The 72,089-nt window shown below is 36.9% G+C and overlaps 3 protein-coding genes across 3 annotated transcripts in view; 2 read left to right on the top strand and 1 right to left on the bottom strand.

The window, feature by feature from the left end:
• The first annotated feature begins 10,188 nt into the window (after positions 1-10,188).
• On the top strand, positions 10,189-22,233 carry C4H4orf54 (chromosome 4 C4orf54 homolog). The gene is made up of 2 exons (XM_026672686.2): positions 10,189-16,467; positions 20,086-22,233. Exon 1 carries the CDS (start codon positions 11,399-11,401, stop codon positions 16,430-16,432), a length of 5,034 nt encoding a protein of 1,677 aa, XP_026528471.1. The 5' UTR covers positions 10,189-11,398; the 3' UTR covers positions 16,433-16,467; positions 20,086-22,233.
• Positions 22,234-30,647: 8,414 nt separating this feature from the next.
• Positions 30,648-64,540, bottom strand: MTTP (microsomal triglyceride transfer protein). Its single transcript, XM_026672684.2, has 18 exons — positions 64,366-64,540; positions 56,390-56,577; positions 55,549-55,692; positions 52,153-52,260; positions 49,654-49,770; positions 48,642-48,781; positions 47,719-47,869; positions 45,094-45,254; positions 43,490-43,658; positions 42,232-42,339; positions 40,207-40,419; positions 38,593-38,804; positions 37,572-37,669; positions 37,355-37,476; positions 36,173-36,400; positions 35,628-35,752; positions 34,353-34,523; positions 30,648-32,655 (listed from the first exon to the last, which is right to left on the bottom strand). The coding sequence occupies exons 1-18, from the start codon at positions 64,454-64,456 to the stop codon at positions 32,487-32,489; spliced, it is 2,715 nt and encodes a 904-aa protein (XP_026528469.1). The 5' UTR covers positions 64,457-64,540; the 3' UTR covers positions 30,648-32,486.
• A 7,504-nt stretch (positions 64,541-72,044) lies between these two features.
• The window catches only part of TRMT10A (tRNA methyltransferase 10A), a 12,205-nt gene continuing 12,160 nt past the window's right edge, over positions 72,045-72,089 (top strand). Inside the window, 1 exon segment of the mRNA XM_026672683.2 lies at positions 72,045-72,089. This exon segment is cut by the window's right edge and continues 64 nt beyond it. The gene's annotated coding sequence lies outside the window, so the exon portion shown is untranslated.

Below are 72,089 nucleotides of genomic sequence, written 5' to 3'. Positions count from 1 at the left end.
CAATTGCCATCATAATCCCTCATTTTTTCTGTAATTTTGATACTATATAAATGCACTCTATTAAATATGCATATAATCACTACACATTATTTTAATGATTTTTGTACATCTACAATATATGGAATGTAAGGGCATTATAGACACCACAGAAGCTGTGCTGATTTGTCTATTTGTAGCCTTAGACCAACAATTACTGTGTTTTTTTTAAAGAACTGACAAAATGTTGCCTGGGAAATTTTAATGCCTCTAGTATAGATTTTCCTAAGAAATCCCTAATAGACTTTTTATCATGCGATACTGTAATTTCCAGTATTCCCAATTTAGCCCAGAGGATAAAAATTAGCTTGCATAAAATTAATGTTGATGGGTAATGGAGATACAAAATGCCAAAATATAGCAATAGAGAAGATGCTTTTCCAATCATGTAATTCAAAGAAAGAAAAACTGCATTTTGACCTGTGGCTATCATTCTCCTAAACTGCAGAGCTAACACCCTGGCAGATTTAATTCCTTGCTTTTCTTGGAGGAAAGAAGAAGAGTCAGTGAGTGTTCTACTCTGCCGTTGAAATGTGAAAGAGATTGAAAGAGGACACACCTGTTGTGCTTGGAAAGTACCACGGTGCACAAATGAGTAAGGGTCTGGCATCTGGCAAATGCATTGCAAGCCTGACCTCCCTCTTGACAATCCCACTGCCAAGTACAGACTAAAGTGGATTAGGGAAAAGAGAGAAGCCATAGGAGGAAACTGGGAAAAATCATCTCCATCTATAAGAAGCCCGGGGGAACAGCAGCTTTTTGCAAGACCATGAGTCACCCTTAGATAGCCTTCTAGCGGGGAAATGTTGGACTTTGCAACTTGTGTGTTATAGCCTTGCATGTTACAATTTCCTGTGCATGTGCTTTGTGCATTGTACAATGCTGGCTGCCATGGGAGTAAAAGGAAGTGAGCACACACGTAGGAAAACAGAATCGCAAGCAAGTTGTCACATTGTTTCAGCTGTTTGATCAATACTCTGTGTGAGACAAAGTGCAAGCGTGTATCCAAAATTTACAAATTATCTGCTTAATCATATCCTCAGCACATGCAGAGTCTGGGTTAAGTGAAAATGTAATCTCTAGAAATAGTAGAATTGCCATTTGTACAGTCCTTCCCACCCAACAATTGTCACTAATGTAGCAAAAAATAGAAAATAAAATCATAGCTTGGAAGGGACCTTAGAGGTCTTCTAGTCCAACCCCTTGCCCATGGCAGGAGACCTTATATCATCCTGGATAAATGGTTTCCAATCTTTTCTTGAAAACCTCCAGCAATGGAACACTCACAATTCTAGGAGGAAACTTTTACCATTAGTTAATTATTCTTACTGTCAGGAAATTTCTCCTTAATTGTAGGCTGGATCTCTCTTTAACAAGCTTCTACCCTTCTTGTTCTATCCTCAGGAGCTTTGGAGAATAAGTTGACCCCCCCTCCCCTCTGTATCAGCCCCTCTTGTACCAGAAGAGAGCTGTCATGTCACCCCAATTCTTCTCTTCATTAGGTCACTAGACATACCTAGTTCCCATAACCATGCATCATATGGTTTAGCCTCCAGATTTATTTGCACTCTTTCTAGGGTCTCAGCATCTTTTTTGCATCATGGCAATCAGAACTGGATGCAGTATTCCAAGTGAGGCTTTACTACTGCAGTATAGAGAGGTGCTATCACGTCTCATGATCTTGATGCCATCCCTCTGTTAATGTAGCCTAGGACTGCATTGACTTTTTGTCATCTACAGCACCTACTGCTGGCTCATATTTAAGCGGTAGTCCACATGGACACCTAGATCCCTCTTAGAGTTTCTACTGTTGAGCCAGGTACCACTTTAAATACCACTTAAAGCTCCATTGTAATTCATAAAATAGTAACTGAATGGAAATATAAAAGCAGAATATACATCAAATGGAAACTAAGGAAATTATAAAACAAAAAAATAAAATGGCTGGTTGAAAATACATTGCAAAATCCAATAGGAAAAAACATGCTAATTTGAACCCTAATATTTAACCCAGCATTTTGTTCCCAGTGAATACATGCAGGATGAGAAAATAATAACCCCACTCCCACCCCAATTCATGTTTCCCTACAACTTTTTCTGATTATTTTTCATTTCATTTTTTTCTTTGCTCTTTGTAAGAGCCCAGGTTACCATGCATCATTGAACCATAATGAAAACATTCTGTAAAAACCGTATGGAATCCTTTCTCCTTCCAACCCATGTAAAATACATATTAATAACTGAAAAAATATTGAAAAAGCATTGCAATACTATTTTTCATCCTGATTCTGAGTTCTAGAGTACAGTACATGGATTTTAAGTTACGAGAGAGCAGATTCCAATTAAATTTTAAATCTCCACTTCTGACTGCTGCGCTATCTTTTTATAATTTTTAGCCAAAACGCCTCTGATTCTGTACCTCTGCCTTACATCAAAGTCTTCTACTTGTTACTATTTTCTATGATTGTCTTATCTATCCTATCTATCTATCTATCTATCTATCTATCTATCTATCTATCTAATATCAGAATACTATTCAATATTCCAAGTCTGGTCACAATATGGAATACAAATAGGAGATTTGGCAATTTATCTGAACATTCCGCATTAAATAATGACATGATATACAGCAATGAATGAAAATTACCTAGTCCACGTATATTTATTTATTAGATATATATTCCATCTTGCCGTTTGAGGCTCAAGTTAATATACATAGCATTTTCTCTTCCTATTTTTCCCATCAAAAACCTGTGAAGTCACCCCAGCATCTCCCAGAATGAGGTTCACTTGAACCTTGATCTCTTTGTGCCAATGCATCACATCAGAATCATTACACCATACTAATGTGTGTGTGTGTGTGTGTGTGTGTTAAACATTTCATCAACCAATCAACATTTTGACATGAATAATTTACAATAGCAATAGTATTAGATTTTCTAAGTTAACTAACTAAATAGATAACTAGATAGTGAGAGAGAGAGAGAGAGAGAGAGAGAGAAAGCCAATTTAGAAATGTTTATAGAAGATATCTAATTATAACTCAATATGTATGGGGTACATGTGTGTGTGTGTGTGTGTGTGTGTGTATGATTATGTATCTCTCTCGCAACAGATTGCAAACAGCTTACAATGATATTCATTACACTGGTCTATATATAGCAAATCCACTTTCATGAGGCTTTGCTCTGGGGCTTTTTAAAATTTATCCTTTCAGCACTGCCTGATGGAGAGCACTATTTTCCCCACATGTCAAAGAAGAAATATAAGATAGATTTGTAGCACATGAACTTTAGGTATTATAACAAAACTAAAACCAAAAATAGTTTAGTAGCTTTTAACTTGGTTGTGTGAATTCTAACTTTGCTGAATGTGAAATGTTTTATGATGGTCTCTTTGGCCATTCATCTAATATGTATCTTCAGTGATATGGAAGATGCTTACCAGTGAAATATTAGTCTCCTGCCAAACCACTTTTTGGGTTGTTGCATTGATTGTATTTTTCAACCAATGTGAGAGATAATAGGACATGGCACTTATAAGGCATAAAGTTTGGACTGGCTCCATTCTCTATAGACATATTCTAACCTCATCAACCTGGAATTAAATGTGGAGGTTGGATATTATGGGTTTAAGGATTGCCTTGTGACTTTATCTCCTGCATTTAAATCAATAGATTCAGTAGAGCACAGCTAAAATACTGTAATGAAGGTAAAACAAGCATCCTATAAGGTGACTGAAGGCAAAATTGGAGAAATCAGCCAACAATTTAAATATATTGCAAGTTTCTTACAATATGGGCTGGTTCCTTGCAAGATGTGACTAAGGATATGAACCAGTCCAACAATCAAATAACAAGTGGGCCAAATTCCTGCAACTGGAATGAATGGGTAGCTGTTCCTTATGCAAAAAGTGATAGAAAAGGTCCATGCCAGTTGCCAGATAAGCTTATCTCAATCCCTTTAAAGTTGTTTTTTTTTTTTTTTTGGAACAATAAGGCTATTGTTTGCCATTACATTCTTCCAGAATTAAATTTATCTATTTCCAAGTTTAAACTTACTTCTGATAGTTTTCCATCTAAGTTCTAATCAGTTATGATCTTCCTTAGCATTGTATGTAAGATCAACCAAGATTAACTAGGTGCTGTTATCTATTGAGTTCCCAATCCTACTCCTTCTATCAAAGTTATAATCCTCCTTTTGTTACCCTGTTATCATGGCTTTGGTTCTAAGAAAAGGAAGAATGACTCTCAAGTGCTATAAAAATGCTTTATAAGTGCTAGAAATGCCTCTAATAGTTCATTAATTTCCTCTAGTATCACACGAATAGCTAATATATGTGGAGATAGGTGAAAAAATAGTTGAGAGCTACAATGATAGCACTACATATTAATTATTTTGAAACTTTAAATCAAATTAGCAGCACTCATATCTTAAATGGATAACAATAGTTCTGGTGCATCCAATGTTCACAAGCTTTTAAGAAAAATAATGACAATTTTTAAGCTAAATACATTAATTTACAGCAAATTCAGACATATCTGGTTGGATTATATTTACTACTCAAATGCCATAAAGATGGCGTTTTCATCAGCATAAAAGTATTAAGACAGGTAACTTTAAAATGCTATCATGTCATGCATGAAGAATCAGGCCACAAGACTGGAATATGGTCCTTTTGCCAAGGCTTTATTAAATCTATCCAACTTGGAATGGTTGTTAAGTATCCAGGTGTAAGTTGAGGACTACCTATATAGTCTATGGTACCTTTGCTAAGGCTTTATTACATCTATCCAATTTAAGTCTTAGCAAAGGACTATAGACCATATAGGTAGTTCTCAACTTAGATCTGGATACTTAACAACCATTCCAAGTTGGACAGATTTAATAAAGCCTTGACAAAAGGACTGTATTCTAATCTATATTAGCAATTAGATCTTCCCCAATGTTTTGGTTTAGGCCAATTGAAGTCATGTGACTATTTTATTTATTATTTCAGTGCTAAAGAAGAAACATTAAAGTGATAGTTTTAGTAGTAGTTATTGAGACCAACATCACTTTTCAAAAAGTTTCCAGTAAGAATAACACTGAGATTTTTAACTTAGTGATTCAGTTTATAAGATCCCATTGAACTCATTCACTATCCATAATGTGGTTTATTTGATTCTGACTGAGCATGTTGGATTTATTTGCTGTGATTTATTTCCCATGGATAATGATTTAGTATGATGTCCCAAACAATAAAATATAACTTCATGCTTTCAAACTATTTGCTTTCATCCAGTCTCTAATGTTCAGTCTTCCACTAGAGTTCCACTTCATTGAAATAATATTTTTATGGCATTTCTTCTTGTTTTGACAATAAAAACTTTAAGTTCAAGAATTTATGCCTGTATCCAGAGAATTTACTTGTGTTCAAAACCAGTTTTCATATGCTGTATATGAATGAAAAGTTTTCTCCTTGAATTTCAGTAAAGCCGCTTATTTCTATCATTACTTTATACCGAGGGCAGTGCAAATTCTCAATGGGCTTCGCACAGACTGTTTGAATATCAAAGTGGCAGGTGCTTATGTCTTAATCTGGTAAAGGTGAAGCAGTTCTGCTGTCTTTATATGGCTTTTCTTCTTGAACTAAAGACAGTCATAAAAGTGAACATGTAAAAGGTTAACCATTTCATAACTTCATCCTCCATCAGTCAGCATATTTCCTAAGAGCACCTGGCATTAGGGTGTGACTTGATTAAGGAGAAAGACAGCACTTTTTAAATGTGTTATTTCACAAGTACTTTTACTCCTGATGCTAACAGGGTTCAGTTACATGAACATACGTTGCACAGTATAATAGTTTGCCAGAACTTGATCCGAGAGGAAATGCAGTCTCCCATTCTAAGGGGCCATTTAAAGCCTTTAAATCTTCTTAATCTCACTCAGGTTAAGGTCTTGAAAGTTCTCCAGGTTTATAGTTCCACTTCTTGGAATAGGGTCCTGCTTGCAGCGAAAGACAAACTTTAGAAGGTTGATACTTAATAAGAATAAAATGACATATGTTGATCAAGATGTCAGCCGGATAGCTACAGGATTTTTCTTCCAGACAGGCTCTTAAGATCATAAATGACTGTGATGTTCAGGGTATCTTAAACAGTTAAATAAATAAAGTTGTTTATTGCTAATTTCTGAACTAATATCAGATTGAGAATGAGACAAATGAGACAAAAAAGTACCACCATACTAATATAATTGTGATTATTTATAATGCAGGTAAAGGTTTACCATTGCTTCTTGCTATTATTCATGAAATGGAAGTCTGCAGTGAGTAGTTGTTTGTGCACTTTAAACAATGTACCATGATTGAATTTTTTGACTGCTAAGAAACCTTCTAATAGAAATATAGTAACCCTTGACTTACAACCATAACTGGGACCAGAATTTCCATCACTAAACAATGTGGTCATAAAGCGAGATGTCATGTAATCATATCATTTAGTGATGGCAGTCCCAGCATTCCTATAGTGGTCAAAATAGGAATCCAGATTAAACAACCCTTACATCCCCTGTTTGAATACATTCATGTCCTCCCTGGAGAATTGGTTTCATTGTGGAACATAGAGGTGTTTTTTTCCTAATATTCAATTGAAATGTTTCTTGAAATTATTAATGTATGTCTTTCAATTTGGAATGATAAACAGGTCTTGATCTTTTCTGTATGACATCCTTTTAGGTTTTTGAAAAGTGCTATTATATTACTCCTCAGTATTTGTTTTTTAGGCCAATATGCTCAGTTATAGTCCTTTTCTCAGGCTCTTTGTTTGTCTGAATTCAAGCGTGTTATCCAGAATTGGATGGTCAGTCTATCCGTCCATCTCTCTGTCTAAAGTGGAGTATTAAAGCACAAACCAATGAAATTATTACTCTTTGCAATCTGAATACTGAATTTGCCTTTCAGTTGCCATATTATTCTACTGACTCATACTTGGTTTGTAATCAACTATCATTCCAATATCTTTTTTCCACAATGACCATTATCAAGCCAGGTATCCAGTAGTCCACATCTGGGATCTGATTTTGCTTCTTATGTGAAGAACTTATAATTTCTCTTAGTAAATTTCAATTTAGCCCATTTTTCTAACATGTTTAGATCATATTTAATTTTATTTCTGTATTCTGTATTTCTGCTGCCCTACCCAATTGCATCATTTCCAGATTTGAAAAGCACTTTTAGAGTAGAGTAGAGTAGAGTAGAGTAGAGTAGAGTAGAGTAGAGTAGAATAGAATAGAATAGAATTCTTTATTGGCCAAATGTGATTGGGCACACAAGGAATTTGTCTTGGTGCAAGTGCTCTCAGTGTACATAAAAGAAAAGATACATTCATCAAGAATCATAAGGTACAATAATAGTCATAGGGTACAATAAACAAATTTAATTAAAAATTTAAATTTCTTTATCATCATAAAGAAAAATGTTGAAAAATATACAACCCTGCACTGAACCTTTTGCTGCCTATCTTTTGCTACCTTTACTATCTTTTTTCAGTTTAATGAGTTATTTTCCCCCATTATAACTGCTGATAATCTATATTAATCTGTTAAAAAAAACCATAACAATATACTATTTCAGCACTAGAGGGCTGTTTTGCACAGGTTAACAATTCATAGTGCCATCTAATTAGCTCAGGCTATAAATAAAATGGACACTTCAAAAAATAAAGTTACATTCTAAGCTGTCATTCATTAAACATTATTGTATTGGACCTGGGATATTAATGGGAAATATCTCTGCAAGTGAAGATTTTTGCAGGAAATATTTTATACAGTGCCCTTCAAAACTGTTTTTCTCCCTGAGAAATGCTTTTCTCCTAGTGAACTTTCTTTCACACTGGAAATAGCTCTTTTATAATCAGATCCTGAAGTGTGAAATTGTGGTGCTTTTCCTTTCTCGTCCTCTGAGGCAGAAATCCCTCCCACCTGATCTTAGATGCAGATGGTCTGAGAAGTGATTCATGATTCAAACTGATTCCCAAATTTGGGTATCCTGTATGGTTGACTGATGCGTTATGAAAGTTGTGTGACTGGCTCAATGCCTTATTCTAATTGAATACCCAGGCTGCAATATAATCAGAGCATGTGTTTTTCTTGGAAAAGCTGTGTTCATTCTAATCAGAACTATATTTTATTTAGTTGTACAATCTTTCTTAAATATCAAACTCTTTATGTTACAAATGTACAAATATAATTCAACATAGCCTTTTTAAATCTTATCTTCAAGTCAATCACATCTACTGCAGAAGAAAGTTAGAAACAGTTTTGTAATATTTCTTTGCATATAATGTATGTCAATGGTTTTTTTGAAAATTGTCAGACCTATATTGATCAACCTTCATGTAACTCACTATAGTTAATTTGAAATTTCATAATCACCTCTTCAGGATTTTAATCAATTTGCATCCTAGCTATTTTCATAATAGCATCTTAAAGGTGGGGGGGGGAGCCATTGACATATTTGCAATTGCAAGCACAAAATAAAAATGCCTCTCCCAAACATATATCTGCTTCCCTTTTCATGCTTGCCATTGATTTACTCTTTTCCAATTATGAATATACTTTCAAAGAATCCTATCCAAGGCAAATCTATTGCATAACAACCTTTGTCTATAGTTAAACCTAAGATTGGCAACAGAAACCCATGTTTGTGATTTCAGAGGCTGTCATTTTAGCATTCCAGGTATTTAGAGATGTAGCCTGAAATAGCTGGGTATAAGAGGTACATTTTTATTAGTAACCATTCTGAAATTATGTACTTAACAAAAATAGAGGAAATTGTTTTATTTTCTAGTTTTAGACAGCCTGTGGCCTGATTCCCACATGCTAAACTGTAATCTAGTTTGTATTTGTTTTTCAGTAAGATGGTGTGCAAACCAGATCACTATCCACTAGAGATTAGCACTAATAGGAACTTACTTTTATTTCATGCGTGAGTTTTCTTTTTATTTGTCCTGGTGCTTTAAGAGGCTTACAGTATTTTAAAGATGTTTTATATATTATTTTAATGTTGATTTAAACATTTTTATACCTCTTTGGGTATGATACATATATAAATGGAATTAAAATTAAAATGACATAGAATTTTAAAACTGATTTAGTAATACATATTGCTAATATTATTAATGGTAATAATATCCTGTTGAGTTGGTTCTGCAACCCAACAGGACAAACACAGACTTCAGAGAATAATTAGGACTGCAGAAAAAATTACTACCAACCTGCCTTCAATCAAGGACCTGTATACTGCATGAGTCAAAAAGAAGGCTGTGAAAATATTTACAGACCCCTCACATCCCGGACATCAACTGTTTCAACTCCTTTCCTCAAAACGACGCTAGAGCACTGCACACCAGAACAACTAGACACAAGGACAGTTTTTTCCTGAAAGCCATCACTCTGCTAAACAAATAATTCCCTCAACACTGTTCAACTATTTACAAAGTCTGCACTACTATTACTGTTAATCTTCTCATCACTCTTTATCACCCATCCCCTCCCACTTGTGACTGTGTGACTGTAACTTTGTCACTTGTATCCTTACGATTTATATTGACTGTTTCCTAGTATGATTTGATTGCTTATTGTACCCTATGACTATAATTAAGTGTTGTACCTTATGATTCTTGACTCTTGACGAATGTATCTTTTCTTTTATGTATACTGAGAGCATTTGCACCAAGACAAATTCCTTGTGTGTCCAATCACACTTGGCCAATAAAGAATTCTATGATTCTATTAATAATTATATTAAGACACAAAAAAGGGAAATATTTACTTTTAAAAAATATATACTTTCATTTTTCTAACTAACTTCCTTTACAGTACTTTATTGCACACACTTAATTTTACTTCAACAATATCATAACAATGTTATGCATTATATATTTAAGTATTTAAACATAGAAGAACGAGGCAAAAATATATTAAGGAAGATCAGAGATTCCTGCAATGAATGACAGTCAAACACATTTATTTTTACTATGTAGAAATGCGGTAGTTTAAAATAGTACTTTATTCACCCTGTTGAAATGACACACAGTCTATGTATAGATAATGGTTTTGACCCAGCAAGCTATACTGATCTGACAAAAATGCTTCAGAGTTTTCTTACTCTGAACAAGTCATTATCAAAATCAAACCAGTTTGGTATTTTCCCATTGCTTGTTCTTTATCTCCTTCACATCCTTTTAAAAACCTCTGAAGACAAGAAGAATTTTTTTCAAGATCTAAGGTGCTGATTAATATCCCTTGGACTAATGCTACAAAATCAAAGAAAAGGTAAATGTTTTTTCTCATATTGCTTGTTTCTTGTGTATTAGACCTCTTTGTAACAGATAAAGTCTACTCAACTTACACTAGAGAAGCTTGAGACGGTATAATTTTAATAGTATTCAAGTGGAACTGGAATTGTGGCTGATATAATTAATAATAATATAATTATAATTAACTAAGTACAGTTCTAAAACAACTTAATAAAAAGAGATAGAAGCAAGTTAAAATTAGTTTTATTTCTCTATTTCATGACATATTAAGAATTGTTCCAATTCTGTATGTTGGAAGTATTTTTGTTGGAAGAAGTATGTTCATATGGAGTCCCAGTTTTTTATTTTTTTAAAAAGGAAAGGATGGGGAACCCTCTTTAAATGCTTTTGTATAAAATACAAATAATGTTTCATAAATTGGGAAAAAGTGCTTTTTAAAAATTACCAGTAAAAATACAAGTCATTTGAAATTCCTAATGTCTTATTAAAATTATATTCAGTCTTTTTTTGCCCACTGAACTATTATCTAGGTAATATTTTTAAAAATATTGTTCTAGGAATAAAAGGTGCTTTTTCTTTCATTTTGATCATCCAAAAACCAATAATCTTTTAAAACTATTACGTGAATTAATCCTTCTCGCATGCTTACATATTCCTTAACTAGAAGTATAAGAATTTCCATATGCTTTCTCTTCATTTTGGGATGTCTGGGAAAGTTGAGTGGCAGATGCTGTTAAGGCTGCTACTTCTGTTACCAATGGCATTCAGACTGACAGCTCTTCATGCCAAACTAACAACTGTACTTCATAGCTCAGGAATAAGACACTGGCAGCAGCGGCAGTTACCAGCACCCCCCATCTCCACAGAGACAACAGCAGCCACCCAGCCTACTACCCTCAGCACTATCAAGCAACTCTCTACAGCTAAACTACAAGCAACAAAGTTAGGAACCACTGGGGAACACGTGTGTATATGTGTGTGTGTCTCTCTCTCTCTCTCTGTTGACTTTGGTCCTGGGTCCAAATCTTGTTGCTCCCTTCAATCAGCTTGAAAGCGTTCGCCATGGAAGTATTTACAGAACTGCCTGCTGAAGAGATAGTTATTCAAAAAGAGAATGCTGGAAAAAGCAACAGTCAAATGATCACGTGTCATCCTCAAGAGCCATCTATTCCCTCAGCTGAGGAATCAAAATATGTGGAAATTTATGATTACCCTGGAGGGACAGGAGAGAATCCCCAGACTCTAAAGCTGAATCTAGAACGGAATAGAAGTAAAGTGCCCTTTATCAGACCTAAAAATGGACCTTGCGAAATCAGTGAGATTAACAGATTGGCTAACAAAATCTTGGCAGACAAATATGTGAATCAAGAATCTCTGGATTATACATCTAAAATGGAAGGCACTCTTTCCCCCATGGGGATGAAAGCTGATGAGGTTGGGGAAAGGATCTCTGGCATCAGTTCAGAAGGGTCCGAGAACACTCTGTCCCCTAGTATCTCCAATGTTCAGCTTTATACACATGGCTGCCCAGAATCCTCTTCATCATCTTGTCCTTCACCAATACAAAATACAAGGAATTTTCTAAAAATGGATGACTTGGAAAGAGGTGGGAAAACCTCCTCTTCATTTGGGTATGACAGCGATGAAGATGATGAAGCAGACTGCAAAGAAATCTGTCTGAGCAATGAGAGAGGAAGAGGCCGGCATGCTTCACAGCTATTGCAGCCACAACCCAGCTATGCCAGTGAAAGCAACAATAGTAATAATGATGAAGCACATTATATTACCACCCATGAAATACAGCTTAGTGAAGTAGACCATGACATGGACTTTGACTATGGATTAGCTTCTCGGTGGGACTTTGAGGATAACAATGTTATTTATTCCTTTGTGGATTATGCTTCTTTTGGGAGCGAAGAAACTCTTGCAGACACACAAACAGAAGAAGATAATAGCTGTTATCTCAGCACAACCACCAGTGATCCTAATAATCAGACAGACAGTATTGATAATACCAGCAGTACAGAGATAGTCAGCATTAATTCTGAAAATGATACTCCAAGCACAGACAAATACGCCAGCTCGGAAGAAAGTCAGTCCAAGAACCTCTGCAACATGAGTGAGAATTCTGCAGGCCAGATACTCCTATCAATCAAACCAACTTCCAGGGCTATAAATGAGCCTAGCAACCAGCATGAAAAGCAAAACATTATTTACGCTGCCAAGCATGAAGGCGACATGAGCCTGTGTGTCTCCACAGCTCATGAACGAAATTCAAGTTTCAAACAAGATGTGTTTCATGACTATGCAAAAAAGTTTATTGCAGTTCCTGCACACTTGCAAACAAGGTGTGCAGCTATAAAAGCAAGAGAATTGGGTGGATATTCAAGTGGTGCCTCCAGCGTGGTAAGTGAGTTGGATGATGCAGATAAAGAAGTAAGAAGCCTGACAGCAAGGGCATTTCGGAGCTTAGCTTATCCCTACTTTGATACCCTGAACTTGAGTTCCAGTGAGTCTTCCACATCTCTTTCAGATCACAATCTAGGAATCAACCGATGGTCAACTTATTTGGATTTAAAGTGCAGCAGTCTGGGACAGAAAGCAGAGCAGAATCTTTTCAAAAGCAGCACTGCATCTGCTGGATGGAAAAGAAACTCTGGGACTAAGACAGCCAGTGACAATTTATACATTCACTCCAATAAATCACAGACTAAAGCATTGGAATTTGTTGTCAGTAAACTTGATGGGGAAATAACGCATGTTGAAACACCACGTTGCTTTGAAAAACAGGTCCAGGCAGGTTCCCGAGTTGTTACTTTGCTGGAGACTTTGAATTTCAGCAGCAATATTAATGCGGGTGTCCCCAGACCTGCTAAACCTTCTGAAAATGCTGCTGTTGGGTCAAGTTGCACAGATGGAGTTACAGAAGCACCGCCAAAGGAGCAGGGCAATGAAATCTGCAAACAAACTGGAATCATTGCAGAAACCATGGAAGGAACGCAGAAGTCAAAATTTGCATCTAGCCTCCTCAAAAATGTTATTTCAAAGAAGATGCAACAGGAACATGAATTCAAAATGGAAAGAGGAGAGATCACAGACACTACATACTCCGGTATGTCAAATTCCTCATCTTCTAAAGAGGTAGATAGCACTGCCAAGGAGAAGTTAAAGAACGGGGGGCTGCAAAGACAAAATTCAAGATATTCAGAAGGCAGCTCTGATTGCACTATTGTAACAGCAGATGATTTGGGGGAATTTTTTGATAGCAAGTCACCAACCTCCAAGCCCTCTACTCCACGGGAGGCCACTATTAGCCTAAATCGAAGCCTTTCAGAAACATTTTTAGAAGAGGCATGTAAAATAAAACAAAGTGCCTCTGAAACACTCAAGGCAACTTTCCTCCGTAGCCAGAACAGTGCATTTAGAACATGGAAAGAAAAAGAAGCAGAAAAAAAAGAGGAAAAAGTTCCTGTGGGAAAACTGAAAACAGGATTCAAAGGTGATTGGAAGGCCGATATGGGAGAAATCACAGCTAATAAAGCAACTAAAATGTCTCGTCTTTTTGTTCCAAATATTCAACAAACAGTCAAAGATAATAACTTGCATGTGACAAAATACTCTACAGCGACAACTGCAGCAGCTCAGACTGCTATTGCCACCACAATGATAAAGCCCAAACCTCCAGAGATCAAGATAAGCTTGGGAAGTGTGGAGCAGAACAAAGATAATCCTTTCAATATTACTAAGCTTCTCAGCCCCATGATCGCTGGAAATGCCCCCAATTTTTTCAAGACAGCTGTTGATACCAGATGTCAACTGCAAAAGCAAATAAAAGGGGAGATTATGGACAAACTGCCTCAATTTCAGGTACGTGATGTAAGAGAAAATAAGTGTAAAGTCCAAGGGCCTATACATCAGGTGAGAGATGTCAGGAAATTAATCAAGAGTAGTTATGGTCTTGAGTCAGGGGATAACCACAGTGACAGAGGTAGTGTTAACTCTGACCAGGGAACCTTTGACCAGAAATCCAAACAGCTAATGTCAATAGGAATTCCCAGGTCTCTGTCTCCCATGGTGATAACTTGTCAGGCAGTAAGTAACAGTAAAGAAGACAAGAAGCCCAACAAATCTCACGAGATGGGGCCCAGAGTAATTAATGGAGGCAAGATGCTACCTTCCAACCAAGAAGGAACTATCCTGGTACACAGGACCTCAGGAAGGCTGCCAGTAGCCACCATTGCTCCCAACAAGAGTGACCCTCGCCAGCCTGCTGTATTGAAGATAGTCTCCAAAACATCTGTGCCCTGGAGGCAGCAGTCACATCCACCACCACAGCAGCCTGTGACAACTGAGAAAAGCAATAAAGTGGCACCACTGGTGGTGGATGAAGAAGAACCTCCCAAAGAAGAAGAGGTGACCAAGGCACCTGCCTCAGCAAACCATAAGGCTCTGCAAAAACTCACAGCAGCAGTCCGGAGCATGGAAGAGCTGTACAGTTTCAGTAAAAATGAGTGGAAACGAAAGAGTGACCCATTACCAATAACTGATAGCCATGTCCTGAACCTCATTGCCAGCGAAGAGCAAACCACAGGAGCCATAAACACTGTCAGGGAAGAATCGATGATGGTTGCCAAGACTGAGGACCAGGAGGGAGTTCAGATGGTGGGATTAACAACTTCTCCCAGCAGATCCGCGCCAGAACGCCATCCCTGTGGTAGATTCACCAACCCAACCAAGAACATAGAGAAGGTCTCGGCCAAGACAGCAGCCTTTGAGAGCCTGACCCGAGAAAGGGCCCGTGGTTCAGGCCTCTACGGAGAATCTGCCGCAAGAAACCCCGGGCCTGCTGAGAAGGAAAGAGTCCCTGTGGTCCCTAGGACCACCTTAACTTTTAACGCTCAGGCCCAGAAGGCCAAGCATCAACCACCGGTGCTGTCGTCTCCTTCCCCGCCCCGAGGCCTCAAAGGCCAGGCCAGGCCTCGCGCCATCAAGTTATTTGGCAGCCGGCAGGGGAGCCTGGTGGAGCCCGACAAGAGCCGCAAGCCCACCTTTCCCGACTGCGGAAACTACTTGGCCATTTCGCTCAAGGAATCGTCCGCGGAGCAACCGGTGGCCTTAGGCGCAGGAGGAAGAGAAGCAGCAGCAGGCACCGACCGCGCAGGCCTCGTCGCCACTGCTTCACCCGCTGCCGCCCAGCCTCTCAACCTGGCCCGGTCCGTGGCAGGCTCCAGCCTTAACCAGGCGCCCCAGCAGCAGCCCGCAGAGGAGCGGCCTGGCCCCACCGCAGCCACCACTCAGCCTCAGCCTTTGGCACAGTTGCTGCCGCCCTTGCCGCCGCAACAGCAGCAACAGCAGCAACTCCAGGCGGCGGCGGCGACGGCTCCACCGCTGGAAATGTCTCCGGCGCACATCTTCCCTCAGGCTCTGTCCCTCGCAGCTGCGGCGGCCGCTCTGACAGGCGCGGCTCAGCCGGCGACGCCTTTGCTTTGCTTCTCGCCGCCCATGGCCGCTGAACCCGCTGCCTTCCCGCCGTCTCAGATGCAGCGCAAGGTGCTGCTGGACCTCAGCACGGGCCAGTGTTACTTAGTGGACGCCCCGCTGCAGCCCCAGCCGCAGCCCCAGAAGCGGCGCCTCTTTGACCCCGAAACAGGGCAGTACGTGGAAGTACCGTTGCCGGTCCCGGCGCCGGCGCCGCCACAGCCGCCGGCCCTGGCCCCCATGACCATCCCCATGCCGTCCCTGGCGTTGGGAGCGGCCGCTGGAACCTACGGCGCCCCGGCCGCAGCCTACATGTTCTACCCGGGCTTCCTGCCGGCAGTCCTGTCCGCCAGCGCACTGCAGGGCCAGCTCGCCCAGCAGCCTAGCGGTGAGCTGGGGTCTGCGGCCACCTCGTCCAGGAGCGCCGCCAGCCCCGCCGCAGAAAGCCCGTATTACATGCCCACGGGCACCCCGCAGCAGCTACCGTGCCCGCAAGCGGCTCCTGGCGACGGGAAAGCACCGCTTATCAGCATCACCTCGCAGCCGCTGGGCCCCCGGATCATCGCGCCTCCGTCCTTCGACGGCACCACCATGCGCTTCGTCGTGGAGCACCGGTGATGGGACGCCGGCCAGGAGAGATGCGGGTACGACGGGTGAGTTGCCTTGCGGTTACGGTTAATTATCACAACAAAGGTGGCATTTCTGCCAAAGGTCCCGTCAGGAGAGGGGCATGGGGGTGAGGGAGGGGGGAACAAGCCTTGCAAAACACTCCGAGGTTTGCAACGAGCCAGCTATGATCAGAGAGAGGGATCTTGTACCATTGGCAGGTTATTTTGATTGGTAGCACACCATTCCTAGCAATAGCAAAGAAAAAAAAACCACAGTGCAATATATACATTCCCTTTGCTAAACAGATTTTTGTGGTAATAAAAAGGTGGAATTTTAGTGGGAGGGTTGTAGGTGAAAGATGATGATGTCTAGGCCACCAGCAATAGAGGCTACCCCTTAATCTATTTTGTGAAGGGTCCAATCACTGTTTCTTGAGGCGAAAAAATATTGAAGAGCAACTGGCAATGGAGAGTAACTTAGGAGGGAAAGTAAATTCTTCCCTGGTCTCCTCTGTAATAGTGCCTTGCAGACAAGGAATGCTTCCTAGGAATAGCTTCTAAAGGCATTTATAGTTATTTTTTTCTCTTTCCCTCCTTATGACCTTATGGGGGAACAGAAGAAATGGGAACTGCAATTGTTGCATAAACCCACATTTTGTAAAATGGATTTTGTAAATGTGACAAAGGAAATGCATGTAACTTTAGGTCTCAAATACTTGCAGCTTGCTTACTATAGTAATCAAGACATATTGGGCATTTTGTGTATCAAAATATAGCAAGGAATGATAAAACTTGGCTAAATTACAAATGAAAGACAAAGATATTTCCTTCCTTCTGGCCGTCCATCAGTTTTTACTCATAGAAACTACCTGGAGAAGTCCCTTAGTTTTCTTGGCAAGTTTTCTGCCACTGTCTTCTTCCTAGGGCTGTGTGAAAATCACTGGCCCAAGGTCACCCAGCTGGCTTTGTGCCTAAGGCAGAACTAGAAGTGATAGTCACCCAGTTTCTAGTCCAGTGTCTTAACAAAAACCTTGTTGGCAGCATCCATGTTTATGGACACATTCTTTCTGTAACATACAGTATGATGTGCCAATAATAGAATAAAAGACATTAGTCTCAACATCAGCATGAATATTCATCAATGGGCTTACATTCAGGGCAAAAACAGAAGTGATGGGAAGAAGTAACATATTCATGCACACATGCATGATGATGTTCATACAATTTATACATTTTCTACTCAGAATATATTCCTAAATACAGCTGTGACATGTTTGAAGCAGGTTTGTGTGTAATCGAAGAACTGGGAAGTGACATTTGGAGCACTCTGTGCTCGCTGCAAAAATTAAAACCAAACCATCCATGATTGTTCAGAAGCAGTCTCTGCTTTCAGAATAGTCAATAGGTTTTATTTCTTAGTACTTTATAATCATTCTGACCTTGTTTTCCCCAAGAGAATGGAAAGAGAGAGAAAGTGAACAAATATATTCGGGTTTCTGATAAGAGGAAGACACTGTACATCAGAAGAATTTTTGGAAAATGAGATGAACCTGATCAGTGGTCTTTTTCTGAGAGCAATTTAGAGGAAATACAAGATGTATGTGAGAAAGAGAGAGTATGGGAATGCTTTGACATATCACAGACGTAGTGAGACTGCAGGTCACCACCTGCTTCAAACTATACACTTCAAAGAAATACTGCCAGCCACTGAGCCTGTTTCAACACTGATACATGAAACTATTCATTTTCATATTGGAGTTCCAAGCTTTTTTCTAGTAAGGCTTTAATACTCGTTTGACAGAAACTCCATAGGTAACGTTTTATTCCCATTATGTACTGCAGATAAGAAGCTGAGCTTAACTTGTGGGTTTCTTGGTTAGAATATAATAGGTATTACACTGAATACAATGTAATATATAAAGTATAATATCTCTAATATAAAATATAAGAATCCTATCTACAAAAATTAGCTTTAGTTTTGGTCATAGTAAATAAATAGTTATGTCAAGCTATTTTTGCATCAAGTCATTTTTAAATGCTTTTAAATATGTATTAGGTTATCTTGTTCTGCTAGAGGGGATTTTCAGTAGAGGAAAGAGTTAACTTTCCCTCCTTTAAAACAGAATCATGATCTGGAGTGCAATTAGCTGTGCCTGCCAAATACTGTATTAAAACATGCTATTGAAATAATGTCAACTCTGGCCCTCACTTCACGGAATAGATTAGACATGGAGTAGCAGTATACTAAATTCCTGGCAAGGGATTTTCTTGAACGGTATTATGCTTTTCTTTTCTGAGATACACTTGTAGATCAGTACAAAACCCCCAGTCTTTCTTAGAAAAAAATATAAGACTTTATAGAATAAAGTTTTCTTTTAAGTGAGAGGCACACAGTACAGATAGCTTTTGAATTACAATCATTAATTTAGTAAACTGTTTGAAATTACAACAACACTGAAGAAATGACTCACAACCATTCCTTCCATTTTTTACCATTTCGCAGCATCTCCACTATCACATGATTAAAATTAGGTCATAAAATCACCATTTGCCACTTTCCCAGCCAGCTTCCAAGAAGCAAAGTCAATGGGGGGAAGTCAGTTTTGCTTAATAACCTATGATTCACTTAATAATTGTAGTGATTCGCTTAACAACCATGACAAAAAAGGTCATAAAAGCAAGTGAAATTCACTTAATAACCACCTTGCTTACCAACAGATATTCTGGTCCCAATTGTGGTTGTAAGTCAAGGAGTATGTGCGCTCAGTATTTTTAATTAATTTAATTACAATTTAATTACGTTATTATGCTTTGACTCCCTACTTCATCTCATTATTAGTTCCTTCCTTGAAGGCCTTTGTCACTTCCCCCAAAGGAGCAGAAAGTCTTGTTTTGATATTGTACTGGGCTAAGAGGAGGCTAGGTAGGGTGGCAGGAGGCAACAGCAGCTGGAGTGCAGGAGTGCCATAATAACAGAAAACAAAGTGCATGGGGCACTGCCTCTCTGCTACCTCAGGACCTATAATCCAGTACAAAGGCTCTTTCACCATTTTTGGAGAATTGGAAGGGGGGGGGAGATACAAGAGAAAGTTCCTTGTTCATTTTAAATTGCATTCAGAATCCTCAGCCAAAATAAACAACTATAAACTTTCATTTCTCAGCCACCTAAAACTACTTTTCTTAAAGTATTGGAGCATGCAAAATACTGGAGAATTGTGCCAGTTATCCATGTATCCATGTTATGTGTATTTGTTCAGCAAGTCTTACAAATAGGGCAGAAATTGGAAGCCGTGGTGTTAAATTTGCTTTAAGATTTATGGATTTGAGAAGCACTTTCATGTAACTGTTTAACAGAAACATGAAAATAAAGTTTTTAAATTCTGTGATGATAAGAGTTTGGCAAAACTATTAGATCATGTATAAAAATTATAATACCAGGGATTGCCTTAAAATTTATATAGAAATTTTCTCCTATAAAATAACAACTGACAATGTTTAGCATAATATGAACCATTCTAAGGGTCATGAAGATAGAGTGAAGGTGAGGAAATTACTTAAAGTTATAAATTCAAAGTTCAAGAAAGATCATATAACATCTTGCATTGATATAACGATTTTGTTAAATCAAACATTTAATGTCTGTGTTTATGCTTTATCCCACAGGCACAAAGAACAAGAATTTGTCTCCCTTAATTTGAAATGTACTTGGTAATTCTAAATTTTTGTTTAAATAGCTGTCCTCTGATGTATTTCTCATGCATTGTTTTGTGCAAAACATGTGTTACATTGTTTTCATGTTTGGATAAGCTGTTTCCTCATTTTTAACTATGTAGAAATTTAATTATTCTAATATAAATGATTGAATTGTGGTATTTTCTGTAAGTTTTTAAATGTAGAAACTAGTAATTAGTGTACTGTGCAATACACAGCTAACTACAAATTACCTACAAATGCATATATAGAATCAGGAGCTTTCAACCAAAAAACAAGTTTGAGTGAAGAAATAAGATGCTGATATAGTTTTGCAGATACCTATTTGCAGAATTTTTTAAAAAAAGCTTGGGAAGCTTGATTATTACTCTAATCTGTTTCTCTGTTTTTAAAAAAGTGACTATAGGGTTGTTTTTATACATAACTATGTATGTGTAGTTTATTCTTAAAGTTGTTTTAATACATTTTTGATATCTCTCCATTATCTTGGAGAAAACATATCTAAAAGTAAAAGAAGTAAAATTTTGTTTTTTCTTAGTTTTGCTAAAATATTCAAATATATTCAAATTTTTCCAATAATATCCAATTACGTTAGGCTTATGTAGTTCCCATTGAAGCTATTTTTATTTTAGGGTTAATCTTCAATAGCAGCTGAATTAGGATCTCATTGCATAATAGGTATGCAGTCAATTAGTTTGAGTTTAGTTCAAACTAGTTAACTCCCAAGCTGCTTAAATCCAATCAGCTATGGGTAGCTGTACAGCATCCATAGCTATCAAGCAAACACCAGCCCTACAGCAGTATCTTTAGTCCTCAAAAATAGTTTTTTTTAAATGCCCAAATCTTGCAAGTTCTGCAGAATTCCATGAAACTTCAGCAGTATCATATGAGGGAGTGCAAGATTTTTCTGGCAAAAAAAGAGTGTGCTAAATTTTAGAAATCTTCAGATCTTGCAAGGTTTCAGGCAATTTGGGTGGGAACTGTGTTGAGGATATTTTTAGGTACAATTTTTTTTAATGAATCCTGAGTTAAATGTATTGAAGATTCACTGATCATTAGATTGTTTTATTTAAGTTTCTTTGAATATGAAGCCTAATTCTGTGGATGTTTACTTGGATTTAAAACCTATTGTTTTATGGGGTCTAACTGCCAAATGCATGCATGTTTCAGTTCCTATTTTTAACAGAGTTCATTGAAATACAGTTAACAAAGTATATATTTTATTTAATGGCTTCCCCTTAAAACCGATTGTGGAAATAACTATATTTGTGGAAAATATAGTTCTTTATTCTGTTTAAATGCTGCTTTAAATTATATTCAAAGGAGTCTTTTAACTGCACTTTTTTGTTTAAATATCAGAAATCTAGAAAAGGGATACAAATTATTACACTTTCTTGGTGCCTTCAATAATTGTGGAGCAAGCAGTCATTCAGCTGGTTAAGCTTTTTTTACTACTGTATCTTCATATAGAATAAATTGTGCTTGTGTGATTGTCATGCAGCTCCCCTCAAAAGTGTTAACACTTTTGTATATGTGTCTTGTATTTCGTTATTATTTCAAAGAAGAAGACACATTTTTTCATCTTTATATGAGGAATTAGTTTTAGGGTGGGAGGGTTTTTTTTTTTTTTTTACAAATATGTGAATTTCTATTTTAGAAAGTAGTTTGAGATTTTAACTTAGCTATTTGCAGTTAGTGTTCTAATCCACTAATGAATATTTGGCATTAAGTTATAATTTAAAATATACCCCTTGAAACATTGAAGGGAAAAGAATGAATACTTTAATGAGCTTTTAAAATGGAGAATTCTCATAGGAGATTTATTTGGTGTAGGTATGACAATTTTAACTACAACTAGGAAAGAGCCATGCAGGAAATCCTGAACAAACTCAGAATGATATTTAAGTGCAAAAGGTATAAATACCAAAATATATCTGGTACAATATGAAACATGGGGTATACAACTAAAAGCAACAGAACCACATATTGTCCCTAAATCTTGGGTGCATCCCAGAAGGTCCTGAAAATACAGTGTTGTATCTTAAGTTCTACAACTGATTATAACTGTAAAGCCACAGGTGAAGCAAGAGTTTTTAATTTTACAAATCAAATGGAAGATGTATTAGTTGCATCAATTTTAAGAGATCCTTGGCCAAGCAGTGATGATTCCCTTTCAGTATTCTGTTTCTGGTTAGGTATATTGCAAACACTGCTGCTACCCACAACCATATCAGTGGGTATTATGTGGCATATGATCCACACAGTATACAGATTCCAGTTAGCTTAATGTGGCTGGCAGTTCATCAATACAGTGCTACAGATTAGTAGATGAGATCCTTAGACTAAATAGTCAATAGCTAAACTCAGGTGTAGAGTCAGAATAAATAAGCCACAGTATCCTAAGAATAAGTCTTATTTTTTTTTCTCCCATTTTACTGAAAGTTCTTCGTGGTTTTGGGCCAGAATTCAGTACAGTGGGGCTTAATTACATATAGTAATAGTCTTGATTCTAGTCCTGTTTTAGAACAGTGAGCTTAACATATTGAAAACACAAGGCTAGATGGACCATCCTATTTTTTAAAACGTATTTCTACTAAAGCTCTTACACACAAAACCCCCACTAAAGTCATTCCCATAGTTCTGACCCATTTGTAATTCCTTCATCCATATTATGATTTAAATCTTCTCCATGCTGATCTAAGTTCAGTTTGCTTAAAGAAGTGATGGTAAATGAAAGACCAGTTATGTTCCTACTGCATAAAAATTTAACATGCAATTCACCTTAAAAATTAGATTCATGCACAGGAGGTTCTTTATAGTTATTGTCATTTTAATGCGTATACTTTTGGTGGAATGTATGAAAAAGTATCTACAGGCTTATTAAATATAATGCTTATTCAGATCTCCTTAAAGGTGATTTAACATGGGCTACAACAGGGGCATCAAACTCATGTCATCACGGCATCGTCACATGACATATTGTGAATTTTTTCTCCTTCACTAAACCAGGCATGGGCATGGCCAGCGCGTGATGCATCCGGCTCACAGGTCGCTAGTTTGATAACCCTGGGCTACAATATTTCAATTTGTAGTAGCTTTATATGAAAAAAAAATTATCTAAAGAATGAAATAATGTAATGTGAAAATAAGGCAATTGTTTTGGGATTCACATATTTATTTTTCTGGTTTGTATTTTGTTTTTAAATTAATTGCTTTTAAAGGAAAAAATGAATATACAATATTGTTTTGTTGGTACTGCCCAACTGCTCTGCTTTTGTTTCTCATGAAATGTATGTGCTGCATAAAATATATGTGTAAGCATATATTTTATGTACTATTCATGTACTATTTTCAGACTGCCAGACAGTATGGGCGCAAAATTATCTCAGTTATATACACATGAAACACTAACAATAATTTTTTTTCATCTTGGTGCTCACAATGAAGTTTCAATCTGTAGTTTACAAGATGCAGCTTTTCATCCACATGTATATCTTAACATAAACAATTTAGTACACAGTGAATGGTTAGAGTGCCAATTCTATTGTCAGATGCTCAGGGTTATATTTTTATCCAGTGTACTTGAAAAATCAGAGTGAAATTACATTTTATTTGAAAAGAGGGGCATCACCAAAAGAGCAATTTGTGTCAGGTACTCCCTTTCCTTTCTCCATAATTTTCAAGTCATTCACATTTACCTCATGTTTCACATGGTGCATTTTTTCCTCATCTTTCACTGTTTTAGCAGGCAGCATTATAGAATCAGTATGATAACAGGACTCAATAATCAAACAAGTGCTTTTTATAACATGAATTTATGTCTACTAAAAATGATGAAAAGGTATATACTATTTTTAAATTTAGAAGAGATATCTATAAAAATCTTTTCTCAGGGGAAAACTCTTCAGAACAATGCCAAAGAAGAAAGTGCTCCAGCATTTCAAGCAAATTTCAGCTTAGGTTACCTAATATGCAAATGAGTTCCTTATTCCTCAATTGTAGAATCAATAGTTATTTGCATCACTTAATTATTATTAAAAACAAGTATTTTCATGATTTCAGAGAGAATTAATTCTATAAACTTCCACTACTTTAATAATTTTATTAAAGCTTACCATTGCAATAATAAAAACTAACACAAACTGAAAAATAGAAAAGTAAAAAGAAAGAGTAAAAGGTGCTAAAAAGAAAGGAAAAAGAAGAAATAGGAAAAAATGAGTATAGGAAAGAAAAAGAAATATATAAGGAAGTTGCTTACCACCTTCATAACAACAAGTATAAACAATTTAATAATTTATTACCTTCTTTTAAAATTCAGCAAATTATTTATTCTTCCCAATCCCGTTAATTTTCCATAGACAAATTGTTAAAGCCTTATCATTACAGTCTTGATGTCATCAAAAGTCCATTAAGGGTTATCAGAGTTAATAACATATCTATTTTAATTTGACCAAGATTGATGAAATAAACCAACTTTATATTCCTTTTACTTCTAATAAACTTAATCTAGTCTCTTCAAATAACGTACTGGAACTTCACTTCTTTTTAGTTTTTTTTTCTTTGTCCCTTTTCACAAAATTCTTCAAAACTTTAGCAAGCTTGTTTTGATACAGAAAATTATCCAGGTTATTCTCTTGGTTTGTTGCTTTTATATGTCTCTTTTAGTTATTAGGACATCAGCTGATTTCTTTTGTGTTCCCAGTATAACATCTTTTCGATTGCATTCTTGTAGCTTATCATTTTTAAGTACACTTTCATCTCAGTCTTCACATTATTAACTAGAACTTGTTCCTCTTGTATAATATATTTTCAACATAATTTCAAATTTAGCCCCCTAAAATCATAGTTTAATCATCCTTTTGATGTTTACTTTTAAAAAGTTGTTTAAGTTCTTAAACTTGTAATTAAAACTTCTTTCATTAAGAATTGACAGAAACTCATCTGTTGCAGTAAAACTTGTCAATCCAAAGGTTTCTAATAGCTAAATAGCAGTTTAGAAGCAATTTCCGATAATGTTTCAAAGGCACTACCATGGTTTGAGTAAGATGGCTATTCCCTTAACTCCCAAAGCTCTAAAACCATAGAAGATCACTATCTTATGGATTCCTTGTGATGAGCAGCTGTCTGGAATACTTGGTGGCAATCTCAAGTCCTTAGGTTTCAGAGACCTGGTCTTCATTCCACTGCAGTCATCAGCTCCTCTTTTTGTGGAAACATCTGCAGTCCACCATTTCTTCCCTGGCCTTATCTTATGTTAAAACCATAAGACTATTGAGATGACATTCATCTGAGAAGAAACATATTTTTAGTGACAGATTTTTCATTCACAATTTTCCACCCTTTTCAGTGAAGGATAGTTCCAACTTTTTTACCTGAAGGAAACTTCATTCCCCCATTATTTATTTATATGCAGCTTTAAAAATCTGGGAAAAGATTGCCTTCAGGTTGACCTGCTTGTAAATAAGATATTACTAAGGTTACAGAATGTAATTTCATATACTATAGGATAAATTAATAATTCAGATGTATTAAATATATTTTGTATCCATACTGTAAATTGGATGGAAATAACTGTGAGAAAGAAACTAGTCACAAAAGCAATTCTGCAAATATTTATATTTGCTTGGTGCTATTATATGTAGGCTTTGTAGCAATTCGAAATTTCTTCTTGTTCAACCTAGGTCATAAATACAACCAAATTTTAAAACCTTATTTTTCATAAAGAATGTCTTTACGAAGCAATATTTTCATAGATAGTTTTGGATTTGAACATATAAATAAGTCAAATTAGGTTACAGTTCTGTCTAGAACTGTAGGATTAAGAAACTGACTTTTTTGTATAACAGGTATTTCACATTGTTATTACAGAAACACAACATTTCAATCAAAATATTTAGGCATCAAATAAGTGTTAGGATGTTTTCCACAATACAGTCTAAAAAGAAGTTCTATCAATTTCACTGGCTTCTGTAGTCCCTTGACTTATGACCACAACTGAGGTCAACATTTCTGTTGCTAAGCAATATAGTTACATTTTGTCCCATTTTATGACCTTTCTTGCCACAGTTGTTAAGTGAATCACTGGAGTAGTTAAATTAGTAGTACAGTTGTTAAGTGAATCTGGCTTCCTCATTGACTTTGCTTGACAGAAAGTAGCAAAATGTGATCACATGACCCAGGACACTGCAACTGTCATAAATGCATGTATGTTGCCACATATCCAAATTTTTATCATGTGATTGTGCAAATGCTGCACATCATGTAAAAAAGGGTCATAAATTATTTTTTTAGTGACATTGTAACTTTGAACAGTCAGTAAACCTAAAGTTGAAAGTTGAGGACTACCTATATTGCAATTTCAGACCTGAAATGTTTTGTTGAACATTTCTACCTGAGATTGACTTTTACAGCATTACTTCAGCAAATATTAAATTCTCCTTTCATAATTACTTCAGAGAGCTGTTTTTGTTTAGGCTGAAAAATGCCTTTGCTGTATGAAGTGGCTGGAAAAGGTATTATTCCTTTTTCCATTGCAGTGGCACCAAAATATCGGCTGTCAATTAGCGATTAGAACTTAGTAATTCTAACATGCTTTTCCAAACTGAATGAGGATGGTGGTGTGGTTTTCCTCCTATGTCTTGATAAAAAGAAGATCGTGTAAAGGAATTTAAGAATGGTAAGATAAAGAAAGAACAATGGTAATGAAGGAGACTGTTGGTTGAATGTCTGAAATGAATGTAGTTGAATGAAACGTGAAGGGCAGAATGCATTTGAAGATTGTTTTAACAAAATAGTGCTACTTGTGCAATGTCTAAGGAAAACTATCTGGAAGAAAATGACTGCTGCTTTCAACATAGATGACCCTATTGCAAGTTCTTGACTGAAATCTGAAGTGATCCTCTTATAGATTGATAGAATTGAAAGACAGCAAACCTAGCTAAGATAGTCTGGGAATTGCACTTCATGTGTATTGCACATAGCAAAGATATAATTGTATGAGGATTGCAAGAATATATAATAAACTGTCCTTTAAGAAGCAACCTTTTTAAGCAAACAAGCAAGGATTTGTATATTTTTTGAATGTTATAACAAATAAAATGTATTTTTCAGTAAACAATGTTATGAACAACCTGTCCGTATTCTGTCTGGATTATTTAAAAATATTGAATTAGAAATCTATTAATCTGTAATGCGGGGGGGGAATATAACAAATATTGTTATGCAAAATAAAGAATAAACTCATATATAAATCAATTAAGATTCACCATCTCTTCACCAAGGGCAACTAAAAAACACTAACATTATTCTCCATTTCTTAAAATATTGACTATTTGTTAACGCAATGCATCCTCTGCCATGCCTTTAATAAAGGCAGAATAGATAAAGAAACCACAAAAGTGAGAAATGAGTGCCAAGGAATGAATTGTATAATTATGAATTGTAATTTACTCTGTTTTCTGAAAAGAACACATAGTTGCTGCTTGTGCTATCCTTCCAAAGGGCAGTTGCACTAGCTTAGTAAGGTTTTCTTGAACCTCCAATGGCCTTAAGGTCTTTTACAGGTCCTTGAAAGATATATGTTGCAATGATGCAGAAGGTGAGGTGGCTTATGGGTAAACAAAGATTTGCAAAGGCTTTCTGTTGAGCACAAAACTAGCTGCAAAGATTGAACAGTTGCCTCAAATTTAGAAGAGGCTGTTTTGAGCATCTTGGAAATACTTGGAGCTCAAAAAAAGATGATAAAATGCAACTCTTCCAAACTGCCCCACAACTATTTTGCATTTACAGGAAGTATTTCATATTAAACGGGCATTAAAACTGGAGGTTTCAATTTCAGTTTCTGTATCGCTGGAAATTAATTAGCCACAATGTTTTCTTTCTTTCTTTTTAAGTAGTAGATAGTAAGGACAGCTCTTGCCTCTGATTTCAAGATTGTCCTTTTCTAGTGTACCTTCTGAAAACAAACAGCATAAAATAATGAGAAACAAAAGGGTAACATTTTTCCTATTTATTTCATAGGTCCCAAATGAATAGAATATCTTGAAACAGATATCAAAAAGCATAAAATCATCCACCTATTGAACTGACTTTTAGGCATGATTAATGCCAATGCCCAAATTTAGCAGCTCCATACAGGCCAGTGTTACTGGTAGCATTAAGCTATCCATTGAGAATAGTTTCATTCATTTATTCCACTGCTTTATATTCAAGGAAATGCAGTAAAGCACAACATGAAATGAAGACCAACATCAGTTTGATGCCTCTAAAATCACAGTAATATTTAGTTGATCAATCAAGAGATAATGTGTTGCTCACGTAACCAATAAAAAGTTTACACATAAATACTATTGCTGTAATTTCTATGGTCATCATCAAAAGAACTCTAATGTTCTATATTACTTAGTGAACTTTGTCACTATGTGGAGATCAAATCCATCTCACTGATCAGTGAGTTATTTTTAAATAATCTGAAATCTTGTGGCCAACATATATAGCAAATATAAATAATATAAATTAAATCACACTTACTAAATAAAAGCTTCAATATTTTGAGTGGTTCAGATATATATTTATTATTATTACACAGTAGCAATAAAAACATTTAGTCACTTCTGAAAAAAAAATGGCCAGTGGAGTGTTTGATAATTATATGGGAAGAAAATATCTAAGTTTGCTAAGAACAAATTCTAAGCTTTCCTAATACCTAGTTAGGAACTTGCGAAACCCTTAAGTGAGAAATTTGTTTTCAAAAAGGTAAGGCATAAGATACAATCCTACAACTTTAACTAAATCCACCAGATGTATATGTAAACAGTGCAGATCTGCTTCTATTATTTCAAAATTATTTACTTTTGAAATAAATAAATGAAATAAATTTGTATAGTGCAATATTAATGCAATATTAGGGATTTTCAGTTCAATGTATAGTGAAGGATGTGTGTTTGTGTTTATTTTCATAGTCATAATTTTTTTGTACACTGAAGATGGTTATTTAATTTCATTGTATGAGGTGCAAAGACATAAAGTAAACTAATTTATTGTTTACCAAATAGGTCAACATAGCACCTGCAGAGAAGAGGCGATATACAGCATGCTTACAAATGTTTTTCTTATAATTTTCCCAATAACTACAACACTGATCATATGGTTTTTATGGCTAAAATAGAACAGACATAGTAGGAAGAAATGGCCAGATACTCTGGTAAGGTATGCCAACTATAGGTATGCAAAAACACTCAGTAGAACAGAAATGCTTAATAATGGTTATGACTATGTCTTACTGGCTATGCCACTACATATGTGGAAGGCCATTTCCCATGCCCTCAGCATCGACTTACACTGACCTTCATAGCAGAACAGGGATTTAAAGTACAGTAGGAGGAAGCAATGTATGGTCTACAAATCTGTCCATAGCACTAAACCATTCTTTTTTTGAGTACCTGAATTCTGAAATGAAAATTTGGCAGTTTCCAGCTGAAATTGGCATAGTTCTGTGTATAGGTATGAAAGAGACTAAAATTACTGCTAACAGTTTAAAACTTTTATTATGTGGTGAAGTCTATAATATTAAAAATTCTACCCTTCCTCCCCACTTTAAAATCTAGCCCTAGTGATTTACATGATGTTATCTGCTCATTGTAGTCTTATCTATCAAAATCCCTCCTTAACATTTGCTACCTATTGAAGTTTGATTGCACCTGTTATAATGGGCAGTTTAGTGTTTGCTGGATTTGCTCAGCAAGCTAATTTAGAATAAAAAGGGGTAATAGTTTGTAGTCTGCATGTTATAAGAAACTCACTAGTGACTTAACGTTGTATGAGCCATAATATGATTTAATTTGGAGAGGCATTATATAAACTGTTCTTTTGTTAATCAAGATCTAGAACATAGCTTGTTGTATGAACTCAGTTACAAAGCTCCAAAACAGAATCCAAAAAAATTCAAGACTTTGGCAGAAAAACAGTAACAGTACTGGATCACAGATTTTTTTTTTTTAGTTACAACCAAACCAAAATAATAAAATATTTGTACTTACATATATGGCATTCAGCTTTGTTCGGGTATTTTCCCACGTCATTGTAGTTGTGCTTTTAAAGTTGTAGCAACGTTTCGGCAGAATCTCATCTGCCATCATCAGGCTTCTGTATAGTGTTTGTCTGTGAGTCAGACTTTTGGCTGCCCCAAATTTAAATCTGAAACCACTGTAAAAGTCTGACTCATAGATGAACACTATACAGAAGCCTGATGATGGCAGATGAGATTCTGCCGAAACGTTGCTACAACTTTAAAAGCACAACTACAATGACGTGGGAAAATACCCGAACAAAGCTGAATGCCATATATATAGTATATATATATATATACTGTACGATCTCACATGAGAGGAAACTGCAATGTTAGTGGAGTCTAGTCATCTTTAGACACTCCCTGAATGTCTAAGCATTCCTTAATTCAGAGACTTTGTTTTTTTATTCATTTCACTATCAGTTTTGAAATGAGAATTTGAGGGCAATTCCACATAAGGTAGTTTTATTAGAAAGGGTGGGGGAAGGAAGCCAACAACAATTTTTACATTACATAGATGGATTAATTTAAAGCTAATTGTATTTAGTACTTCCCAAACTAGGGAGGGTACATTTTCCACTCAAGTAAAAAATTACAAATCCTTACATCATATTGTGGTATAGGCATCCATTTCCAGCCTAGCATATGGAAAAGATGATTATAAAGCCATAATAAACTGAGAAAGGAAAAAAAAACATTCTGTTCTTTATCTCTGATTTTCTCCTGGTTTCTGTTCCAGTTTTGTGATGAATGACCATCACATTGTTCCTTGAAGCATATAAGATCTTGACAAAGCATCATCTTGGACTATGTTTGTTTACACTGGAAACAGGTTTGGACTTAGAGGGAGGAAGATTAATGTTCTCAACTCTATTGTCTTCCCACCATATGCATATGAAAGTTAAAATAAAGATAAATTATGAACGCATGAGTTATTAACTTAAATCTTAGCTGCAATCTTCAAATGCATTTACTAATGAGTAAGACTAGCCGAATACTTCTGAAAAATTGTACCCAATATTCTTTAACAGATAAATAGTATCTAAAATATATTCTAGTTAAAAAACCATCTGCTGAAACCATTAAGATGAATGAGACTTCAAAGAAATGTATCTACACATTGTATTAAGACTTGCAAAAGGAACATGTTTTGGCTGAATTTTGCTAATAACCCTTTAAGCAATTTTAGCACAGAAGATTTTTTTTATTTTTTATGGCAGCCACTTTATTATGGTTCCATTAAAGTTATGATTTCTCAGTGTAAAATAGCTGAGAAGGGCAATCTAAATAAAATTTTAAATAGTGTTTGTTTTATTGAGTAATTTTCAAGAACTCCCATAATGAACATAGGTTTTGTATGGTTTAAGAAACAATACATATTGTTTTGACTTGTAACACCAAATGATAAATATGAGAAAAGGAAACTTCTGACTGGATTAATTGCAGCTTTTTTCTTTTGTTGTTTAAATGTTTCAAATTTCGGTTTCTTTTTCATTGTAAAACTCTGTTAGCATTTTTTTCAGTTTCTGTTATTATCAAAGTTGATAAAGTTATTTTTAAAATTTTACAATAAAATTTGCATTTTAATTTGTATGTATTTACAATGAAATGTAATGCACATTTCTTTGGGCATATTTCTTTGCAAATTTGCCTAAAATGCATAGCTTTCTCAAGCAATTTCCCTAGCATGGATAACTAGAAAAGTTTGCAATCAAGAATTATATAAGCTCTTCAGTGAACCCTCTGACTCTAAGAGAAAATACACTAGCAGCTCTAAAATTACTGAAATGGCTGTTGAAATTGCTGTCAGGTGCAGAGAGGTAAAACAACACATATAGTATTATTTATTTTTCTGTCCAAGGCTAACAATTTTGAATGGGGTGTAGGGAGTGATTATAAATTACAGAAGACAGTGAGGAACTGATTAAAACTTCAGTTCCATCAAGTATCTCACCCCCAAGTTATTTTTCCTCTTAAATAACAGAAAATGCTCTTAAGAGATCCAAGCAGAATTATGTCCTATGACCTCTAATGGTCTTAAATGAATATCTGGATTTGAAATAAGTTGTATTCCTAGCATGTTACAAACAAACCCAAAATAAATCTTTTAAATATATGTAAATATGTAAACACGGTGCAGAAGACTCAATCCTGGGCCTCTTAAAGTTCAATACAACAAAGTTCTCACAGAGTTGTAAATTATAGGTTTAGGCTCTAAACGAAGGTAGCAAAACTTGAAGCCGGAATCAGCTAGGTTTTTGGTGAAATGCAAGATCAGGTGCCTATTTCAAAACCAAGATTCAGAAAAATCAGCTTGGTCACTGAAAACTTCCCTGCACATATTGGAGTTTTCTTGGTGAAGGGGATATTCAGAACCTGCCAACAAGTTCACTTTTCTTTTTCGAGAGATGTATGGCTTTCCAGAAGGAAGACTTTCGTATTTTGTTAGGTATTGCCTGCAAAAAATAGTAGTGATATGATTATACTATATTACTTGAGCAATATAGCATGTTATAATCTTAGGAATAATTCTTAATGACATACACATTTGGAATGGATCGTGTTTTAAGTTTTCCTTATCCATAATTTTCCAGAGCAAAGTTGAATAAAAATGAATGCAATACACGTCAATGGTACTTTTTTCCTTGAACACAATGTCAGATGCTGTTGAAAGCCAATCTTTGGGAAAACTTGATTATTGAGAACTTCCTTGCGTAGATCAAGGCCAAAGTCAGGTGTAATAGGAACAGTATTACTGGTGAAGGTGAGATGTTTAAAAATAATCCATGCTTACATTCAAGTGATCTATAGTGGTATCTTTCAGATCTTCCATATGAATGCATGAGGGCTGGAGAGTGATGTGTACATTTTGACTACTAGCTCAGAAGAATGTAGCCTTTAATTTAAAAAAAAACCTCAAAAACTTTCCTCACAACAGAGAGTGGCAATGTGGTTCCTCCAGAAAGTAGGTATTTTTTAATCTCATTAGATTATAATAATCTTCTGTGAGAACTATGAAATCTCTTCTGTGGAGAAAACTCTCTTCTATAAAATCTCAAATACCTCTCAAAGTAAGTCTATAAACACGTGAAATTATGAGATTTAGTGTCCTTTTGGAAGTAGTCTTTAAGGATACTTAGACCATTACAATGGCATCTGAATAATTTGCTGATCACTGCTCTACAGTTGTAGATAATTCTCATTTAATGGCCACTTGTTCAGCAACAGTTCAAACTTGCAATGGTGCTGAATGAATGGTTCTTATGACTAGCCCTCATAGTTCTGGCCATGATAGCCTCTCTAGATATATTAGCATTTGTGATCTTTGTCAGCTTCCAACAAGCAAAGCCAATGTGGAAGCCATTCAGTTCTCCTGAAATTAATTCCTTATTAACCTCTATTTCCTTTTTTCTGTCCTGAGAAGTTAAAATTTACCACTAGCTTCTTCCAGAAAATGAATGGTACCAGTATAACCTACATTATTCATCTTCTTGATATGTATCTGTCACACATCTTTGAAGTTCAATTGATCTTTAGCATCATACAGTACAGTGATAGATAGGAGTTTATGTGTTTTGGGAAGTATAAAAAAAGAAAACATTTGATTCAGTCAACTAATTCCAAGGTAGTCAGATTTAGTCTTAAACTAATTTCCTCAATCAATCTGTCTTTTCATGAAACTGATGACCTTGGTTAACTAATCTATGCCTCTCGGAGATCAAAAATCTCTCTAGACTATACCTCTAAGGATGGTGGTGAACATTTTGTGGAAGATTGATGTCTTTCCTAAACTTGCCTATCATGACACCAATCTTGATCATACCATGTTTGCTTTTTCCCTCACTTTGCTTGGAGAAAAAAAAGTGCATTTGCAATGCTGAAGGGGTTGTAAAAATTGCCACTGTGGTATATTGATCATACACTGCTAGAATACGGTGATAAGTCTATCAGAGAGAAAGTTGGAATCTGGATTGGTAATGAAATTAGGACAATCAACAACTATTAATTAGGGACTAATTTAAGGATCATCCAACCTCCTATATAAATTGCACTCTAATTTCTTATTTATTTAACTCATAATGATCTTCTCCAGAATCAGAAAGATGCATTAAAATGCTAGGCAGATCAATAAATATTTCTAGTTGCTTCCTACCTAAATGGACTTTCGGTTTTATCCATCTGCATGCACACTAAAAATGGGTATTGCGAAAATTTCACTGTGGTGACAAAATCCAACATTGCTTCAATTTCAGTAGTGGTTTCCAGGCCAGTGTTCACAAACATAGCGTCCACAACAAAATTACCAACCATAGCCACAGCTCCCCTGAAACAAAAGAGGAATGAAAAGAAAACAAGTGGTCAAAAATTGAATATTATATTGGAATAATATCTCCTCCAATGGGTAACTTTTAGACAAATTGTTCTGTATAAAAATCTCATTTCACATTGGCTTCCCTGGCTGCACCTCTATATTACTGATTCTTCCTAGCAGTCAAACATTGATGTTGCTAAGGATAGGAGGAGAAAAAGAAAAGTGGCTGTATAGTTTAAACATTAATTCCAGATGTTTCAGGAATTCAAACCTTGGACAGGACAGGAATGATAAATCCAATTCCCTACATTTTGCTGAATGACAAATTACAACATTCCTCACTCTAGCCTTCTGGTTGTGATCACTGAACATAGTAATGTCACAACTGGAAAAATATGGGCTCACCCCAAGAGTTCTCAGGTATTGTTCCACTAATTATTTTACTCAAAGCTGATAAGGGCAATACACAAGTTTTATTCAACACCTGATAAAGACAATACACAAGTTTGAGCTACCAAAGGTATAAGTAACAGTTTTTACTATTTTGTGGTTCATCTGATCCACGGAGGGAAAATGATAAAACATTGCCATGAACACCATATAAACATCAATTGTGAGTTGACAGTCACATGGAGGAAAGTTTATCTTCACCTTCACATGACTATCAGCTTGCAACTGAAGTTGGGATGCAAGTATGCAATCCAGGGTTTGTGTTGTGTTGATACAATAGACATTTCAAGTTTTCACTATCGCTGTTTATACCGGCTGTTTCAACTATGGTTTTTAGAATCAGATAGAAAAAGAATCTTCTGCAGAAAAACTAAAGTTACATTTTCTCTATTTTCCATATGTTTTCATACAACTACTGTTTCAACTAAGGGTCTAAGTTTTTAAAACGTTTTAAAATTGTATTATTATTATTCTTGTGCCTTATCTATCATTCAATGTTGGCGATCCTATTTTTATCAACAGCCACATGAAAAAGTACTGTTGAGTTTTACCTAGACCAGTCCCTTAGATTTTGATTTAAAATTGTATACACTAACTAAATTTAAAATCCCTCATGTTGATGATGAAATTTAATATCTCCATCAAGAACTAAATTAGATGTCTCACCGGTTTTTAACTTTTGTTTTGGATTCTCTGTACCAAAGGCTGAATTCCATTCCTCCTGATGCATCGATAGTCACACCTCCCTTGAATTCAGCACTGCAAATCAGCCCAGATTGCAGCTGGATAGCCTAAGTAAAAAAAAAAAAAAAAAAAGAACACATATAATATTTCTTGCTTATCTAGTAAATGTTCAGATTAGTAATGTTTTAGGAGGACACAAATACTTTCTGTCTCTACTTCTCAGACTCCCATTCTGAGTTTTCCCTTTGGTGTAAAGAAAAATCTCTCCATTCCATGCAACTGGGCTACTCAACCAGCTAAGAACAGAAGATCCATAGATGAAGCTTACAGTGTAGGGCAGCTACACAGAGAGTCACTTCAAAGTACATTTTTTTAATAACAGAAACTGTTCTTGAGACAGTTGTTTCATGTTGCACAGAAATGAAACATCTTTCCCCTCAGCACTATTCATGCAAGTTCTTTTTGATATTTCTGGTCCACTAAATCAAATAAATAGGTTTCCAGGACATACATTTCACAGTACATACCTGTGAGAAATCCAACAGAAGGATGAGCCCTTTCACTACATTAATGGGGTCTCCAGTGGCCGAGAACATTTTAGACATTAAATCACTATATCCTTGGAAAAAGGTAACTGGCCGGAGTTGAACATCAAGCACGATTGCTGACAAACCAGCAAAGGAGTCAAGATTTTCTTCTCCTTCATCTGCAGATGTAGCTATAATAGATTCCAGACCTTGAGCTTCAATTACCACCTAAAAGAAAGCAACAACACACAGCACATGGGAAAATAAATATGTGCATGCAAGGACATTTTGTTCTAAATTCAACAAGATTGTCATATTATTCCTCTCTTGTTCACACCTTCTTACAACTGAGAAGCGGCGCAAGGCTTTTCTAAGATAACTGCTACATTGAAAAGGAAAGGAGACAACTACCATCAAAGGGTAGGATGGGAGGGTGGGAGGAGAATAGGTGAAAGCTACAGAAGGGGAGATTTTGGTCAATGTAGAGAATATTTTATGGAAGCTCTTGTTTGACAAGGAAGTAGACTTTCTTAGATGTCCTATAAATCTATTGGAGGGATATATACAAATTCTTTTAGTCATGCATCAAATACTACAGAGTCTTTAATGACAAGGGTTGGGAGTAAATGATCACCAGATCCTTTCTCATTCTATGATTCTATCAAAATTTGATAGACATAGTTGGACATTCAAGGTAATAAAAACTGCAGCTAGTCAACTTCTCATAATTATGAAAGATGCGGAAACACTTTTTTTCCCCACCTGGCCAATTAACAGTATTTTAAATGTAAAAAGTAGGGAATAGAAAATGATGGAGTTGCTGTTACAATAAACTCTAAGCTACGCCATCGAAGGAAGCTTAGAGCACACGGATTCAGGTTCAGTCTGAAACATCACCACTCAAACATCTGGATGATGAGCAGGACCTTTAACACTGTAATGAATTAAGAGGACAACAGTAAGCTGTTCATCTTCCAAACCACTTTTATGACTAGAAGAGAGGTATTATGCTTCTGCGTGCATAAGGTTTAAAGCAATTCTGAACCATTTGCACAAAAAGCATGGTCCTAAACAATAGTTTGATGTAATTTAAGGCAATTTTCCATGGTAAGTTGTATATGACTCCAGCTGCTGGCTAGGCTCTTTTCTGATGTTTTTATTTTAATAGTGCATGAGACATACCTGGCTGGCATGAAGTTGAGCAAATTTATTGAAAAGAAAGATATTCATGTTGCTTCTTCTTAAGATGCCCGAACCAGAGTACAGTATATCAAGGCTATATGTAGACGATAGAACTTGGTCACCTTAATTAAACAGAGTTACGTGTTGTAGTTACAATTTTGGAAAAACAATCAAGAAATGCAAATATAATGTAATATTAATTTTGGTCATCACATACGTGTTAAGTAACCAGAGAAGGCCGAAGAAGAACCCATTTTTGAAAATCGGTCATAATTATGAATCAATATGTCCTTCAGAACTTTACGGATCATTTTGCTGAAAAACAAACATTTTATTTCTATTGGAGAAGAAAACATTTTCCCTGTACAATAAAATACCAAAAAGATACATTTTATAATAGCATTACATTTTTATTTGAGCTGAAATCCATACTAAGAACCTTCCTTGGAGAAAAGATACTAATTTATTTAACTAATTAATCTGATTAAAGAGATATGGCTGTTTGCTGAAAAATATAGTAAAATAATCTCATCCTTAAAAACTTCTACTTCTCTATGCACATCGTTATGCCACCAATTGATGGCTCAAATTCTATAGTTCAGCCTACACGAGAATTGTACTTACGTTGAGTAATTCTTCTGTAGTGTAAATCTGTTTTCTCTGTGTTCACAATGAAACACAAACCTGCCAACCACATTTAGACTAATGTATTGTCAAATGTACCCCATTTTGTTACTATTGTGTAAACCCCCAAAATTGGTTAATTTTTTTAAACCCATCACAGTAAGCATACTACACTAACACAATCATTCTATCAGAGAACTGAGTTAGCATTTTGCTTGCCTTAATGTGGATGTCTTGATTTTAAAAAAATTCTGATGAGTAAAGCTATCTTAACTTTTCTAGTCATATTCCTCCCACCCCTACTACTACTACTACTACATCAAAAAAAAATTTAAGTGTTAAATCATTGCAAGATGAAGATCTCCTACTTGAACAGGAGGTTGGACTAGAAAACTTCCAAGGTCCCTTCCAACTCTGTTATTCTGTTAAGAAAGGAACAGGAAATACGTACATAGGACTGCTAGCCAGTGCACTTTTAAGCTCTTTTTAAAAAACTATGCTTTTTATCCCAGCATAAATGTGGCAGAGGTGTTATGAATCCCACTGTACAAGAGTAATATTTGTGGAGCAGTCCTATCGCAGCATGGTTACACAAATAACAATATTTGATATACCTGGCAGGCATTTCAAAACGTAGTATGTCCTGGACTAGTGAAAGCATGTACTTATTCATTTCCAGTGGCAGCTCTCCAATAGAGAGGAGGAGGTTTTTAACTTCCATGAAGGACGGGTTGCTGTTGAAGATAATAGCAGCAGCTGTGGTTCGTACAGTCTTCTCATGAACTTTATAATTCTGGTGATAAATCCTGTTCATGGTTTTTTTCACCTGGTGGAAATATAATCTGGTCAATTCCACTGAATAGCTGATAGAAGAAAAGAAGAAAGGAAAGAAAGCCTATCGCCCATAAATGAGATCAGATAGATTTTTTTTAAACTTCAGATGCTATACCTCCTGTGTACTGGGATGGCATCAAAATTCAAATGATTGTGTCAGGATCAATAACTACCAAGGAATTTGACCTATTCCTCCCAATTCTCTTAAACTGGAGGAAAAATAGTGAATTTTGGTTAACATATACCTTACTAGGTGGTGGTAGAAAATATTGAGATATTATAGATCATGCATCAAACTTGAAAGCTATAGGATTAATTGCTAGATAACCTAGCAATTTGAGTTCAAATCTCATTTCTTTTTCACCTTTCTGTGTATTGAACTTCACCTAGGATCATACAATATGTTCATATTTGTTGCGACAGCTACATGGAAAGACCAAAACATGGTTCTTCTCCCAAAATGTTAAATATATTTCTGCCCATATCCAGAGCAATCAATGAGACACCCTTTTCTAACCTTAAAGATATATTGGATAACAACTCCCACTATTTCTAGCTAATGGAATTTGTAGCCTAACACATCTGGAATGTATATGAGAATTACTTCTCAGATAAAAGTGTTTCAGCTATAAAAACAATGAATACACAGAAACTCTTCTGTCACAAAAGAGGAAGGCATCCGTATCTTTTCACAGAATATGCAGAAATGGACAAGAACTGAATAATTTAAATTTGCCTGTATCTAAGTTTTTCATAATCATCAGTGGATTTCTATTTCTTTTCTTCTGATAAATGCTTCTTTTACCTTCTGTTTAATAAATGTTTACCTTCCTTCTAATAGAATTATTTGATTCTAAGTCTTTGGATAAAATGTTTCCATCCAGTTTACAAGAAAGAAAATCTGAAAGTAAGAAAGGTGCTCAAGTATTACATTGCCTGAAGCTTTTCCAAGTTTGGATGTAGAAAATTTTAAAACAAGAATTGGCAATATGGGACCTGCAATAATCCAGACAGCGTATGTAAACAGCTCAAGATACATTAAAATTACATTTTTAATTGTAAGAATTTTTAACTCTCACATGAAATCACCAGAATTCTATAAGGTTTCATATCTCAAGATTTTATCATTTTTAAAATATGATGATCCAGCCAAATTTGGGTAATTTTCTGGAAGGGCAGAATGACAGCTGATGCTTAAAATGGTTGCTGATATAAAAAAACTTAAAAGGTATACCCATCATTCTCTTGAACTTTGCATGAGAATGCCATAATCTTTGTGGGTTCTTTGGTAAAATACACATATGTATTTACAACTTTTTCCTCTAAATGAAGGACCATCAGATAAGGGGGCATTATCCAATACTCCTAAAAAACCTTGTGTACTTTTTATTTACCTCAGTAGTTATGGAAGAATGATCATATCTCTGTAGAGCAGTAACGGCGATGTTGCTGATAGGTCCTTCTCCTGACTCAGCGAATTTCAGCAGCACAGGAACAGCTTCTGGCAAAAGGGCATTTTTCAGTGCCAAAAGGAACATCTTCACATCATCAGCTTTATCTGCTCTGTTCAAGCCTTGGAATATCAGTTTCTTGGCTTCTACAACAGCCTGGAAAGAATCCACCCCACTATATTAATACTGCACCAAAGAGAACCTAGGGGAACCTACTGTAGTAAAATGAAGAGAAAATTTTAAAGAAAACTATGAATCAAGAAAAATGTATAGGTAGTCCTCAACTTATGACCACAATCGAGACTAAGTTTCTGTTGCTAAGCAAGGCAGTTGTTAAGGGAGCTGTTCCCCATTTTATGACTTTCCTTGCCACAACTATTAAGTGGCATGGCCGGGGTGGGCAGGTCCAGTTTGACGTCACTCATTGAGGCTCCATTTTCAGCCACAACGGCCTCCTGCAGCCCTTTGCCAGTGAAAATGGAGCCTGGGGGGGCACGTGTGGCCTCCCTGGGCTCTGTTTTCACTCGCAGAGGGCTGCAGGAGGCCAGCACGTCCAAAAACGGAGCCTGGGCAGGCGGTGCGCGGCCTTCTCCCTGAGCTCTGTTTTTGCTGGCAGAGGCACCAGTCCTTCGCTGTTTCCAGGGTGGCCCCATGGGCCAGATATAAGCACCCCATGGGCCAAATTTGGCCTGCAGCCTTGAGTTTGACATCCCTCTAATAAAGTATTTGATCAAAATATTATGTATATGAAATTAATTATGATTTAAGCCTTTGGGCAGGAGTTCACTGGAAAGCATCATATTGGTCTATTCTTCAGGGCTTTATGGGCAAATCTTTTTCTGTTAAGGACTGTATTTCCTCAAGAGTCTTTGGCAAGGACCTACATAATGGGGAGTTGTAATAGCATGTGGAAATGCCATAAGGAGACAGGAGAAGAGCTTCATCTCTTCCTTTTATTCTCTTTCTGACAACCCCTTCTCTTTTCCAAATAGCAGCTAATGGAAAAAGGGCAAAATCTCTTTGCAGAAGTTGAAGTGATTTTGTGCAGAGGGTTTTGGAAATTACTCCAACAGCCACATGTGGCTTGCAGATTGTCTTTATCTAATTTGGGATAGGAGTAGGGGAGGTGAAGCAAGCATCTGTGAGCTATTTTAAGAGCAAAATACTATTGTGGCTGCTAATATGGGCCTTATATATATAGCCTAGATAGCATACCATTGTACTCTGCAGTATATGGAAGGGGCACACTCCCTCACCCAGTGACCATGCTATCCTTTCCTGGGTGGATAACATTACAGCAGTAGCCAAGCAAAGAAAACAGAAAGCAGAAGGAGGCTGACACAAGTAGAAGAGAATAAGGATAAGAAATAATAAAGGAGTGGGGAAAACAATATAATAATTATTTGGAAGATAATTCTTAAGGGGCATAAACTGAATAAAGGAAAGGGAAATTGTCAGAGTCACAGAGAAGGAAAGGTTTTTTCCAAGCAAACTGGAACTTAATAATTGGAGTCAGTAATACTCAGAGGAACTTAAATGAAATTTCACATTTGCATTAAGTGCATACAGGTAGTCTTCAACTTACACCTGTAGCGGAAACTGCTCATTTTGGCTGTAAGTCATGACAGTCATATAATTTTATTATCTTTTTTTGTGGCAGTCTTTAAACAAACCAACCATTTGCTCTGGGCATATTTTTGCCAAAAACTGGAAGTAAATGCTGTTTTTTAGCAAAACCGTTGTAAAATAGTTGTGATTGTGGGATGCCTAAACTAGCCATAACTGTGGCCTGATTGCCAAGCTCTTGAAGTTCAGTCATGTGAACACAGGGGGTTGTTCATCAGAACTTTGAATCTGGGTTGTAAGTAGCCTCCAGGAAGGTCCATTGTAACTTCTAACAGTTACTAAGGTCTACCTGTATTGCATTATTTTGTCATGAGCTCTTGTAGGAAATTAGAAAACACTTACAGGCAATTTGCAGCCTCCAACGTTGCACAGTTTTCTGATGAGTGCGCCAGCAATAATAATAACCATTTCTCTGATTTCATTGTTGCCAATTGGACTCCTGAATTTATTCTGTTGTATTTAAAAAAAAGTCAAGTGTCAGCATTGGACCATTAAATCTAACATTTAAAAATTTCTATAATCCCTTTGGGGGGTTTCGCACAAATGTTTTTCTGAAATTTGGCTTACACAAAGCTCGCATGACCTAACCCTACTGGTTTTCTTTAAAGCTTCAAAGATTTGGTTCTGCCAAATCTGCCAAACTTGGGACCTGAGTATGTAGTTGAGCCCATATCATGGGTGATTGCGCTGTTTGCTTAGTTTTATCTAAGTTGCTATATTATTTCTTATTTGTTGTTTTGTTATCTTTTGATTGTGTTTTGATTTCCTGGAAGCCACCAAGAGATATCTGGGATGGGTGTTCATATAAATTGAATGAATTAATAAAATAAATAAATGATACTAATCTCTCAATGCTCCTTATTCAAAAAGGATCAGCCTACCTACCATCGTGCTGTGCAACACACAATATTTTATAAAATATAAAATAGCCAGCAATTTGCAAAAAAATATTCTCATGAAGAATTGGAGCAGTTTTGCTGAATGGGAAAGGATCAATGATGGATTGGTATCCATCTCATCACGAGGAAACCACCAGATCTGCAGCTTCATAGAGCAACTTTTGGCTATCATGTTTTTAATTAAGAATCAGGAGAGAAAATACAATCAGCATTGCTGATATATGAAAGGCGGGGAAATATAAACTTAACTTTCCCATTCATAACTTTGAATAAGCATCTCTTTCCCTCCACATTAAAATTAGCAGTAGAGGGGAGAAAAATCCCATTAAGTAGCACCCCTCAAACATTTTTCTTAGTGAAAATGCATGCCAGGAAGAAGAGGGATTTTAGCCATATTTTTATCTGCATTTTCCCTAATAGTACTGATTTTTTTGAATTCCAAATGCACTTATTTAGCTTTATTCATAAAGTCTTTGTTTTTACTTTATTATTTTTACCATGTTGCTAATAGTACTAAGTGCTTCCCAAACCAAAGGCTGTGTCAAAAGCTAGTCTCCTTTGATTCAAAGAAGCTCACTTCGAGGTGACTTTCAAAAGCTCATGTTCATCTCTCCAGAAAAGGGTGTTTCTCAGAAAAAGAAAAACATGGTCTTAAAAACTGTGCTATAGTCACGTTTCCTTGACTGCTCTGGGTAACTTACAATTAAAGATCTGAGTAATAACTCATTGGGATGAGAAGTGAAACCAGAAGCATAGAGGAATCGTTCCTGAAGGAGAGATCCACTCTTGTTCTTGAAATCCAGAAAATCTAACATCGCTTCCAGAGAGGCTGAAGTATGTGCGGAGGCCACCGCGTCAACTAGTTGGGGACTGTATGGAGGCCAAGCAGAGAAATAAAAAGTTAGTAATTATTTAAAACACATTGCTGTTGCTGTGTCTTCCTGCATTTTTGATGAATATATTGATTCAGATAGTCCTTGCTTACTGACCATAGTTTCAACAGCATTAAATAAAAAGATTGGTCCTTGTGGTTGTGCCTGTTGTAGCTTGTCATGTCCCAACATAAGATCTTTATATACTGTTGTTGCTCTCTAGCCTCATCTAGTGGCCAGAGGGACAAATACAAAGTATATTGTTTGAAGCTCACCCAACCCATTTTACCCATCAGCCCACATTCTCAAACCAAGTGCACGGTGGGAAACCTTCCTTTAGCATTTGGAGAAGACAGGAGCACAAAGAAGCATCCATCTTAATTTGTGGCTCATGGTCATTCAAGGACAAACCCACATCCCACACAGAGCATTGTTGGTGAGATTTAAATTGCTTGTATTTATTAATTGTTATGTTCAGCAGTGACTTAATACTGTCTATCTTGTATTTGGTTCTCATTGTATGTATCCCTATTTTCTCCAGTTTCACCATATCCTATTCTTTCAATAAAACATTCAGATCTATGCACAGGGTCTGTTTTATTGGAGGGTAGGTGGATTTAGCTGCATGTCGAGCTACACACAGACTAACATGTAGTGGCGGCAGAACCCTCACGCCCTATTATGAGATCCCAATTCAGATGCTAAGCAACTATCTCATAATTACAATGATTGCTGTGTTCCACTGTCACAATTGTCATTTGCAACCTTCCCTCCAGCTTCTGTCAAGCAAAGTCAATGGGAGAGCTGGCAGGAGTTATAAATAGTGATTTTGTGACATCCACATGACTGACTGACAGACTTGTCAGTCTCAATTGCCATTTTTATGCTAGAACTACCTCTCCCTGGATAATGTTTCATGTTACTACTATTCAATTTGAACAGCTACACAACAGGTTTGGGCAATGCTAGCTTCCATAAAAAAAACTGCAGACAACGCTAGCTGGCAGCAAAATGTTAGCATTGTTCTGGGTCTCTTTTCTGCCATCTATTAATTTTGCATATTTTTTGCAATTCAAAACTACTTGAGCCTAAAGTTAGATCTGAAACCAGGATAATAAGGCCTGACTAACAAGGAAGTTATTTGATGATAATAATATTAGCTGGCTTGTTAGTTATTTGTTCATGGCTTACCCAGGAAAAAACAAAGGGACCTCTGATCTAGTTCATAGTGGCTTGAAAACAGTGCATATTGTGCTAACAAGTAAGAACTACAGCAGTGTTTTGGTATTTTATTCATTTTGATCATAATAATCTTATATAAGTCTAATCTTATATAACTTTACAAAATACAAGAATTCTTTCTCCAAAGCTTACTGAAATTTAAAATGGAGATGTTACTGCAGAAAGAGTAAAAGCCATTGCCAGCAACTCACAGTATTTCTGTATTATTTTCATTTCTCAGTAGCTGTAAGATTTCTTCTTTTGTTGCTTTCTTCAGGCTCTTGATAAATACCAAAAATCCTTTTACGGCATCGGCTTTTGAAAGATTATCTGGTTCAAGCTGTTTTTGGATGCCCATCCACTGCTGAAACAGCTGCCAAAAAGACACACAATTTGAACCTTTGCCCCTTCAAAAGTTTGTCCTCTGTGAGTTGCTTGTAACTTGGGCTGGTCTCCTTTTTCAGCACTCCACAAATTGGCCTGGGATATTACCTACTCTCTTCTGATAAGAACTGAAAGGCCAAAACTTCTCCAGCTTTAGCCTGGTTTTCTAAAAAGAAACTGACCTTTTGATCCCATTAGACTTTTTCATATTTTTTTTCAGAGAAATCAAAAGAAGGGAATGAGAAAGTAAACCTGAGGTGATCAGAAAAACATTGGTGAGGAAGAAGAAATATGTTGACCAGCAGATTTTATAATAGCCTAACTTAGATCATACCTTTACAGAATTTTAAAGGTAATAATCAATACTTGATATGTCACCTTAAACGAAACTGAGACAGTGCAATTAAAAACCCCAGAGTTGGCCCTGCAAATGCCAAGGTTGTTAACCAAATTAACAGCCAGTTCAGCTCAGGAAGACCAAGTAATATGAGAAAGAAGCTTAAATATGAGAAAGAAGCTTGACTTGACTTGAATTTCTTTGGTACAAGAGCAAATGAAAGGGAAATACTGTCAGTCTTCGAAGACTGAGATATTATAGCCAATATAAACAAAGTAGAGTTTTAATATTTCATATGAAGTCTGAATTGGTTTTCCTCAAGGGCTGATAGTAATGTTAATAGCAGAGGTGTCATTGATCTTCTGGGGGGGGTTGTGGATCCTGAGTTCTAGATTGTATATTAGCCAAAGCTAATAAAAGACCTGGCTGTTACTTTAGGGTAATCAATCACGGAAGATCCAGAATCACTCCCAAACTTTCAAGTATGGCATTCTTCTCCCCACTCCACAAGTACATCTGCCTATCTGGATTCAGCTTTAATTTACTGTAGCTCAGGGGTCCCCAACCACCGGTCCGCGGACTGGTACCGGTCCGTGGAACAAGTCCTACCTGGCCGCTGGCTTGCTGGGCGCCGCCATCTTGTTTTGATGAAAAAGTGCTTCCGGTGAGCTTTTCCGGGTAGAAAGCTCACCGGAAGCACTTTTTCATCAAAACAAGATGGCAGCGCCCAGCGCTTCCAGTGAGCTTTTCCGGGTAGAAAGCCACAGACTCACAGACGAACACTATACAAAAGCCTGATGATGGCAGATGAGATTCTGCTGAAACGTTGCTACAACTTTAAAAGCACCACTACTATGACGTGGGAAAATACCCGAACAAAGCTGAATGCCATACATGTAAGTACCCGCGAAAACTTAAGAAAACAAATATATATATCCCAGGATTATTTTAAATCTTCAGATGTCTAATTTCAAAAGTCAGATTTTTTTATCTTTGAAACATCCTGTGAAGTTTTGTCTGTCATGTGAAAAAAAAATGTCTGAATGTTCAAACAACTTCCAGTACAGAGCTGAGTGAATATTTTGACCAGTGCTACCGTATACAGCCACTTCTGTTATCCAGTATTATCTCTGGCATTCTTTTGAGAAAGCTCAGCTGTTCCTACCAGCAATGTTTATTGCAGCTCTCCTAACTAGGAAATTAGGAGCTCAGCTCAGCCTTTGCTAAAATACCCTATCTCTTATTGGGCCAGGGTTATTAAGCAATAGTAGCAGATGCTAATTCCAAATAGCACTTGTATAATTTCAGCAGTACAAGTTCATCTTACCTGAATTGTAATTAAACATACAAAAGCAATGATGAGTGAGATAGCAGCTATTTCTGGAGCCTTAATGAATGGCAAGGGAGTACTAATAGCTCAGGACACAGCTGGAGATTAAAAACTTCAGCTGAGCATCCCTACATATCCTATGCTAAATATTGCTTTATAGCCAAGAATGTATGACCCAAGGCCTTGGGATTGTATGTGGCCCTCATTTTCAAAATCTTGTGTGTGATCCTTACAGCTCCTCTGAAAGTTGTGTTGAATGAAATATCTGGCAAGGAAACCTATTGTAAATATGTGAGGAATGATTATATTAATTATTAAATATATTTATTTTCATTTTAAAATTTAAAAGTAAAGTTAAAATGTTTGTGCTAAACCCCCAATTTTTGGAGTCTCTCCCCAATATGCCATTTAAAAACCAAGTGTGACCTTAACCCCCAAAGTTGCCTCTTTCTGATTTATGGACATTTAGTCTCTACAATTATACTGAAGAAGAATAGATGAATAATAAATGAGCTTTCTAGTGGTGAGGTTTTCCTGACATGGCCCAGGCAATGTTGCATGATAGAATTCTCAGTTGTTCAATTGCTGGAGGAGAATAGGGCATCATGGGATAAAAGCTGTTCACATACAGTTCAAAATCTTGGAATTAGGCTCAGAAGCATAACTATAGTAGCAGCGAATATGTTTCCCAGATAAAGTAATCTTAAGTTCTCTAATTCCTTCTGGTACCTTTTTAGCTATGGCCATTTCAATAGTACATAACTTTTATATTTCTTTATTACTTACTGATGGACAACTTTTGCATTCATGAGAGACAGGATCTGCCATCAAAGAAATTGCCACATAATTTGAATCCAGAGCCTTTATAATGCTGGCAACTTGCTTCCCAGCTTTCATTCTTGGACCAGCTTCAGTTGACTTCAGTTCCAGTTTCTGCCTATAGTATGTACATAAGGAAGCAGTTCAACTAGCATGCCTTCTCTAACACAAACAGCTTAAAATAGCTGTATGTGTTGGCAAGGGCTACAAGACATCTATATTCTGAGATATATATAGCTGAGTAATGGTTATAAGCAAAAACATATCTATTTGTGGCAAAATTCATGCAAATAAGGAATCAAATAATATGTAGAGCTGCAGCATTTTTAAAAAACAAAACAAAAGATATGTTTAGATTTGACAGATCAACCATGGACTTTGATATTCCTGAGAACAGGAGAAAGTCAGGCTCTGTGAAGCATTCAGATGAAGAGCCTTGCAACTGAAAAAGACAAAGTACCTCTCTTTGGATTATTAAAGTAGCTGTATCATTTGCATAATTAGTTTGGCTGCTTTGAAAGCCATCCTTGGCTGTCTACATGAGTGGTTGGGGCTAAAGTGTATCTCTATATGCATTTACCCCAATTAGAGAGAAATTTCCAGGTAGCCATTCAAGTTTTTTAATTATGCATATGTGTTGAGGAGATATGCTTTGCTTATATGCTTGCAAAGCACTTCTTCCAAGCCCAATTAATACAAAGCAATGATAGCAATAATAAACATGTTAAGCTTCTTGAATTATATACAAAAATATATTGTTTTCAAAATGTTTTCCCTTTGCTTTTAAATTATAGTACTTGGGATATCAACAAAGGTAAAGGTTAAAAGCATTATTAATTGGATTTGACCATTGGAAATTTTCTGAAAAATAGACAAAGAAACCACCTTACTTTGAAATAACCTTTGCATCAATAAGTTGCAGAGATTTCAAATTAAAAATATGATTTTCTTCAGCCCGCACAGATTTAATGAAGGTGTCCTCCAGTACATAAATTACAGCTGAAGTGGCTTTTTTCGTCACCTTGAAGAGCTGAAAAATGATTTTATGTAAATAAAAAATACATAAATAAATAAAATTAGAAACTAATTCTCCAAATTACATCAATCTGTTTTTATTATACTGTTTGCTGGATATAAAATTACTTGAATTTATCTTGTTCTAAATTATAACATGGAATGAAGTCAATTAACAGTAGTTTTATGGTGAACAAAAGAAAGCAAATCAAATAGCATCAATTGCCATAATATAGGATGATAACTGGTTTATATTATGTTTTTAACATTAATAAGTGATTAAGAAATTTGAAAAAGTATTTACTGAAACATATTAGCTTTTACTGTCCCCTAACGCATGTTTTCTTTATTCAGTACTATTCAAAACTTTGGGAATTTTTTGTCTGATGCAAAAAAAATGTTTTTTTTATTTATTTTTATTTATTTATTTTGTCAAGCATGTATTAGATAACAGATATAAGTATAAACATGATTATGAATACATGAAATGGATAAGAATAAAAGGAAACATTATGACAGGGACGGAAGGCACGTTGGTATGCTTATGCACGTCCCTTACAGACCTCTTAGGAATGGGGTGAGATCAACCCCATTAAAGTGTTTGGGGTTAAAGTGTTTGGGATTTGGAGGAAGAAACCACAGGGTCAGGTAGTGCATTCCAAGCATTGACCACTCTGTTGCTGAAGTCGTATTTCCTGCAATCGAGTTTGGTGCAGTTTACCTTGAGTTTGTATCTATTGGATACAAACTTGAATTTGTATAATTATCGTAGTTCTGAAGTTATCTAACTGACTAGAGATTTGCTGAAGAAAGTAATTAGGATTGGGACCACAAGATTAAACCCCAAGAATTAACCAAATAGTAGAAAAGTTGTGTACCCTACTGTACCTGATTGTGGTTGGTTACACTTGGCTGTTCTAACTTGCAAGAGTTCAGGGCTTTCACTTTAGTGATCTGATTCTGCCGAATTTGATAAGTCACATTACATTTTCCACAAATATCAATCTAGAGAATAGATGAAATAAACATGTTGGTGTATCAAAGACCTGCTGACCAACTTTTTTTTTTTTTTTACAAAACATAGTCTCTGCTTTTTATTATAAATATTCTCAAAGTAATAGTACAACTAATAAAATCATGCAACTGCAGCAATAAAGCAACTCAGTTTCTACCCAAGGTAAATTTCACCTCAGTGAAGGAATTTTCTTTAGACTATAGCTGGTACAGGAAAGATCTGCAGTCCCAATAGTTCTAACTTCCACTAGAGTGATACTGTTTACATTTTTAAAATCTGTAGGATAATTTCAAAGAAGTGTTTAATATCAATAAAACCCTATTCATGTATTACATTAAGGCATTACTTGCTTAACTATGATCTGTTGATTAAGCCACAACTGGCTGTGTTCATATACTACACTATGTCATGAACCATGGCAGAAACTACACAGAGTGGATTCACACAACTTGTTTACAAGAAACAAAACTGACTAATTTGTGTCAACATTCTCCATTATTAAAAACTCTAAATATTTGTTCAGGATTTGACTATTCATATAGCTTTATGACATCCAAGAGAAGACAGGAAGAGGTCCAAATGTTCTCTATAAGTCTTTTATTGTTATACTGACTTGAACTAACCTTTACTCTAGATTTCCAAATAGATTGTAGCAAAGATATCTGTACAAGGAGGAGAGGCAGGGCAAATGATGTCACATGTACTATAATGGCATTGGACACAATAATATCAGGACACATGTGTTGACATTGAGCTCTTAGAGACACTTGGCCATCAAGAGGTCTTATTTAAACACTGAAGTGAATCAGATAGTTCTGTTTAATTTACAACTGACATTTGTGTAGAAATTCTACAAATCAAGCACCAAATATTCGCTTTATTTGTACCCCAACAAGTTATGGTTTGCCAACTATGATTTCAACAAATAAAATTAGTTGAGTAGAATCAAAGAAAACTATATTCCTATCTTAGATTCCCCAGTTTTCTTCAGGTGAATTTACAATAGGCTGAGATGAGAGACGAACATGGTGAAACGAAAAAGCTTAGCAAAAGGGAATGAGCATTTCACAAATTAACTGAATGGTTTTCAACATAGGATACATGTGCAGCAAATTCATTCATTGTTTGTAACATTCATTTTTTATTTATTTGTTAAATTTATTTTCGCTGTGGGGCTACTCTAGGCAGCTAACAGTAATAAAAAGGAAGAAAATGAAAGAAGTATAAATAGAAGTAAAACAAAAGAATAGAATAAACAATGAAAAAGAACAGAATGATAATACATCAGTATGATAACCAAAAAGATGAATGAGTGGAGAGCAGAGCGCAAGGTGGGAGGGGGGAGGTGGAGTCTTCCATCAATCTAGCTGCTACCTCCAGCATAGAAGTCCACCATTGGTTCCCAAGCCAACTGGCAGAGCCAGGGTCTTATATTTATACTTATATTTATATAGATGTAATGTAATAGAATGCAATGTAATATAATGTAATATATTAGTAAGAAAACTAATATATTTATGTTTATACTGTTAATATAGCACTCCATGACTGTGACTTCATTTTGTCTTGCTCTTAACCCTTACTTTGAGGGCAATAATGAGCTATAATAATAATAATAATCAGCAGAATTATAAATCTCATTATTGGTGGTCAGTGGTGGGATTAATTTTTTTTTACTACCGGTTCTATGAGAGAGTGCTTTGTGTGCGCACACAGCGTTCAAAATACACCAATTTTAAGCACTACAGCACTGCAGCTTACCTTCTAGGGCAGTCCCGGTAAGTAAAACAGCTGAGGTGCGGGAATCCACTGTGCCACATGAATCAGCTGAGCTGAAAAATGCGGAAATATAGGACAGGATAGGGCGGGGTGGATGGGCGGGGCCAGCTGATTGTTGGAGATACCAGTTTACTAGAACCGGTCAGAACCGGCAGCATCCCACTACTGCTGGTAGTGTGTTAGTCAAATCACAAGCTTCTTATATAACATACATAAGACATAGACATTTATGTTTAACTCTTTAAAACTTTGTCCTCAACATTGTAAGAGGGTGGCACTCACTGCATTTATTTCTGCCCAAATGTGCACATATACCTAGAAAAGGCTTATATAATTTTTACAAAAATCTATATCCCCCTTTCTCTTCTTTTTTAATGATGTATCTCATCTTCCAGAGTAATAGCCTATCTGTTCCTGTTCTTTATTCTCTTTATTCCTTTGTTTTTATAATGTTATTGCATTGTTCTATGCTGTTTGGTTATGATATACACTACCCAGAGTCAATTTGGAATTGTATGGTGCCTAAATTAAATAAGTTCAATTTAAAATCAAGACAAGCAAATGCATTTAGCATGCATGAAAGAATAGAGTACCTCGCTGGTAGATCCAGAATTTAGCTGTATTTGAAACAAACTAGCCAGGCCTCTCTTGAGATTCTTGATAATAGAAGGTTCATCTTCATAGCAGTAGAAATTTTTAACCTAGAAAGTGTGGAAGGAGAGAGAAAGAATTTGTAATAAGAATAAATTTTAATTTGAAAACTATCCTCCAAAATTCCAGTCATTATTTATCATTAACTTATTTTCACAGTTATTAAGATGAATCAGTATTCTATTCTACACAGTTATATCCCAAAGCACATCCAATGAAAAGCAGCAGAACAACAACAGAAATCTGTGTCAAATCTGCAGAATAAAACACAATCTATATATTTCCAAGCATGGAATAATCTTATTATGCAACACTTTCTTTCAATAATAGAAACATCAAAGCACTTTAAATTCATGCAAAATCAGCAGTGCCGTGCAAACTTAAGCCTGATATCAAAATATTCGACCCAGAATCAGATGTAATAAATCTTTCTCAAGCTTCCCTGAATAAATAATATTACCATCTGATGGTTATTTAAAATGCCAAGTGCAGGAAACAACCAAATGACTTAGAATGTTTAGTACAAAAAGTGATGGATGATGTGATGTTTGTTTGCAAATAAGTATTTTTATTTGGGGTGGGGGGTGAGTATCCAGCTTTGGTAAAGATTTCCCCTTTCCAACTGTGGTATCCAACTGTAGGGGGAGGTGCTCATCTCCATTTCTTAGTCAAGGGAGCCAGTGTTATTAGAAGCATCTTTGGATGCTTCTTCCATGGTCATGTAGCCAACAAGTCTGTACACCAAGGTGTACTGAACCTTTCCTACTGAAGTGGTACCTATTTATCTACTTGCATTTGCATGCTTTCAAACTGCTATGTTGCAGGAGCTGGGACAAGTAATGGGAGCTCACTCTGTTATACGGCACTCAGGTCTCGAACTCAGGCTGTCAGCATTCCAGCTGACAAGCTCAGCATCTTTAATACACCCTTTTCCAGCTCTGATATAGAACACTTACTTTTAATGTAGAAGGTTTTATCCAGCTTTTCACAACCTGGTGACTTCCAGATTATTGTAAATCAATTTCCAAAAATCCTCATGTCTGCATATCTTAAAGTAAGTTCCTGGTGTTTTCAATTTTAAAAAGGATCAGAAGGTGAAGCCCCTAGCTACTCAAAACCCTGGGGAACCACTACCAGACTAGATTACTAGTGGCTAAAAGTTACATTCTCAATCATCCAGGTCATGGTTATTCCAAAAGTGCTTTTTCCAAAAGGCAATTGGACTTTCATGCTTTTTTCCTTGAAAACATTTTGCTTCTCACCCAAGAAGAACTGAAGAAGTCTTTTGGAAAAGCACTCTTGGGAGAGATGGAAAAGATACTAAATTTTGATCCATATCAGAAATCTTCTAGATGATGTGGATGTCTCCAGAGGGTACATGGTGTGTTTTTCTGGGAACTCATAATCTAAACAATCTATGCATTTTTTTAATCTCCCTCTAAGCATAGAATAAACATTTATAAGCCTTCATCTTGCAGTGCATAGACAATGGCTATGATGATGATGATGATGATGATGTGCTCATGATGTTTTCTTTATAATTCCCAGTCCATAACAGTCTTAAAATAGTATTTTCTGTTTCTCTTAATACAATTTTTGCCATGGAGATTGCACAAGATGCTTCCTCAATAATGCTGGTGATGTTGATGTAATGGACTGGGATCAATCCTAATACCATCATGTTATTCTCAGAAACTGGGAAAAAGTATCCCAAAATGATTGGCTCCTCTAATTAAGTGAAAATAAATAATCTGTCTCTGGGATGGCAGGAAGAAACTACTAATGTTAGTTCTATCTGACCCTAATAATAGTCAGGTACACTGATTAGTCGTCAAGATATGACATGAAATTGACTTAATACGCTCACCTTTCATACTAACTCCCCTTTTGCCACCCCAGCAGAAATTTTGAGATAACACATACTGTAAATCTTGGTCCTTGATCTAAGCTATGCAATCAGTCAAAAATGAACCATAGCAAAATTAATAACAGAGGGACGTGTCAGAGGCAGAGTGATCTTTGAACTGGCTGCTGCCTCTGAATTTAAACCACAAGACTTTGTTCTTTCACCTAGCTCTCAAGCAGTTAAAACATGCTGAGCTGCTGCCCATTCTGCCCTTTATAAGGGTTACAATTAGTACATTATCTCTTAATGGCACTCCATCGATACATTTTGGCATCCCTTTGAGAGCAGTATTCTATTTCCATGATGGGCAAACATTTTCAAGGCACGTAGGTGAGTCTTATTTGAAGTCCTTCTCATTCATCCTCAAAATGCCATTTTTCCATCTTCAGATCATAAAGCTTTCACCAGTGGGATCATCGCAAGGGATCTGATATAGAGTGGGCTCACCAGCCTTTGATCCCGTGTTCTTCGTTCAATACAAAAAAAAACCCAGGGGATTTAGTGTAGCCCACACAATTCAAATTGCTTTTCTATTATGCATTCCGACTCTCCGTGGTATTAGACTGGAATGGAGAATCCAAGACATGAATGGATGTGTGGGAATGGATTACCCACAAGCTAGTACCACTCATGAAACCCTTTCATGTGATCTAATGCAGCTTCTCCACCCAAAAACACCCTGACATTTTATTTTGATTGCTCTGGCAGAGAGTGAAGGCAAAAGGCCAATCTGTCCACTCCACAACTAGCACAATATGCTCAAAGCAGTCATGATGATGTAGTAGTTGTTGCTTTTTTAAACGCTGGGATCTAGTACATTGGCCATGTAGATTCTATCAGGGCTGGGATGAGATCTGGATTTCAAGTGATTCAGAGAACATGTGGGTGTGTATGTAACGCTTGCTGGGATCACCTTAAAGTAGCTGCGGCTGACACACAATCCTGGAAAAGACACATTGGTTGTATAGTGTTCCACACAGTTGCTACCTGCGTGCTTTCAAGGGCAATCATTGGTGGGGGAGGGGCTCAAAAAGTAAGGATGGCAGCCATTAATGACCAACTGAAGCCCCACCCTGTTCTACATGCGTCGTGGCATGCAGAAAGAAAGAACTGAACTTTTGATTGTGCAAACTTTTGTGCTCTTTGCCCTCCCCCTGACACTCAATGCCATTGAAAGTTCTTAACCGCAGTGTATGCTTTGAATGTGGATCTTTCCCCAGCCGTATTATCTATCAGATTTACTAAATCTTCTGCTATTGTTTGCATGGAACTTACAAGACAGCTCTTGAGCATGTGCTGGCTATATAATACATGGTGACTGGGTTACATATCATTTAGCCTTTTACAAATATCATGACCCTAATTCAAAGCATGCAAGGTAGATATATATAAATAAAACCTTTAAAACGAACCTTTCTACTTATTCTCTTACCTTTCCACGAATCCAATGCAGAAATACAGGCCTTTTTAAAGCAGCAAGATGTTCTTCTTCATATAGTTTATTGGTGTTTTTCTGCTGAAAAATGTCTTTTGCTACAGGACGCTCGTTCACATTTTCAAGTGATACATCTGTAATCTGGAAAGGCAAAAACAACAACAACCCCCAATAAAATAAAATAGGAAAAATCAACTAATTTGCAATAGGAGTTTATTTCCTCAGAGTTAATTTCCCCTTTTTTCAATTATTTTTCAAAATGTATTTTCCATTTTATCTGTGTACTTTGAAGTGGCTTTTCAAAACCAATGTGTAACCTGCAATTTCTAATCAGTCTTACACAAATTGGCCAAGGACAATGATGAATTCACATAGCACACTAACTCATAATGTGATTTATTTGGTTTTTTTTTTGTTTACTATGATGTGATTTTACAAATCTGGCCTTTGTTCTATTACATGAGAGTTTACAGAAGCATCCTGAAATAATTAAACTCTACATAATTGATAGGTCTTCTCCAATGAGCCTTAAATATTGGAAAATTCTAAATAGAATCTCTATATTTCTCATTTGGCTTCAATTCACAAAGTTGCTAAGTTTGAGCCTGATAGCTCCTTATGTTGAAACCTGTATCCCAGTATGTACCACTGAACATCGTAGGCTATACTTTCTAAGTAAACAGTGCAATATTAAATGCCTTCAATTTTAAAATGCATCCTATATTTTCTATAAGTACAAATTAATCACATTTTGCATCTTGACTTACATTAACTAAATTTGCATTACCCAAATTATCAGAAAATGCCTTTATAACATCATCTTACAATAATTGCCTACCGCAATTTTGATCAACTGGTCATCGTCATTATTGGGATTTCTCCATACTAAGTTGACATCCACTCCAGATGCAATTTGATAGCCCACACTCTCATGGGGTAAACCTCTCACTCTGTCAATAAGAACTTGGGTGGAATAGGTAAATTTGTATAATTTGTCATTGTTTATTCGAGGACCAGTATTGTGGCCTATATGAAGAAAAAAAATAATTGTGGACAGTGTTGCATCAGTGATAAACTAAAATACAAAGAGGCCACCACATAATAGTCCTATCTCCAAAGCATGGTTTAAATATGAGAGATTTAAGACAACTCTTAAACTTACCTCTGAACAGATTCACCACCAAAGTTCCACAGATTGAACCTTAAGAGTCTTTCTAGATGCTTTTTAACAAACTTTTGTGAATCATATTTGCACTAAAACTCTACTTAAAACTTGCCACCTTTAATGAAAGGATAACGGAGTAGCATACCCAAACCAAAGTTCCAGGAATTAAAACAGGAACAGTCTAAAATAGGAAAGCCCTATGCAAATATAGGAAAATATATAAATAAAAAGGTGTGTGTGTGTGTGTGTGTAGGGAGGGAGGAAGGAAGGAAGGAAGGAAGGAAGGAAGGAAGGAAGGAAGGAAGGAAGGAAGGAAGGAAGGAAGGAAGGAAGGAAGGAAGGAAGGAAGGAAGGAAGGAAGGAAGGAAGGAAGGAAGGAAAATTTCTGACAACCACTGCCAGCTTCATTCTAGGAAACTTAGTGGGGAAGCTGAGAAGTCAGAAGTTGCTCCTTCTCCTGTTAATTGTTTATGGTTATTTGCTTTGTCTGTTTAGCAAAGGAAATATCTTTGCAATAATGACCCATGGATCATGGATTGTCTAGTTCCTATCAAAGCTTTGGGCTGAGCCTAGTTTTATCCATTCCTAAAAGAATCTTTCCTACTGGTAGCATTCTATAATAAGCTACTGTGCTGTAAATAATATTTCAATACTATTATTTCAACAAAATTTTCACTGGATGATTGGCAGGGGCAGGGTTTACGAAGGAAGTAATATACCCCTATATCACATCTGTTAGATGGCGGGAAAAGAGACTCGAGACCAGTGTGACTTTTCAGCTCTTTATTTGATATATAGATCTGTTCTTGACCTCGAAGCCGCGGCAGCCCTTTATATAGGGATTGCCCGCGGCTCCCAGCCGATGAGGGCTCTTTGAATCTCCTGCGATCAGTCCAGCCAATCGCGGTTGATTCATAGTGAGCCAATCGCCGCCATTCATTTAACCAATCACTGTGCAGTATGTCTGAGCCAATCAGATGAGAGTATTCCAAGTATGCCAATATAGAACAACATCCATCCATTTCAAGGCCATCCCTACTATTAGACCTAGTAAGGTTGTGGCTGAGGTTGTAGCTATTGGGATGAATGGTGTTGCAGGAAAGTACTGAAGTGTACTCCCGCACTGGGTGTATCATTCAATTTGACCTTCATCTTTTCACTCATTTACTAGAAATTTTGCATTAAGATGCCTCCTCTTAATCACATCCCAGCCTTTTGGCTAAGATCAAATTTATTTCATCTTTTAGAAATATATGCATACATATAAATGTGCTTATTTGTCTCTCTGCCTCCCATGCTTTTTATTTTCTTATCCATGTATTAAATTATATGATAGTATTCTAAATTTGAAACTATCTTGAGTATTTGGCAGAGACAGTGCATAAAGACCACAGAAATAATAAATAAAACACAGACTGGAAAAAATATTAATACATCTTTGGGAACAACACAGATTGGCTTAGAAAAATTCTAATATGTTTAGCCTGTTAATTTATTTTTAAATTTATCTTTTTCAGAATTTTGTGTTTGCTGTGTCTGATCTACTGGCTAGAGTAGCTTACAATAATTTGATATATTTTACCTGATTATAAACTGTGACAAATAATAGTTTTAATCCTAATGCACAATTAAACCTGATGGTTTAATTAATATGTATCTATTTTCATCTGCACAATTTTACATTAATCTGCATTAATGTTATTCTCCTTCTGATAAATTTGCAAAGTTTATTCATATAAATGTAGATTTCCCTAAATACTGTGTTTCTCACAAAATAAGGCTGGGTCTTTTTTTTTTTTTTTTTTGACCCCTGAAAAACGGCTAGGCCGTCTTTTCGGGGGTGACTTAATTTTCTCCCCCACCTAGAGCGGCCCATACGCACGTACCTCGCCGCAAGGCCACTTCTATCGGCCGAAGACAGCTCCCCGAAGGCAGAGTCCCCAGCTGCTTCAGGGCATGGCGTGGCTGCCCGTATCCCCTCGCCTTTAGGCAGTCTCTTTCGGGCGATGGAAGCTCCCCAAATGCAGTCACCAGCCACTTCGATCAGCTGGTAGAAGCGGCCTCGGGCGAGCACACATGCACACTCCCTCGCCGCGAGGCCACTTCTATCAGCAGATGAAAGCTCCCTTGAAGGCAGAGTCCCCAGCCGTTTCGGGGTGAGGCATGGCTGCCCGTATCCCTCGCCTTTAGGCAGTCTCTTTCGGGCGATGGAAGCTCCCCAAATGCAGTCACCAGCCACTTCGATCAGCCGGTAGAAGCGGCCTCGCGGTGAGGGGAGTGTGTGTGTGCGCTCACCCCGACGCCGCTTCTACCGGCCGATCGAAGTGGCTGGTGACTGCATTTGGGGAGCTTCCATCGCCCGAAAGAGACTGCCCTAAAGGCGAGGGGACACGGGTAGCCACTCCACGCCCTGAAGCGGCTGGGGACTCTGCTTTCAGGGAGCTTCTATCGGCTATCGGGGTATTCTAGCCTAGGCTACCTGCAGGGCACTCCTAAAGGCAAGTTTTCTCCCCATCCCCCCTGCCCTTCCCCCGCCCATTTCTCTTCACCTCGTGTAGTTCTAACGAACGATGTGAGAAATGGCGGGAAAAGCATGGTTTAAATAGGCCTAAATTTTTGGGGTGGGGCTTAATTTCACCTCATGCCTAGAAATCATGCTGGGCCTTCCTATTGGTGGAGGCCGTATTGTTGGAGAAACATGGTAGTACTAGATATACATTTTAATGTAGTATGTTGAGATTCTCACATAAAGCAGAGAGTGCCACTGTTATCTAAACATGTTGCAGAGAGAAATGAGTACATGCAACTTGAATAACTATTTTAGTGTCTGTCATTACAACTTTCTATAATTAACTCATGGTGCTGTATAATAGAGAAAGCTATGCTGCCTGAGCTGAGACAGCTGTCAGGGACTGTACCTTTTATTAGTTCTCCTGGCATAGACAACACATGCAGTTTTAACCATTAGCTGGCTCTAAGTTTACACTTGCTGTGTCTTACAGCAAGCAGTTTGGAGAAAATACTAAGCTATAGCATTACAGCTGTATTTTCTGCTGTAATCTCACTGAATCCCTCTGAAAAGTATTATACATTTATAAAGAAATATACTTTTAATATAGAAATATTTTACATACATAAGCAATCAAAAATATGACAATTAAAATCTTTTTTATTACAAAAGCATCTGTGTTGTTTCGATTGTGATTCTAGGAAGTTGCAACAAAATATCAAAACAAACAAAATAAATTTAACACAACTCTAATATTGTCATAGAAAGCATTCCATCTTATAATACCAAGTGGCCATGATAAATTTGAGTTCACGTTTGCCCAATTATCTGATCCTAATGCACAAACATATTCTTTTATAATAAATTACTAAAATGGAATGAAGGCAACATTAGGTATCTATATACTCAGGTTAATTTAATGTTCCACATTTATCGTTATCAGATCACAGAGTCTTTAAAAAAATCTTCCATGAAGACATATTTTAAGTCCTGCTATAGTCCAAAGGTCGTAACTGTAACAACTGATGTTATAATTGCAAAGATAATACAAATATAATTAAGGGAGTACCATTCAATGCAGATTAATAGGGAAAAAATGGAGACTGCTTCATGCTTCCATATAATTGCATATTGTTGAATTAAACAGTATGACATTTTTGAAAATGCTTAACACTGCTACTGTTCTTTAAAAAGGAAAGCGGCAGTTTAGAACCCCAAACTGCTGCTGTAATCCAGATTTGGATCAGAGCCCATGTCAATTTGCCACTCAAAATCCACTTTCCCACCTGCTATTTGCCCTTTAGCTTTTCTGCACTTCCCTTGGCTAATGTACAAATTACCCTAAATAGCAGGATAGGATATTAGTAATTTCTGTGAGAGATATATATATATATATATATATATACATACATACATACATACATACATACATACATACATACATACATACATACATATATTCTTGTACATGTCTATACAGTCATGTGTGTGTATACACACACATATACAGATATGTGCATATATATAATCATGTGTGTGTATACACACACACGTGTGTATGTATGTACAGTATATGTATACACACACACACACACACAAACACACACACACAGGACAGTATAGACATGTACAGGAAAGTAAGTCAGAAATTTGTGTGTGTGTATCTCACATATTTTCCTGTCCACTTTTGGCCAAAAACTAAAGAAAGTAGATGTGTTAAAATATTAAAAATAAGAAATGGTGTAGGGTCTCTTGCTTGGGTGGGGGGGGGGGGGTTGGACTAGATGACCTACAAGGTCTCTTCCAGCTCTGTTATTCTGTTATTTCAATGGAACAGAAAGCACTTTATTTTGCTTCAAAACAAAAAAGCAAAAAAAAAAGTTTGAAAACCTCGTATCGCAACCAGTTCTACTCAGTGAACACATTATTTTTCCCAAAGTTGTCCATCCTAAATCTAAAGCACAATAATAGCATTTCATTACTCTGGGGTACTCTGTGACTAGACGATCTGTTCTCCAGACACTGGCTTCTATTTTAGCATCACTGCTTGTCTTGTATTTGTTTAAGTTTAAATTGGGCTGTCTCCAACTCCAAGAAAAACACACTGACAGAAAGGTACTTCTTGGAAAAGCAAAAGGCCATCCTACACTTCTCCTCTGGGGCAGGAAACTAAGGAATATGTTCCTTAGAGTGTGATAGCTTACACTTTTCCTCCCACTGTAAGCAACGAATGGCTCCAACAGAAACTCAAAAAAAAATGTGGGAGTTTTTTCAGTGTATTATTCATAATTCTTTATTTTTTTACTAGCATGAATGAAATACGACACATTTTCAAAATTGCCTTCAATAGGAATTTAGTCTATCAGTACAGGCTGAACAGAATTCATTTCCAGGGGCATATGGCAGTTATGAGGGCACAAATGAATCCCCAACCTTTTTAATATGCAAAAAAAAAAAAAAAAAAGGCTCAGGGCTTCAGCCATGGACACTTTTTTTTTTACTTCCCACCCCATAAGAGCCACTATCCATTCCTCACTAAAGTTATATAAATTGCATTTTCCTCCTAATTTTTTTAATTATTCAGATGATTTCTAACTATGCGTTGAAATACATTTGCCCAGAAATATGTAGGATAGAATAAAACAAAAAGCCATGTTTCAACAAAAGGACATTAAAATGCAACCACGTCAAGAAATATATAACCAACCATATGTCAAAATAAACATAAGACAAATAAGAGAGAAGCAACCAGGTTTAAAAACAGAGACAACTAGGCATACCATTGAAGCAAGGTCCAAGATAAATTGGCTTTAGGAAAATTTTTAAAATCAATTAGGAAGTTTTTGGAGAGGACATCCACAGCAAGAAGCCCCTCACCTTGCTGTCACTCAGCAGGGGCAGTCAGAAAAGGTCAATGGAAGATTATGCCAGCATTTGAGTTGGCGCATGTATCCAGAAGCAATTCTTCAGTAAATCCTCACACTATGAAAGGTTTTGAAAGGACTGAACTTTAAGACTTAGGCAGAAAGCTCAGTTGTCACTCAGTTGAGTGAAAAGGATGGACAGAGCAGGGTTTGCTGATCACATTTTGAAGCAAGTAAGCTAGGCATACTGTAATTTAAAGGTGGGGTACTCAACTTCCCAAATATATTGCCCACTGTTTCCATTTGTTTCCTGATATACTATGCCAGCACCTTCAATTGGACCTAAACGTTGTTTAAAAAGCAATGAGGATGTCAAAGTACCCTCTCATATCTCTCCCTGCAGGTTTCCTTGCAAGCAGGTGCCAAACTCCATTCAAAAGTGATCTAGAAAATGCATTTTACCTGAGAGTGCCCACACTTGGTTAGCAGCCAAGTTACCTGACCTCCTTGCTCAGATCATAGTTCAATATACCTTCCTTATCACCTCTTTTAATGAACTGGAACTAAATCTTTGTCATTGAGGACTATACCACCTGCAAGACTCTACCTATTATTCCTTGCTGGGTGTAATAAGCAAGGAGACACTGTGTTTAATGACATACCTTCTTGTCCACACCCACCCTTAGGCCTAAAATTTAATCAATTACATGACAATGTGATTAAATAAAATATAAAAATAAAAAATATAGAGTGCTCTGGATTTTCAAAATTGACTAGTCTACTTTCATTATAATACCCAGTTATTATGAAAAGCCTTGTCCTCAAAACCTCTTGCAAATGTGGCCAAGGGGGTACTGCGAGATATCCCCTATATTTTTGTAAAGCAACTTTGAAAAAAACTATGAAAAAACTCTGCCAAATGAACTGTAAGTATGTAGTCCCTTGGTATAATCCCTGCACAGGGTAAGCTAGACAATTTCTTGCTTGTGGTTTCTTCTGTATTTGCATCTCAATGGAATATATAACCATCACCTCTTGTCACACAGATTGTAATAAAGTAGTTGGAATGAAACATTCAATCATTTCTTCTACTCTATTTAAATTATCAGCCAAGTTCATTTACATTCTGATCACTGAACAGAGGCAGTCCTATAAATTGGCTTTCCATAGCATATATTTTTAAATCTCTTGGAAATTTTGTAGTTAATGCCTGCTAAAGATCCTACTTCCAAAGTCAAAGGAACATAGTTCTGTTTATAAAGACATACATCTTGAAACCTAGAAATTCTATCTTCATCTCTTGCATTATGCAGCTGTTTATCTTACAATCATGTAGACTGATGGGCTTGATTACCCCTTCCTTCCAAATATAGCTAGCTACCTTTCTTTCTCATTGATAGACTCGGTATCTAACCAGTTTATGGTTTACCATTTTAAAAGCAGATTATCTGTCATTGTTTTAACAGGACATTCCAAGATACTTAAGAGCATGGAAAGTTAAAGAATGCACTTTTAGCAATGCACTTTGCTAAACAACTATGTTGCTATACATAGTTGTTATACCTTAGATCAAACAGATCTCTATTGGAAAAACTACCTTGGCATTATATTCTAATTTTGAATTACTTCAGTCCAGTATGTAAAAAATATAAGACGACAGATGAGAAGGAGAATAGATTGAAAAAAATTGCTGGATAGCAGGTGAAGTCTTTGATGAGATATATTACCATATATTTACAATATTGTTTAAATGTGCACATGCAAATGTACATACAGTTAATTCACACAAAACCTATAGTAAGTGGCACTTTATTCAGATAATGGCATCCTCAGCCAATTTTTGCAAAACTAACAAATATTTGATGCCCTGAAAAGCAAATATATGTCAACTATTGGTCATGACTACACAAGATGTTAATAACTGACAGTGAAAACTGTTCAGAAATAATTCCCATTGGTTTAAAAGATCTGGCCTGGATTAGAAAAACTATTTTCTTAAACCTTTCTAAAGTAGATTCCTGTGAATAGTTTCAGTGTTAAAGCAGAAATCCAGATTTCATAAGAAGAAAGACCTAACTTGCTGCAAACTATTGATGGCTCACAAAGCAATCCATTTAACATAATCTCCCCCATCTCAACCCCCACCTCCCAGTTAATTCAAAATGATCTAGATATAAGAGATCCACATAAGCAAAATCTACAATGTACCTTCATTTCTCTTATTAAAAGGCAGATACACATCTATTAATGCAAATCAAAAGATTAAAGCAACTTACCTTTGACTGATGCTGAATATGTGGAAATGATGCATGGGAAAAGCACAGTAAGAAGAACCATGGCTGGCTCACATAAGGTACAAATTATCATATTGGAAATAATGTAAGGAAATTGTGAACTGCTCTGATTGAAATGAAATCTACAAAGAAGTCTTCTATCTGCCACAATGGTGTTTATCTAGATGTAGTAAGAGTCAGATTCCAAATTCCACACTTGGGTACTAAGTCCATTGAAGGGTTTTCTAGTTAATTATTGAAAAGTGAGATAATGTGTGTTTAAATATTTTATACTTTTCTTAAGCTTTCATTATTATATGCTAAAAGATGTACAAATGTTAGCCAGTGTAATATTTGTACATTTGCCCAACTTCCTTTAAACTTTGTAAATGCAGTGGGAATTATTGCAGAAGACATGATTGATAAATCTCATGAAAAATTACTCTTTTAAATCTTTGCGCTGTGTGGCATTATGTCTTTAAGAACTTTAAAACATACTTTGTCCTTCCTGTTTTTGCCCTAAATGCTTTTATCATGCTACTTATTCCTAATTTTTAACAGGATACAGACACTTTGAAAAACTTGTTTTTACTTGTTTGCAGAATTCCTGGAACCAAATTATAGTCAGAATACACTCTCTGTTTAATTCTAACCAACTGCACAGAGTTGCTATGAGTCAGGAAGCATAAACATTTTATCATTATGGTTGGTCACTTTATCAGTCAGATGTTTAGACTGGATTTGGCATTTTTATCCAGCTGTTAAGTCTTTCCCAAGGACCTGGGACAGGCAGACGTTGTTTGGTGGTATTAAAGGTATTGTAGCAGGATGTAAGGCTATTCCAAGTAAAACTGCCTTATTATTATTTGTTCACAACAATGTGAACTCACAGCTGCCCATTTTTTTAACTGGTGTTGGCACTGAGTTCTTCTCAAGAATTTAGGATTTACTATCACAATTGAGCCCTGAATTTTTATTGCAAGACAGTTGTGAGTTTTGCTCCATTTTACAACATTTCTTGCCACAATTGTTAAGTGAATCACTGCAGTTGTTCAGTTAGTACTGCAGATGTAAAGCGAATCTGGCGTCCCCAGTGTCTTTGCTTGTCAGAAAGTCGCAAAAGATGATCACGTGACCCCGGGACATTGCAACCATCATAAATATGAATAAGTTGCCAATCATCCTAATTTTAATCACACGATAATGGGGATGTATGAAAAACATTCATAAGTCACTTTTGTAACTTCGTTGTAACTTTGATCACTAAACAAATGGTTGCAAGTTGAGGACTATCTGTACTATGGTTCATCGCACAGTCAGCCGGATATTCAGATTGGATCTGACATTTTTATCCACCCATCGAGTCCTTCCCAAGGACCTGGGATAGGCAGATGTTGATGTATGGGCAGGTGTTGGTGATATTGTCACAGAATGTAAATTCTTCCAAGTAAAGCTACCTTCTGAAGTAGAAAAGCGTCTGGTTTGATCCAGCATTGCTCAAGCCGAAACCCTTTCTAGTCCACAATCAGGTTTTCCACATTGATCAATAGCTAGAAGAAAATTCAGAATATGATATTGGGGGGGGGGGGGGTAGGGTTGGGGGAACTGTTTCCCCATCCAATTGTTTCTAACAACTCATATCCAGAGGCATTAAAAATGCCATTTTTAGATTTAATAGAACACGTCTAATTTAGTTCTGAGTTGGAAGACCTTGTAGCTTCCATTAATTGAAAAGTAAATTAGAATGCATTATTCCAGGGAACATCAAAGTGCCTTTTGAAAACAAACAGATTCTTATTTCTAGTGTTGCTATTCATACAAATGGTACTGTTCTCGTTGACCTAAACAAGCATTTCCTTTCAATATATTTCATTTTAGTCTTGCTGGCCAGCATTCCAGGGTTAAAGTCCTATCGCCGTCATAAATTTCCAGAGTCCAAGCCATAAAACTCCTTCCATTATCATGTAATGAAGATAATTAGTTTCTTTGATCAAACTGATTTTTTAAAAAAGAACATGTCTTATTCTGCTCTTTTCACAAGCCTCATTTGAATGCTTAGTGGGGGAAATGTGATTTATAAACTTGTCCTGTATATACTACCATCAATACAAAACAGTTTGGCAATTACTTTCCAGCCAAGCAAGAAAAAAGCTAGTGCAGAAGACAAAATTACTATGCATTACAGTAATAAGAATGTGGGTAATATTTTTGTCAGGAACATATCACTATGGACATGCAAACAGGCATGGACTTTTTCAAACATACACTCACGCTTTTCTCTTCTTTGCCCTTTTGCTTCCATCCCAGTGACTCTCTGCCAATCATTGCTGTTCAATGGCAGAAACCACGTTGTTTAATTTCCTGCTATAAATAGCAGCATTAGCATTCTCACCAGTCACCCACTAAAAATCAGAGCTCACGTGTTTTGGGACTGAGGCCTCTGCATGCCCACAGGCCATTGATGAATCCAATTTAAGATGCATCCTTTTGACTGCAATGTTCAGTAAACTGTCATGACTATTTGTAGTAATCTGGCAATTGCAATTTATCTTTTTACAATATATCCATCAGTCCCCAAAGATCCAATGATTAAAAATGTGATGTGTCATGCTGAGTTCTGTAAGAAACCTATCCATATATCAGCTTGCTATATAGCAATGTTCTCTATGAAGGTGTATTTTATATTAATTTTCATTTTCTTTTTTTTTAAAGTTTTTATTGGTTTTTAAAAACAAACATAAACAAACAGAACATAACAACATCAAGCCATCTTCCATATGTATACATACAGTGTGCCGGTTGGTTTACAAATTGTTTTGTGCTTCCATTTCGTAGTCTTCGATTACAATTACATTGCATATAATCTCGTATTTTCAATCAAAAATTAAATACCTTAGTACCATTATTAATCAATCATTTGACTATACTTTTATATCTTCTTATTTCTTTTTCGACTTTCTCTTCCTGGGTTTTTTGTTGCGATATTTCAGTTAGAATGTATCTTTTGGAAGTCTTGTTGAGATTTTGCTGTAAGTTCTTTTTTAATTCCAGGCAGTCTCCTCCCTTCCAGATCCTGCCCTTTTATTCTTCCTCTCTCCTTTCCTGTTTTCAAAAGCTTTTAATTATCCAGAAATCTTTATTACCCCTTTGACTTTTTATTTTCAGCATTAAATGCCTGTTGATGTCAAAGTGGATTTTTTTCCAATTTCTTGCTTAAGTCTCTTAGCTGTCAGTATAGGAAAAGGAGAAAACCAAATCTTTTCCCTTTTCCCTCTTCTTCACAGCTTAAAAATCTTCTTAGGGAACAATGTTATTGTTTTTTAACAGTTTCAATTCCAGGGTACCTTATTTGTTGCTTTTGCTGTTTGACCCGGTCAACCAAAACTTTCTCTTATCTTCCTCCTGCACATTCTTTTCCGGTCGAGTTCTTCTTTGTGGTGGCCATTTCTGACCACCGCTGCAACCGCCTTCGGGAAAGGGAATAATGGCCAGCTGGGGAGGAGAGATGTGGCTCTCCTCAACCCTGCTGGCAGTCTCCCCCCTCTTCACCTCTACGGGGTGGCTTAGCCCCGAAACCAGCCGGGTCGGGGCGCTCCAGCGGCGAGCACGGATTGAAGCCTCGCAGAGACGAGGTTTTGGTCTGTCGCTGAAGAAGCTCAAACCGGAAGTGGGACAAAATTTCTTCAGGTTCTTGTATACCTTAATCCAATCAGTAGTTAGATGAAGAAAAAGGCTTGGGGGGAAAAAAGAAAAGGAAAAATTCTTCAGGTTCTTCAACACCTTAATCCAATTGAGAGGTCTCAAATAGAAAAGAGTGCATAAAAATAAACCAGAAAGGTAGATGAAAAAACAAAAATACCAGGAAAGGAGAGAAAAAGGCTATTCCCTTAAAAAAAAGGAAACATTAATACTAAAGCTTTCCCTTTAAAATAAAAAGCAAGCGTAGAGATTGGACTTCCAAAGAAAAAAAAAAGAAAAAAAAAGACAAGCTCCAACAAAGCCAAAGATCCAAATAGCTATTGCAAAAAAAAGATAAAATGAAATGAAATAAAATAAAGCTGGTAAGGAGGGATAGCACAACTTAGAAAAAGTAAAAAGAGCACACTGCACTTTGTTTAATTATCCAAGGCTCTTATTATAACTCTCTTCTCCAAAAACTTATCACCTTTCCCCCCCCTAAGTTTCAACACCAGACTCCAGCTGTTGATAGAAACCCAGAAGAGCACCTGCAATAATACTCTCCCATGCTCTTCCCTCTATCTTATCAAATAGCAATGTCCTTAAAAAAAAGTCTCAATTCTTTCTTTCTCAGCTATGTCTGGTCACAGGAGAAATAGAATATTTCCAAGCCTCTAGTTGGCAGTGTTACAAAGTTTCTTTGCTTGCACTTTCCCCCTCCTTTTCCAAGCAAAATAAAATAAGAATTAATTTTAAAAAAAAGAAAAAGATATTTTAAAAAAAGAAATAACTAAAAGGGAGTCTCTAGCCTAAAATGTTACAAAATCAAAAAGGAGGAAAAAAATAGATGGAAAAGAAAAAACCAGTCCAGTTTCAAAATATAAGATCATGTATAAAAAATCCAGCAATGAAAAAAAAACACATTACTTTGACATTCCTGTTTAAAATCGCCGCTTAATCACTTCTGTCAAAATTTTTACAGATTCTTTCTTTTCCTTAGGGTGTCCTTTCAGATCTTAGAATAAAGAAAAAGTTCTCACCAAACTGGCACTCTCTCTCTTTCTGTTCTCTTTCATATCAGAGCTGTCCCAACTTCAGCAGCTTTTTTTTTTTTTTGAAAGTAATTTTATTGGTTTTTAAAGACAAACAAAAACAAACAAAACATAAAAAACATCTTTCATAAATATACAAGCAGTGTGTCGGTTGGTTTACCAATTTTTTGTGCATCCATTTCGTAGTCTCAATTACAGTTACATTGCATGATAACTCATATTATCAATCAAAAATTAAATACCCTAGTATCACTATTAAACAATAATTTGACTATAATTTTATTCATTCATACTTTGCGAGATAACTATAATTTACTTAGTTTATTTTATAACAATTCATATAATCCTACCAAATCTATCCTACAAACATTTTATAGATATATATATATATATATAAAAAGAAATATATCTTTATATATTATTTTTTAAAATTCTAGATATTCTATTATTGTATTTTATCATCTAACCCAGGAGTGGGCAAACTTTTTGGCTCGGGGGCCGCATTGACTTTTAAAATTTGACAGACGGGCCGGGTCAGCACAAGATTTTTTGGGAATCGCCCCCCCCACCCTTTTCTCCTTCCCCTCCCCTCGGAGGCCCCCTGAGTCAGGAGTTGCTACCGCCGGCGCGGCTCCGCGCGGCTCCAGTCCCGCGTTGCCTTGGGAAGGGAAAGGCAAAAAGGAAGAGTCTCGGCGGTGCTTTGCAACGGGAGCAGTGGCACCGGAGGTTCAGGCTCAGCGGCTCCTGGTTTTGCCTTTTCCTTTCCAAGGCAATGCGGGACTGGAGCCGCACGGAGCCGCGCCGGCGGTAGCAACTCCTGACAGCCCCAGCCAGACACCTGAGCGGAGCCCGGGCGGAACTGCCTGTTGCTGCTGCCGGAGCACCGCCGGGTCGCCTCCTCCAAGCAGCCCGCCCGCCCACCGGGCTTCTCCTCCGCCGTGCGGCTCGGGGCCAGGTGCGAGCGCCCGCGAGTTCAAAGGAACCCGAAAGTTGCTCGGAAGTTGCTCGGGTGCTGGGAGCAGGCTTTTAAAGTGCTGCCCGAGCAAAGTTTAAGCAGCCCGCCCGCCGGGCGGAACCCTTCCCGCTCCTCGGCGGGAAGACGCTCCAGCCTGCAAACTTTGCCTTTGAAAAGTTTAAGCCTGGAAGCCCCGGAAACCCGAGCAACTTCCCAGCAACTTTCAGCTTCCTTTTAACTCGCAGGCACTCGCGCCTGGCGGAGGGGAAGCCTGGAGCCTCCTCCAAGCAGCCCGCCCGCCGGGCTTCCCCTGTGCCGTGTGGCTCGGGGCCAGGCACGAGCGCCCGTGAGGAAAAAGGAAGGCGAAAGTTGCTGGGAAGTTGCTCGGGTGCTGGGAGCAGGCTTTTAAAGTGCCGCCTGAGCAAAGTTTAAGCAGCCCGCCTGCCCACCGGGCGGAACCCTTCCCGCTCCTCGGCGGGAAGACGCTCCAGCCTGCAAACTTTGCCTTTGCAAAGTTTAAGCCTGGAAGCCCCGGAAAAAAAGGGGGGATCGGCGGGGACTCACCTTTGGAGAGGTTGCACTCGAAGGTGATTTCGAACTCCCAGCCGAGGCCTTTGCAAAGTTCTTTTCTTTCCTACCCCGAGAGAGCTCCGCACTGTTTTGCAGCTTTGGGGGCTACGCGGCACAGGGCAATACGCCACGCCCAGCAATTTTTTTTCAGGGGCGGGCCGGATTGGACAGACCAACGGGCCGGATGTGGCCCGTGGGCCGTAGTTTGCCCACCCCTGATCTAACCATTGATAGAAAAGGTCCCAAATTTTATAAAATTGTTTATCCTCTTGTTCTCTAATTTCAAATGTCAATCTTCTCATTTCAGCACATTCCAATATTTTCTTAATAATTTCCTCCTGCGATGGTATTTTCTCATTTTTCCAATTTTTAGCAAATACAATCCTAGCCGCTGTTAATACATTTACAATCAGGTATTTCAAATCTTTACTATATGTGTCAGGTAAAATTCCCAATAAAAAAATCTCTGGTTTCAAGTCTATGTGTTTCTTTGTCATTTTTTCCAACCACATGCGAATTTTAGTCCAATATTTTCTAGCGTCCTCACAAGTCCACCACATATGGTAATATGAACCAGGTATCTGATGACATTTCCAACATTTTTCGGATTTATTCTTGAACATTCTTGCTATTCTTGTCGGGGGATCAACTTCAGCAGCTTTAATGGCTGCCTCTTTGCCGCTGGCAAAAAGAGCTTCTCCTGGATCTACCAGGGACTTTGCAGTATCCCTGGGATCGACAGGATGCGCTCTTCACTTTCACCGTCTCTTCGGGACGGTTTAGATCCGATAGGACCGTCCAGGAGCAAAGGTATCGGCAGCGATCTCAGACCTCCAAGATCGCATGCCGTATCGTCGCGACGCCAGCTCCACCCTCCATTAATTTTCATTTTCAATCCGCTTCTGCAACCTATGAAATAAGCTAAATACTCTTAGTTGAAAATATTCAAATGGGGAAGGTATCTTGTGCAAGGTATGCTTTCTAATCATACATTAATGCTGCAGATTCAAAAGCCAGAAGGCATTTTTGAAATCCACTCAACTATCTATTGTCCATGAGTGTCTATCAACTATGTACATCAAAAGCACGTGCACCAAATCAGGGGTCTCCAACCTTGGCAACTTGAAGCCTGGTGGACTTCAACTCCCAAAATTCCCCAGCTGGCTTAAAATCACATCTGGATTATTGAACCAGCTGCGAAATACTTCTTCAGCTCCCGCGGATAAACGTTTGCAGGTCAATACAATTTAAAAGGCACTATGGTCTTTTTAAAAAAATAAAAATAACAATGATTTAACACCGTCCCAAATGACAAAATACAATATTCTAAACCCAAAAGCGAATCGGGGAGGAGCTTTCCCGCCATAACCCCGCCTATACTAAGTCACGAGACTGAGATATTGCGTCATTAGTCCGCGTCGAGGACTGCCACTGCGGTCTCGGGCGTCAGCGGCGCGTGCGAAGGGAAGGGC

This window comes from Notechis scutatus, chromosome 4 (genome assembly GCF_049901735.1).
Source record: "Notechis scutatus isolate UNSWTSFEM ecotype Mainland chromosome 4, rNotScu1.2, whole genome shotgun sequence".
Lineage (NCBI taxonomy): Eukaryota > Metazoa > Chordata > Lepidosauria > Squamata > Elapidae > Notechis > Notechis scutatus.
Note: the sequence above shows the minus strand (reverse complement) of the source record. Positions and strands in the feature narration are given on the sequence as shown.

Bases quoted from the DNA above. Each gene is read 5' to 3' on its own strand.
- C4H4orf54 (XM_026672686.2), top strand. From the start codon at position 11,399: ATGGAAGTATTTACAGAACTGCCTGCTGAAGAGATAGTTATTCAAAAA.
- MTTP (XM_026672684.2), bottom strand. From the start codon at position 64,456: ATGATAATTTGTACCTTATGTGAGCCAGCCATGGTTCTTCTTACTGTG. The intron at 40,420-42,231 runs GTAAGTGTTTTC...GATTCTTTCCAG, and splicing joins TTGGAGGCTGCAAATTGCCT to GCTGTTGTAGAAGCCAAGAA. The intron at 38,805-40,206 runs GTAAATAAAAAG...TATTTCCACCAG, and splicing joins ATTCTTCCATAACTACTGAG to GTGAAAAAAACCATGAACAG.